We start from the raw sequence: 58,834 nt of genomic DNA on the forward strand, positions 1-58,834 counted from the left end.
CAAGAATGTACCACGGGGGAATCAGCATATTCCAACATAAAAGAAAATCGTGATAATATGATTTACGAGTAGTACTAAATTTCATTTTGCCTTAGGAAAGAGGCAAATTCTCCTAGCCGTTCCTCTTTTGATGACGGTGGCACAGACAGCTCGTGCCGTCCGTCCGTCCATGAGGCATCATCAGACGTGAGCTCATCGGAACTCGGAAGCTGCTAGCCGCCAAGCAGAGGTGGCGACGCCGCCCCGCACGTGTCGCGCCTCCTGTCTCCGCCGCTGCGCTTTTGCGCGTCAGCGGCACCCCGCCGGATCAAAAAGCCGCCATCTTTCTCCTTCCTCTCCCCTCGGCCGCCCGAAACCAAAACCCACCAAGAACCTTCCTTCCATCCATCCATGGCCCCGCCCCCGTCCGTGGCCGCGGCCCACGCTCGCGCCGGCGACGCGGTCGACCCTACCCTCCGCCTCCGCCGCGCCCCTGCCGCCGAGGCGGACGCCGGCGGTCGGCGGGAGGACGCCGTCCCGCCGCCGCAAACGCAGCCGCAGAAGCAGCACGAGATGTTCTGCTACCGCGCGTCGGCGCCGGCCCACCGCCGGGTCAAGGAGAGCCCGCTCAGCTCCGACGCCATCTTCCGACAGGTGAGCCGTCGCCGCCAGTCCATTGAATTTTTTTATTGCTATTATCCCGTCCAGCATCGGATCCCATCCCCACCGAGAGTTGCATTTTATTTTTCCTGCGTTTCTAGTTCGTGAGCTCCCCCGATTCCCTCAGCTAGCAGCACGCGTGCTGGCCTGCTCCGGTGTCTGGCCGTGCTAGATTCTAGGCATATTCTTCAGATACAGCATACAGGTGCAGTTCATTTTTATGGTGGCACATGCTGCTACGGATTGAGGCCGTTGCCTCGTTTCGGGGATCATGGGACCAGTCGGGGCTGGAGGGGCGCGGCGCGGGGTGCATGCTGCAGAGTTTTTCGGCGGTGGAAAAGGCAGAGCATGAGGATAAATGTCGCTGTTTGCAGAGTTTGGCGTGTTGAGCAGATGAGCTGGTGCATGTATGAGATGTAGACTTGTACTAGTCGTAGACTCGTAGTGTGCGCATAGAGTTGTTGGGAGTGTGTTGGAGGCATTGGCGATTGACTTTCGATTCAGGAGTGCAGATGCCGGACTTGCTGGGAACTGTCGTCATCCACATGCTCAGTATGCCATGCCAGGCTGACATCCTAAACTAGGATAAAAGGAAAATAGAAGTCTGTGTGTCGTCATATTAGGAACTGCTAATTTTGTTCTGCATCCCAATTTGTTCGGTACATGGATGGACTTTTTTTTTTGGCATTGTTCTCCACTTACAAGGGGATATGAGCCCACAGCAAGCCCTCACACTCAGATGCACGAATGATCATAGCATTTAATCTGTTCCGGTACAAAGTTCACTACATTTCTTCGTTAAAATCTGAACAATATCGTTGGATGAAACCAACTTCAAGGACGAGTGCATATGTTTCCGCGTCACACTATTCTGCAGATGTTCCTGGGCATAACACCAATGTACAGCATTATAGAATTGAATCCATATAAAAAACATTTCATTTAGGGTATAACCTTATAAGTACACCATATAATCACCTTCTTCTTATTACTCTTAATTTAACTGGAAGTGAACTCTTTATTTTCAAACCATATTATATTAATTACTCGGTTGTAGACAGAAAATTCCTGAAATACCTACTTCTTCAACTGGTTGCAGAGTCATGCGGGTCTTCTGAACCTATGCATTGTTGTGCTGATTGCAGTTAACAGCAGGCTCATTATTGAGAACTTAATGAAGGTGCGGTTGCTTCCTATTTGAATGCCCTTCATTTTCATTTATTTCTACTGTAATCTATCCCCTCCATAAAATAACACTTAGTTTTAGTGCTCCCGGTGTTTCTACGTGCTCACATGCTACCATGTTCTGAATTGCTCCAGTATGGCCTATTAATAAGAGCTGGATTTTGGTTTAGTGCAAGATCACTGCGAGATTGGCCACTTCTGATGTGCTGGTAGACATAATACTCACCAGTTCTCGTCTGGGTTTCATGAAACAGTGCTTGATTCTCTACAATTAATCAGTCTGTGAATTGCAGCCTCACTTTACCCATCTTCCCACTTGCTGCACTCATGACCGAGAAGATGGCTCAAAGAAATCTCATTCGTGAACATGTAAGTTTGTTTCTCAACACCTTTTGGTCTTAATCATCAGTTCTTCCCAGAATGGAGAAGTCTTTTCATCCAATATTCATTTCTTTTAATCTTATGTTCCTTATGCATAACTTATCTGGGCATAAGTGTGATATTGTCAAAACTTAGCATTAAATCAAAACTATTTAAAGTTCAGTATCTCGTAAGTGTCAATTGCTCATGACTTTGCTACACCTCTTGCAGGTGGCCATTCTTCTCCATATCATTATTACAACCACTGTCCTATTCTATCCAGTTGTTGTGATTCTTAAGTAAGCATATTTATTCTTTTTTATGCTTTGCAGTTTCTCTGGATGCATCTAGTTTTGACATTCACTTGGCTCTTGTGTATGGTGGTTTGACTTTGAAGTACAACCAGTTCGTTTCTCATTCATTTTACTTTTTGTATCTAATAATGTGGACATGTACTTGGTTCATGTGTTTCAAACGTAACTATTTCCTTTAGTTGGATGCTAAACAATTGCATAACTCTTCGATCTGATTTTATGTGGTGATCTCATTATGGCTCAATGAGAGCCTAATTTAAAATTGTTCCATTAGTAGTTCGCGATTGAAAAACAATGACAGTTATTCAGATCATTTAAAAATACGACCCATGGTGCCAATAAGTTCTACTGTGGGGGTACCGGCCTCTCTAATGTTTGTTACGTGGCATATGTCTGCGCACGCTAACATGTGTCATATATATGTCGAAGTAGGTATTGTGTGTTTGATAACTGTCAGGAGCTAGGATTACACGTCAATGGCAGTTTAGTGCTAAGTTTTCCACAAATATATTGGCCATGTGTTATTTATTGAAGTCCTGCCTTGTGCTTGCTATTATTTGGTTAAGCATTTGATTGCGTAAATATCCGTTCTAAGTTCAGTTACCTTCATTGTTTTTTCAGGTGTGAATCAGCAGTATTATCTGGATTTATGCTAATGTTTATTGCAAGCATTACTTGGTTGAAGCTTGTCTCTTTTGCTCATACTAATTATGATATAAGGGCATTGTCCAAAAGTATTGAAAAGGTATGAGTGCAGTACGATATTATATTTTACTGCAATTGTGGTTTCGAAAACATACAAGACAAATAAAAAGGCATTATCTGAAACCATATTAGCAAAAGGCTGACTGCTGCCGCATTTTTGGATCATCAATCAAGTGGACCAACGAACATTTTTCTTGTCTCTCTAAATGTGAATCTTTCGACAAGATTTAATACTGATCTTTTTATTCAAAATTGTTCTTTATTTTGGTCTCTTCAACATGGTTTCATTTAATACGCCAGGGAAGAATTATCTTGATATGAGTGGCTAGTGTTTTGTGCTTTTACACAGACTGGCCAGATCATTAAATTTCTGGCATGAATATGGTTACTTCCTTTTTAGTCACTGTTAACAGTAGAAATTCCCTTTAATATGTAATAGGGTGCTACATATGACAGTTCTATCGACGAGGAAAGCATTAAAGGTCCAACTATCAACAGAATAGTGTATTTCATGCTGGCCCCAACAGTTTGTTACCAGGTACTATTGTAGGACTAGGCCTGCAATTTCTCCTTTTAATTCCAAGTTATTAGTTGATTACATTATTTGAGAATATCTACATCAGTATTAACTATGTCTTTCCTCATGCTGCTCTGGTGTGTGTTATCCAGACAAGTTATCCCCGGACAGCATTTATTAGGAAAGGCTGGGTGACCCGGCAGCTTATAAAATGCCTAGTATTTACAGGCTTGATGGGTTTCATAATTGAGCAAGTGAGGCTGTTACATAATCCCTTGCGTTAGTTTTATATATATGTTTCTTCAATGAAATTAACGAAATCCTTTTTTGTTGCAGTACATAAATCCAATTGTCCAGAATTCCAAGCATCCGCTGAAAGGGAATTTCTTGGATGCTATTGAGAGAGTTCTGAAACTCTCAGTGCCAACGTTGTATGTTTGGCTTTGTATGTTCTATTGCTTTTTCCATTTGTGGTAAGTATCTTGATTACCTAGTATTGTCATGTTTATTATATTTCTCTTATTTGTTTCTTCCAGTCGCATAGAATACATCTGAAGACCTGAAACTAGTGAACTTGTTGGATATTGTGATTCTGTACAATACCTAACCAGCCTCTTATTGATTTCTCTTTTCACGAGTGAACGAGCTCCATACCCTCCCCCGTTGCTCGAGGTTTCCTATCCTTTCTTTCCTGGTCCTGAGTCCTCAAGCAGCTCACTTAAAGATACATGCCTCTCTTCCTCCTTTCGACCTCCCATAAGTCGCCAGGTTCTCCAATCGTAAAAGGGAATATTCCATGGCACAAGGTGTTGAGAAATGAGAAGTGGGCTATATCTCCCTTGTTTCTCCTTTTTTCTTTACGTGGTCACATCGTGCATGATGACATATCCATAGCTTTTGCATGAAAAAAATGAGTTTTGAGTACATAATTTCAGTAGGGCCAAATGGTTGACTACGTGAGGAACATACTATCATCGTACTAGTGAAATTAAGTTTTCAACAACCTTCAAACTCTTGTCTTCACAGCTTCGACTCATTTTTCTTCTGTATACAGGTTGAATATTCTTGCCGAACTTCTGCGTTTTGGTGATCGTGAATTCTACAAGGACTGGTGGAATGCCAAAACATTTGAAGAGGTGAAGGGCATGCTAAAAGTTTATGTTCTTTATTTTGGATTAGTATGAATAGAGCTAACATTGTTTGAATTTCGATGCATTGAAATGTGCTGGTATTTGGGGGACTTACTTCAGTATTGGAGAATGTGGAACATGGTAATTTCTCACCCATCCTTAAGAATAGTTGTTCTGGATTAAATGACAATTTCCTCCTAGCTGATAGATGACATATCTTAATAAGACCTAGATAGATTTCTGATTGATTGGCATTAATATGATATCCTTCCCTGACAATCGGCTACTTCTTGTCAGCCTGTTCATAAGTGGATTGTTCGACATATATATTTTCCTTGCATAAGGAATGGCTTTTCAAAGGTAATTTTTTCGACGTATCAAAATGGCTTTGTATTTTTTCATACCTGTGGAGATTAGATCTTGTGTGATAGCTGATGTTTGGTTGCTTCACCATTGCTGTATAGACAACAATCACTGCACTGTTCCCTGCAAAAAAAAAAAATCACTGTGCTCGAATATGCTAGTGCAGATAAACTAGAAACATGGTTAACCAAAGGACTATCGCCCTATTTTCTTCATCTTGTAACCTTTGATGCTAGTGAAATTAACTGAGATGAGAAAACAACTATTAATACTTGATAAGTTCACTCTTGGTTAACAACTTTGACATGGTAATTTAAATGGTTGTGAGACTACACTAACTAATATGCATGAATACTAAAAGAGCAACATGGGAAGAATTTCGAAGGTAGTGCAACATGGATGAGTAGAGAACATACTGTAATCTAGGAAATAGGAAATAGCATGGAAGGTCAAACAGAAGAATACCCAAATTTTACTTACAGAACGAGTGTAGAAAAAAATTCTTTATCTGTATTTATTGAGGCGTTAGTTTCACAGATCTCTGCTAGTACTTTCTGTTGATAACTGAGCTATTATGTTTTTTTTAATACATACTTCTGAAATTCATGTTGAATCTACACTGCAGGGTTTTGCCATTCTCATCTCATTTCTGGTTTCAGCTGTATTTCATGAGGTACTGCACTTCAACGAGAGTTCTACATTACCTGCCTCTGTCTATTTTTATTTTTATTTTTATTTTCCCTAGTCACCAGCTAGAATGGAAAATGGCTTGGCTCCATGTTCTTATCGTACTGATCTAGGTTGTAGGGAAAAAACAATGATAAACGTCATCTGAATCTTGGAATTTTCTTGTTCTGCATATATAACTTTACTTGCACTGAAAGGAAAGAACTGGTACGGTGTAACCGTCATTTCATCATATTTGTCAATGTCAACTTGCAGCTATGTATTGCTGTTCCTTGTCACATCTTCAAGTTATGGGCATTTTCTGGAATCATGTTTCAGGTATAGATGCAACTCCTGTATGAACTAATTTGAAGGACACTTCTTTTTCATGTTCTTACCTTTTCTAGGATCCATCACTACCTTCATGTCTTGTCTTTCTCAGATTCCCCTGCTATTGTTGACAAAGTATCTTCAAGATAAGTTCAAGAATACAATGGTAAGCCATGGTCACTGCAAAAAAAAAAAAATCCATTGTTTCTCCCGACACACTAAGCTCCATTTAACTTAACAGGTTGGCAACATGATATTTTGGTTCTTCTTCAGCATAGTTGGGCAACCGATGTGTGTGCTTTTATACTACCATGATGTGATGAACAGACAAGCTCTATCAAATAGATAGCTCTGTTTAAAGGTGTACTATAATACAGATCATCCTAAGCAAATCAACTCGGCATGAAGAAGTAGCTGCCGCTTTACAGTTGACCATCATAGCTTGCGATGCTCCAAGTCCATGCTATTAGATTTTTATGTGCCCAGCCTGTTGTAGTCAACTTGCTGCGCTCCAAATGTATGCTATGCTGGGGTTTTGGGTTGAGGCGTGTACACAAAAGATGTGTTGCTGATGCAACTGAAGATCATCTCTACACGTTCAGTTCACATGCCAGCAGAGCTATGTACATGTTTTTTAAATCTCAGTGGAGCTATGTACGTGATCCTGTGTAGATGTAAAAATGTATATGCAGTGTTATGCAATTCTCCGTGAGTTCAGGGTGAGCAAAAAGGCTCACTTTGAGAGAGAATAAGTACATAAACTGACCGCCAAGTCTGACATTTAGCACGTTCTGATTATCTTTGTGATGTGCTGACATATCAATGTGTATTGACCTTGCTTCAAGGAATAATGTAGCAACAACGTTGCAGTTTTTCTGCTCTCCACTTTTTTCATAGATGGCAATGTCAGATTTATGTGTGTGGATGATGTTATGGCGGCGTGGTCAGTGCTGCCAATTGCAGTCCTATTCTTTTTCATGCTTTTTCTAAAAGGACAGAACTAGGGAGCCGCTTGGCGTTTATCATGATGAATAGAAAAACTCTTTATCTCTCCGCTCGTGTTGCTGTTATCTTCAAGATCTTCCAAAGTTGTGAGATGTTGATATTTTTCAGAAAAAATCACACGTAACCATAAGATAATATTTTTTATTTGTTAAAGCAGTTGATTACTTGATTACATTATATTGGTCACTAGGTTTCTGCGTGGCTCTTCATCAGTGTAAGATTTGTACGACAGCAATGCTAGGCAGTTATATGGGTTTATCATCTTTCACTTGTTATTCTATTTCTAGGATACTTACTCTTCAGTCCTCCCTAATATTGCAACATGGAAACATATAAAAAAATGTTACCCCGTAACAATGTATTGTTATGGCAAGTACGGGAATATATTGCAACTTATGGTGAGGAATTTTTTTTTCCAAATGTAATATGCGATTGAAACTCTGAAGACGAACTTCGATGTGAGGACGGATCGCTGGACGAAATTATGGTTTGTGACAAAACTCATTTTGAAATTTTGACTTCAGCAATTAACTCGGTGATGCCTAAGTTTATAGATTCGTGTATGAAAAAAGATAGACCGGTATGACTAAGACTGCTCATAGTGGGAGTAACATAGCTAATAACATCACACATCTCAAGATATTTTGGTGACATGGCATGCTAATAAATGAAGAAAGAGGGTGAGGTGGTAACTAGCTATGTTACCATAACATCACACACCTCAAGGCAAGATGAGTCTACAACATAATAAATGATACAATGCATGACACCACATATAAATTACTACCCACTATGAAGGTAGTAACCTAAACTAGTAACATGGCATATGTTACTAGTCTAAATTACTCCCCACTATGACCAATCTAAGTAAGACACATGTTCTAGTTAGAATTTTCTTCTTATTAATAGTATGTTATTGCAGCCAGAGCGAGAGAACCCAAGTTGGTTGAAATTAGGCGATTTGCACAAAAATAACCAAAAGTGAAAGAAAAGCACAGACTGACCCTCCGGCGAAACTATTGCACCCATCTAACCCTTTTGTGTGGCGCCCCTCCCATCGGCGCCACACATTGGCATGTGTGGCGCCCCTCCTGCCGGCGCCACTCTCCCAGCCGACGTGGCGCCCTCGACGCTGAGCTGGTGCGCCAATCCGACGTGGCAGCATGTGTGGCGCCCCTCCCGTCGGCGCCACACTGATACGTCTCAAACGTATCTATAATTTCTTATGTTTCATGCTACTTTTATGATGATACTCATATGTTTTATACACATTATATGTCATTATTATGCATTTTCCGGCACTAACCTATTAACGAGATGCCGAAGAGTCAGTTGCTGTTTTCTGCTGTTTTTGGTTTCAGAAATCCTAGTAAGAAAATATTCTCGGAATTGGACGAAATCAACGCCCAGGGTCCTATTTTTCCACGAAGCTTCCAGAAGACCGAGGGAGAGACGAAGTGGGGCCACGGGGCGCCGCCACACTAGGGCGGCGCGGCCTGGACCCTGGCCGCGCGGCCCTGTGGTGTGGGGCCCCCGTGAGGCCCCCTGACCTACCCTTCCGCCTACTTAAACCTTCGTCGATAATAGCCCCAGTACCGAGAGCCACGATACGGAAAACCTTCCAGAGACGCCGCCGCCGCCAATCCCATCTCGGGGGATTCAGGAGATCGCCTCCGGCACCCTGCCGGAGAGGGGAATCATCTCCCGGAGGACTCTACACTGCCATGGTCGCCTCCGGATTGATGTGTGAGTAGTTCACCCCTGGGTCCATAGCAGTAGCTAGATGATTGTCTTCTCCTCATTGTGTTATCATTGTTAGATCTTGTGAGCTGCCTAACATGATCAAGATCATCTATCTGTAATGCTACATGTGCGTTTGTTGGGATCCGATGAATAATGAATACTATGCTATGTTGATTATCAATCTATCTATGTGTTGTTTATGATCTTGCATGCTCTCCGTTGCTAGTAGAGGTTCTGGCCAAGTCATTGCTTGTAACTCCAAGAGGGAGTAATTATGCTCGATAGTGGGTTCATGCCTCCATTAAATCTGGGGAGTGACAGCAACCTCTAAGGTTGTGGATGTGCGGTTGCCACTAGGGATAAAACATCAATTCTATATCTAAGGATGTATTTGTTGATTACATTACGCACCATACTTAATGCAATTGTCTGTTGTTTGCAACTTAATACTGGAGGGGGTTCGGATGATAACCTGAAGGTGAACTTTTTAGGCATAGATGCATGCTGGATAGCGGTCTATGTATGTTGTCGTAATGCCCAATTAAAGCTCACACTACTCATCATAACATGTATGTGCATTGTTATGCTCTCTTTATTTGTCAATTGTCCAACTGTAATTTGTTCACCCAATATGCTATTTATTATGGGAGAGACACCTCTAGTGAACTATGGACCCCGGTCCATTCTTTTACATCGAATACAATCTACTGCAATACTCGTTCTACTGTTCTCTGCAAACAATCATCTTCCACACTATACATCTAATCCTTTGTTACAGCAAGCCGGTGAGATTGACAACCTCACTGTCACGCTGGGGCAAAGTAATTTGGTTGTGTTGTGCAGGTTCCACGTTGGCGCCGGAATCCCTGGTGTTGCGCCGCACTACACTCCGTCACCAACAACCTTCAACATACTTCTTGACTCCTACTGGTTCGATAAACCTTGGTTTCTTACTGAGGGAAAACTTGCCGCTGTACGCATCACACCTTCCTCTTGGGGTTCCCAACAGACGAGTGCTTTACCGTCACAAGGAAGCTACTTTCTGGCGACGTTGCAATCCCACGTCAACTCCCACGTCAGCACACACATGCACTTATAATTGCCCAAAACATATTGTGAGACAAATCGTCTGGGACTTAGCCGTTTTGGCGAGGCTCTATGTGTGGCGCCGATTCCACGGGCGGCACACTAGCATGTGTGGCGCCGATGCCACGGGCGCCACACATCCACTTAAGTGTGGCGCCCGCGCCCGCCCCAGCCCGACCACACCTCTTCTTCTCTCTTCTTTCTTCTCTGCTCCCAGGAAACCGCCGCCGCCGCCCGCCTCCCCTTCGCCCCCCCACCAAATCGACCAAGGATTTGTCAGATCTATCCGGCCAACTCATTTCTCATCCATTCCTCAAGGTATTCCCCTTCGATTCCCTCCGATTCATCCACTAGTGTTGGTGGATTTGGTAGATTTGGATATGAACCCTAGACATGGAAATTTATGTTGGTGGATTTGGATATGAACCATTGATATGGAAATTAATGTTGGTGGAATCTACATTGTAGTATATGTGTTTGAACCAAAGATTTGTTGGAACCCTAGATATGAAATTTTACATGTATGTGTTGAAATCCTACGTATGTATGTGTTGAAGTGTCTAATATTTGCCTAGCAAATGCATTCAAATGTTTTACATATGCCTAGTATTTGTGATGGAATAACTCATATTTGTTAGGAATGCCTAGATATGAATGTATATGTATGTATATGATGTATGTGTGATGGCTTATTTGGATATATTCTCATGTATGTGTTGCTCATATTTGTTATGAATGGCTCATAATATGGTGTATTTGTGTAAACATGTAGGATGGTGTGGCTCCTAGATCAAGAATATGACAGGGATCACCGGGCTGTTCATATGACGGAGAGGACAACGGATCTTCACCCTTTGAAGATTCGTTACCATGGCACAGTGGATATACCGTATGACGAGAGGTACACGGAGCACATCGAGCCTACCGGTCTTCTCCCGTTCATATCCCTTGTAAGCCGTGGGAGGCCGAACATGAACGCCGCGGCACTCACCGCTCTTGTCGACCGGTGGAGGCCGGAGACGCACACCTTCCACTTGAGTGCCGGCGAGATGGCCCCTACTCTCCAGGATGTTTCCATGATCCTTGGACTACCTATTCAGGGCGAGCCACTTGTGTATGAACACAGCTTCTGATGGGTGGCGCCAGCAGATGGAGGCGCTTATTGGCATGGCTCCTCCGCTGCCAGCAGAACCAAAGGCGAGGGCTCCCGCCGGCGCGTCTTTCTCTTGGATTAGGCTTAACTTTGGACAATGCCCTGAAGGGGCCAACGAGGACACTATCAGGACGTACACCCGCGTGTACTTATGGTACATGATTTCGAGGACTCTCTTTCCTGACAGTGGGGGGAAGCTGGCCCATTGGTGTTGGCTGAAGGCGCTTACGGTGTTGGAGCACCGGTGGAGTTGGGGAACAGCGGCACTTGCCTACCTCTACCGGCAGGTGATGATTTGTTCTATGTACTATTTTCCTATAGTAGTGTGCTAGACAAAGTACTAACCAAATGTCTTATGTACGCAGTTGGACGAAGCTTGTCGCAGGACTGGGAGCAGGACTAGGAGCGGCGGTATTGGTGGATGCATGCTCCTACTTTCCGTATGGAGCTGGGACCGCCTATCAGTTGGGCGGCCTAGGACACTCACCGAGAGGCCATGGCCTCATCACCATGAGAACCTTGATCGGGAGCCGACTTGGGCATACCTTTGGGACAATGTCTCGGAGATAAAGAGCGATCCAAAGATCATGTACAGGCAGTACACTGCGGAGTTGGACACTCTTACCGCTGAGCAGGTAACCGATCACTCTTTTGCAATCCTAGTTTTCATTGATACTACTGGCATGTTCTAAATTCTGAAATATTTGTATGCTGCAGGTGGAATGGGAGCCATATGGTACCTACTACCGTATTGGCGCGGCGATGACTGACCTCAACCACAAGTGCACGGAGGAGGCGCGGTTCTGGCGTATGCGCTGCCCACTCATATGCATGTGGCTTGTTGAACACCACCAGCCGCACAGATTGATGAGACAGTTTGGGCTGTATCAGGAGTGCCCACCTCAGTGGCAAGACACGGACAAGGCGCTTCATAGGTAAACTTCTGGAATCATGCGATGGAAGATTCTTGATTGAAGAGGTAGAATATAACTTGTTGATTCTTGCAGACTTGATAGGCAGCGGCAGAGGAAGATCACAAATTGGCCTGTCCATCATAGCGGCCACATCACAGCGTTCCAACACTGTTTGGAAGCGACACGGAATGCTGGCCCTGTGGAGATTGTGCCTCATGACTTGGCCGCTTTCAACAACTATCTCCAATGGTTTCATCAAAGCACGCGTATCGAGTTAGTGAAGCACGCGTATGATGACGACATCTTGGACGACCCCATCGAGTTCGATGAGGTTGCGCAAAGCCAGCACGACACCGTTGCTCAAAACTGTTGGAGTATTGTAGGATTTTTCATGGTATTAACACAAGTCAATGTGTGGCGCCCTTCCCACAGGCGCCACACTGCACTGTGTGGCGCCCGTGGCATCGGCGCCACACATGCCAACTTATATCAACTTTTGGGTCGAAAACATCGAGGGGCTCCGGATGATTAGTCCTTAGCCGTTTTGGTGAGGCTCTATGTGTGGCACCCGTGGCATCGGCGCCACACATGCTAGTGTGGCGCCCGTGGCATCGGCGCTGACAAGGTATCAACTTGTCAATGCCTATGGATTGTAGGCTAGGGTTTAGTTGGAAGTAGAGGGCAAGTAGATCTCGAAGGTTTCAGCCGAAAAGTACTCGACGATTATGAAAACTAGGGTTTGAAACAATGATTCGATTCCCTCTTCATCCCTCGACTCCCCATTTATATAGGAGGCGGAGCCGAGGGATTCGTGTTGTACAAGTTACAGAGTCCGGGACGGTTTCTAATTCATCCCGCCAGATTACAAATAACACTTCCTATTACAACTCTAACTTTCCTTAATATATCTTGGGCTCCCGAATCTTCTTATTCTTCGGGTAGTGGGCCTTCGAGCAAACCCGGGTACTATCTTCGGCAGGCCCATTTGGGATGCCTATGTCGGTAGCCCACGAGATTTTCTTGAATCGTAGAGTCGGGGAAAATCTCCACTTGTTACTTTTATTCGACAACTTCAACTTTTCTATATTTCTTTACATAAAATTCTATATTGTACAGGGATAATGGTAGTTGGGGCTAGTTCATCGACGGATCGGGTACTAGTTAAGCTGCTCTAGTGGCAATCCGCAAAAACCTACTTCAAGATCACGTCCCTGGACATGACCTCGGGATGCTGGTGTAAACTTCGACGAGGTGCCGCTTAAGGTCTTACCATTACTGTCGAGTCCCGATCAAACTTTATCGGGTACCTAACGCGTCCATTAGGATTTTCTTCGTATCCGTTGATACGGATGAAAGTAGCGGAGCGCATTCTTCGGCGATGCCACGCCCGGCAGAACGGATCCGGGGTCTTACCTTCGCAAATTTGCGGCATTCAGAAATTGATCGCAACTTTGGCGTTCTGAGAATATATTGTCGAGTGCTTTTCCGGCTGTTGGAATGGCACATTTTATCGAGTCAAAGATGACTTATATTGTTCTCCCGATGGGAGTATATGTAGAGTTAGTTATAACTCGAAATATACTCTTTTGCTCTTTTATCTTTCTTTTTTCTCTGTCTTTCTTTCTTTTATAATTTCCTCGGGCACGCGAACAGCGTTCCCGATGGGAGTAGCCCCCGAGGCTACAGCCAAGGACTTGTACTTGGGTGTAGGCTCCACGCCTTATGCCGACATATTTCCCTTTCTCTCCCGGAGTTTTACAATTTCTCGGGTGCGCGAACAGCGCTCCCGATGGGAGTAGCCCCAGAGGCTACAGCCAAGGACTTGTGCTTGGTTGTAGGCTCCCACAATTTATATATTGCCATACTCGAAATTTTACTTTTGTCGAAGTAGCCCCCGAGCATTTGGGCAAAAACTTGTATTTGATCAAAGGCTCCCGAAGTATTCAATAACTTCTCCTGTCGTCAATCTTCTTTTATTTTTCTTGTCGGCATGCTTCCCTTAGTCAAATTTACTTCATCTCTGTTACTAGTCGTGATTTTTCTTCCTTGTGGGTCCATTGTTTCCACCATGTTGACACGTCGTGCAAGTGGGGGACACACGTCCTCCGCTTTCCTGGCGCACGTCTTTATGCTCTGTTCTGTTCCATCTCAGTAAAAATACCTTTTTACCCTTTATCTACAAGATATTTTTTCACCACACGATTTCTTCATCCAACGGTGCATTGCTTCGTCCAATTCCTATATAAACCTTTCTTCAACCTCTGTTCACATCTTCGTTTGCGCCGCACCTCTGTTCCTCTTTGCAAAAAACTTCCACTGCGCCCAACTCTCTTTGATCTTACGCACGCATGACTTTGCTTTTCCAGTGCCGTTGATGCCACCGCGCACGCGACTCACTCGCCACAGTACTCCAGAGTCCAAGATGGCCGCTGAAGATCTTGAGTGGGAGAGATCTAAAATCTCCAACCAAGACGTCAACATGCTGAAGAGGCTAGGCCTGATGAAGAAAGAAGACGCCATCCGCTTTCCCAGCGAAGAAAGCTACCCAACCCCTCCAATGGAGTACCGGGTTAGTTTCGTTGATCACCTCATCCGCGGCCTTTCTGCCCCAATTCACGATTTCCTCCGCGGCCTTCTTTTTGTTTATGGGATTCAGTCTGCACCGGTTGACCCCCAATTCCATCCTCCATGTCTCTATTTTTATCACTCTTTGCGAGTGCTTCCTTGGAGTCCCTCCTAAGCTGGGCTCTGTGGAAACGCATTTTACTGCCTCCGCCGCAATGGCTCCCACAACGCCACCTATAACATAGGCGGCGTTGTTATCTGTGTCCGATCTGACGTTGATTACTTCGACGTCAAATTTCCTGATTCTGTCCAAGGGTGGCACAAAAGGTGGCTCTACATACACGAAGAAAGTGCCAATTCTGTTGAGCACAACATAGTCCCTTTCGACGGAAGTGCCAAAATTCTGCGCCGCCGCTCCTGGGATGCTGAAGCTTCCGAAGAAGAGAAAACGTCGACAAAAGCACTTATGTCTCGTATTCATCAGCTTCAAAATACTCGAGGCAAAGAACTGTCTGGTGTTCAAATCACCGCCTACTTCCTTAGGATTAGAGTGCAGCCTCTTCAGGCCCGCAAAAATCCCCTTTGGACGTATTCTGGTGAAAATGGCGCCAATAGGCTCTCCAATGATCTTTCTGTAAAGGACTTGGAGAAGCTGATTCGAAGAATTTCCTCGCTTAACAAGAAGGATCCTATTCCCTCCTCTTGCCGCGTGGAACCATACAGCTCCGCTAATCCTCTCCCTGAGGTATTTTGTCTTCTCGAATTTCTGTTTTGTTCCGAACTTTTCCTGCATCTCATTGTATTGATACCTCTCTAATTTTCTTTTGTCGCTATTTTCCTGCAGAACCATCCTACTGTGGCGTCCCTTCCTCCTCTTCCTGAGGATGGAGAAGTCGAAGAAAGGGCCATTATCACGGATGACAATCAAGAAGCTCCATCCTTTGTGAACGAACCCGTGGATTCACGAAAATCTGCGGGTAATTCCGAAGGTACTTCGTCGGCACAATCTCCTCCTCCCGCTGTCTCCCCGAAAGGCAAAAGGAAAAGGAATGATGTCGAAGACTCCGGCACTTCCAAAGCCGAAGAAGTTGATCCTTCACACCAGAAGGCAACTTACGATCCTTATCTTGAATCCCTCGTCAGCTCGTAAGTCATTTTTATTTCTCCTTATTTCTGTACCCGAAATGTTTTGTCTTGTCTTGCTTTTTATGCTGTCTTCTTTTAATCACAGTGATGACGAGGAAGAAGTACGAACTGTCGACGTGGCTCCCCGTACGAGCACGTCACATACTTTGCTTGCTTCGGACACACTAGTTGAAGGAGAAGAATCTTCGCCTCCTCAACGAAACGTCGTCACCACTACTTCGCCATCAAGCCCCCTTGCGCCTTCACCAAAAAGGACAAGGATTGAAACGATTGTTGAGCCTGCCCCTCAGTTAGGCGGCTCTTCTACTTTGCTCTTGGATGATGTAAGTTTGTCGATATCTATATTTCCTCTATTTTGCTTTTTCACGCCTTCACTCGTTTTTCATACCGATATTTCTCTTTCTTTGTTCTTCTTTGACAGCCCATGATCAAAGAGCTTATTCGCATCGGATCCCAATTCATTGGGTATCGTGAGTATGCCAACAGAGCTGAAGGTAATAACTTTTTTGCTGTCTTTGTTTTTGACTTCTTGCCCCTGTCCTTTGTCGCAACCTTTTTGACCTTTCTTTTTTTCTTTTTTACTTCGACAGAGAAACTTGCAGAGGCCAACGAACGTGCCGACACACTTGCTCAACAACTGAAGCAAAGTGAAGCGGCACGCAAGAAAGCCGAACTTGTTGCTAGTGAAGCCAAAGCAGAGGCTGATGAAGCCAAAGCGAAGACTGCTCGTGTCGAGGATCTGCAGAAAAGACTTGAGGATGCTGAAACTGCTTTAAACGAGCACAAAGCTGCACAGGCTGATCGTGAGCAGGGGATCCTCAAGCGCCTAAAATCACAAAGTCGACGCACTCAAAGTAATATTAGTGATTCCTTCTATTTTTGTGCTACCCGCTGTTTCTTGTTTTTGACCAACGTTTTGTTTCGTGTGGCAGACCAAACAAACCAAGAATTTGACCTGGAGAATCCCGACAATGATCCTCTCCTTGACGCACTTTCTTATCTGGAGCTTCATGGAGCCGAAATTCGTGAAGGCGTGGCGAATGCTAGTGCGGGACTGTCGGCGCTGTTCCCCTACTTCTTCCCGAAGAAAGAGGAGCCCCCGACTTTCCTTACCCTTGCCAAGAGCTTCAATTCATCAGAGGACCTTGGACTGAAGATGCGCCAGGAAAACATGAAGATTGCTGTCGAGAGTACTGTTGCCTTGGTCGTCGACGATCAACAATCTGTTGATTGGATGAAGGTTGGCGACACCGATCAGATAGAGCTGTCAAGATGGAGGTCGTTGATTAAGGCAGCCAAGCCCAACACGAAGAAAATCCTGGCCTATCTTGGGATCAGACCAGCTGCAACTCCTAGCTCATCAAGGCCGGAGGTCTAGTTGCATGCCTCTTTGTTTTTTCGTTCTCTGCTTCTTTTGCCCTTGTCGCCAATTTTAGCTGTGGCGACAATTATCCTGGTAGTCCTTTAGGAGAAACTTCTTTTGTAATGCCTATGTAAATGTTTCTAAAAATTAATGAAATTTCCTCTGGCACTATCATTGATCCTGGCGCTTTCTTTTCCAGTTAATATTTGACAACTATTCGACCAATCCTTGCTCTGCCGATGCTTCTCCCGCTTCTTCCTTCTCGAAGAAAATGCCAATCGCTGATAACCCTCTCGAAGGTTCTTCAAACAAACATTCGTCAGAAGATTTGCAAGAACTTCGACATCAACTTCAATCCATGAAGAAACAAACTCTTGCGATGATGGAAAAATCTCGACAAGCGTCCGAGAGAGAGGAAATTGCTCTTCAACAGGCAAAGGAAGCCATCGCTGCGAAGGATGCTGCTGTTGCTGAAGCTGCTGAAGCTTCTTCTCGCGAGAATTATATGCTTCAGCTAATGACTGATGCCAGTTTGGACATGACAGGTATGTTTCCCGCTCGTAACCATATTGGATATTATTCTTCACCATTCGTTACTTGATTTTTTGTTTGATGTGTCAGGCTCATTTCTGGATGTTGTTGCCGAAGACCAACGTGTTGAAGCTCGAACCACTGTTTTGCTGAGACTGGCTGCGCAACATGGGTCTAATTTTTGGGTTACTCCTGAGCGCACCCGCCAAATCGTCAGATTTCAAGATCACGCGGCTCAAGTCCGCGATTTCCTTGACTTCTGTACGAAGACTTTATTCTTAGTTTATGGGACCATGTTTCCTCGGAACAAAATGCCAGAAACCCTTCCAGCTTTAATGGAGAAATTTCGAGATGCTCCTCGAATCCATGGCTTTGTGCGAGCTCAACTTTCTGCTGGCGCAAGATTTGCCATGATGATGATAAAAATTTGTCATCCAAAATTGCCCATAGATCAAATTGTTCCTACTTGTTTGGCGAAGATGGCAAAGAAAAAGAGAAATGTGGGCAAGATTGACGATTTGGTGACTCCTGTTGCTTGAAGATATGATGGATGAACTTCTTCGGATGGATTCTGAGTTCTTCGTGAAGGGAAGCTATGCTGAACATAGTACTCGTCCTTCTACTGAGCGGATAACCATAGATCATGTGCTAGGTTTCCCTTGAAAACTTTTTCCTCTTCTTTGCTGTATTTCTATCATTGATACATTTTTGTGTATTTGTAAACACAATCTATATTGTCAAGCTGTGTTTTTGATCACTGAGCCCCCGAGCTTTTGGCTGGAGTCTATACTGTTTTTCTATCTCGGATGTTTTCCCTCCTGTCATAATAAGATATCTCTATTTTTTCATTGATGGGTTGGAAGCCCCCGAGTGTCGTGGTATCACAGTTCTATATTTTTGTTGCGAGGTTCTTAGACCAAAGCAGTAAGTTTCTTTGGCGCATACACTATGTTTATGATTTTATTAACTTCCGATATTTGGCGAGGTATTTAGTGTACCAAGGCGAAATATTTTGGTAAGTCTAATATGTCTATATTGTACGTATTTTGAAACTTGAAGGCGTTGAGCCCCCGAGCGTGTCGAAGAATAAGAAATATATCTCCACTATCTTTATTATATTGCAGCACCGCGAGCCCGCCTCATTAAAAACCTTTCCGGCCCCACTCGGTGCCCCGAAAAGGAAAAGAGTGCGTCTGAAAACTCGCGGGCGTTTCAGTACATTGTATTTTTACAGAGAAGGACTATATTTCGACTCTAGGCGTAGAACCGCCTGAGCTGTGCTACGTTCCAGGGGTTTTTCTCGGGAACCCCTGTCTTCTTGTCCTTTATCCTGTACGCTCCTCCTTCAATTACTTCCGTTATGACGTAGGGGCCAAGCCATGGCGACTCGAGTTTTTCAGTGCGCTCTTGATTGAGTCGCAAAACTAAGTCTCCGACTTGAAAAGATCTTGGTCTCAAACGTCGACTGTGGTAATTTTTCAGGTCCTGCTGATATTTGGTTACCCTTGATAATACTTCGTCTCGAGCTTCGTCGAGTGCGTCGACGTCATCTTCCAATGCTTTCCTGGAAGCTTCTTCATTATACTCTGTGACTGCGGGGAGTCGTGCTCTATTTCTATTGGCAGTACTGCCTCTGCTCCATGGACAAGGAAAAACGGGGTCTCTCGTGTCGCTGTATTTGGTGTTGTTCGGATGCTCCATAACACACTTGGTAGTTCTTCGGCCAGGTATGTCGAGCTTTTTCCAGTGGTCCTAATAGGCGTTTCTTGATGCCGTTGCAGATGATGCCATTGGCTTTCTCGACTTGACCATTGGTTTGAGGATGTGCAACTGACGCGAAGTGCAATTTGATGCCTACCTCTGCACAATACGCCTTAAACTCCTTTGACGTAAAGTTGCTGCCATTGTCTGTGACAATGCTATGAGGTACTCCAAATCGAAAAACGATGTCCTTCACGAATTTTATTGCTGATGCTGCATCTGGTGAATTTATCGGCTTTGCTTCTATCCACTTGGTGAATTTGTCGACAGCAACCAGCAAGTACTCATATCCTCCTGGCGAAGCTTTGTGCAACTTGCCCACCATATCAAGTCCCCATTGGGCAAAGGGCCACGACAATGGTATTGGTGTTAATTCCGCCGCTGGAGAGTGAGGTTTGGCGGCGAATCTTTGGCACGCGTCGCAAGTTCTTACTATCTCCTTGGCATCCTCAATTGCTGTCAACCAATAGAATCCTGCTCGAAAAACTTTGGCTGCAATAGCTCGACTACTTGCGTGGTGACCACATATCCCTTCGTGCACGTCTTTCAGAATTACTCTTCCTTCTTCGGGTGTGACACACCTTTGGAGCCTGAAATACTTCGCTTGTATAATTCCCTTGATCCGTGAAGCTTTGGATCGTCGAATAACTCGCCTTGCTTCAACTGGATCGTCGGGTATTTCTTTCCTGAGGATGTATGATATATATGCTTGCATCCATGGAATTTGTATCATCATCACAAGTTCTTGGTCCTCTTCATCCTCCGTGGTTTCTTTGAGAAGCGTCGAAGTTTTCTCTTCTTTTGCTTTTTTCTGCACCTTTTTTGGCTTCGTGGATCTCTCCGCTATTTCTTCCCAAAATACTCCTGGCGGGATTGGGAGGCACTGCGATCCGATGTTTGCGAGGACGTCGGCTTCATCGTTGCTCAATCTACTGATGTGATTTACCTCGCATCCATCAAATAGCTTCTCGAGCTCATTGTACACCTCCTTGTATGCTACCATGCTATCATTGACTGCGTCACATTGGTTCATAACTTGCTGAGCCACCAATTGTGAGTCGCCAAAGATTTTTAGTCGAGTTGCACCGCAAGCTTTTGCCATCTTCATCCCGTGTATGAGGGCTTCATATTCTGCTTCATTGTTAGATGCGTTAGGGAACGTCATCCGAAGGATGTGTTTCAACTTGTCGCCTTCAGGTGATATAAGTACTACTCCTGCGCCAGCTCCTTCTACTCTCTTGGACCCGTCGAAATTCATGGTCCAGGTTCTCGATAAATCTGGGGGTCCCGTGTTTTGTAGCTCCATCCACTCTGCGATGAAGTCTGGCAGAACTTGCGACTTGATTGCTTTTCTTTTTTCATACGTGATGTCCCGAGGGGAAAGTTCTATTCCCCAAAGGGAGACACGCCCTGTAGCTTCTGGATTGTTTAGTATATTTGAAAGAGGTGCTTCGTTGACTACTATTATCGGGTGTGCCGAAAAATAGTGGCGCAACTTCCTTGCCGTTGCAATTACTCCATATGCTAGTTTTTGGTACTGCGGGTACCGCTGTTTGGAAGGCGACAGAACTTCGCTGATGAAATATACTGGCCTCTGCACTCCATGGAGTTTTCCTTCTTCTTCTCTTTCGACAACTAGCACCGTGCTAACCACTTGGGGCGTGGCTGCAATATACAGCAGGAGAGGTTCCTTTTCCTTCGGCGCCACCAAAATTGGTGGTGTCGAGATTGTGCGCTTCAAATCCTCGAAAGCTCTGTCGGCCTCTTCGTTCCACTGGAATTTATCTCCTTGCTTTATCAGAGCGTAAAATGGTAACGCTTTTTCTCCCAGCCTGGCGACGAATCTGCTCAAAGCTGCGACTCGCCCAGTTAGCTGCTGTATTTCTTTCAACTTTGTTGGCTTTCTCATTGTTACGATAGCTTGTATTTTGTCGGGATTTGCTTCAATTCCTCTTGCTGAAACTAGGAACCCCAGAAGTTCTCCTGCTGGAACGCCAAAAGAACACTTCGTTGGGTTCAACTTGAGGCAGAATTTGTCGAGGTTGTCAAAGGTTTCCTTGAGATCCTCGATCAACGTTGCCCCCTTTTTTGATGTTATGACGACATCGTCGATGTATACTTGCACGTTTTTCCCAATCTGTGTCGCCAAACACTTCTGCATCATCCTCTGGTATGTTGCTCCCGCATTTTTTAGACCAAAGGGCATTGTTTTGTAGCAAAACACGCCGTAAGGTGTAATAAACGCTGTTTTGGCCTCATCATCTTCTTTTACTCTGATCTGGTTATAACCGGAGTATGCATCCAAAAAGGAAAGACGTTCACATCCTGCCGTGGAGTCGATGATTTGATCGATCCTTGGGAGGGGAAAGTGATCCTTAGGACAATGTTTATTGAGACACGTAAAGTCGACGCACATGCGAAGGATTGTCGTGTGTTTCTTCGGCACCATCACTGGGTTAGCTACCCATGTGGCTTCTGTAGATATCTCTTTGATAAAACCAGCATCTTTGAGTCGATCTATTTCTGATAACATAGCTTTGCGGTTTGGTTCCGAAAAACGCCGCAAGGGTTGTTTGATTGGTCTCGCTAGAGGATCCAAGTTGAGGTGGTGCTCGGCAAGTTCCCTGGGTACTCCTGGCATGTCAGCTGGACACCATGCGAAGATTTTCCAGTGCTCACGGAGGAACTCGACGAGCGCGCTTTCCTATGCGATATCCATATTTGTTGCAATGGACGTCGTCTTTTTCGGGTCTGTCGGGTGAATCTGCACCTCCTTAGAATTTTTCTCGGTATTGAAAGTTGATTCTTTATTTGGCCTTCCAACGTCCGGCAGCACGTCGTAGTCATTCATACTTTTTGACGCTAAATACTCAGCTTGCATCCCGAAAGTTTCTGATAGCCGGTGAAAATCCTTATCGCACTTATCGGCTAAGGCGAAGCTTCCTTTGACTGTGATTGGTCCCTTTGGTCCAGGCAATCTCCACAACAGGTATGTATAGTGTGGCACCGCCATAAATCTAGCATATGCTGGTCGTCCCAACAAAGCGTGGTATTGCGACGGAAAATCCACGACTTCAAATTCCAGCCTCTCGATTCTATAATTCTCTCGGGTTCCAAACTGAACGTCGAGATTGATCTTCCCCAATGGATAACTTGGTTTCTCCGGTGTGATGCCGTGGAACCTTGTGTCTGTTGGCTTCAAATTTGCTAAGGATATGTTCATCTTCCTCAATGTATCTGCATACATAAGGTTTAAGCTGCTGCCGCCGTCTATGAATACTCGAGAGACATCAAATCCCGCAATAACTGCTGGCAAAATAAGTGCTGACTGCCCTGGTCGAGGAACTTGCTGCGGATGATCTGCTATGGTGAAGCCAATATCTTGTCCTGACCAATTAAGATACTCGACTGTTGGTGGAGGCATTTTTTCTGCCATAAACACCTGTCGTGAGATTACTTTCTGAGCTCTATTGGATGGCCTTCCCTTCTGAATCATCGACACCACTCCATTGGAGTTAGGATCAACGTAAGGTGGTGGTGGAGGTGCTGCCGCTATTCTGAGCTGATGTCGATTGTCGTCTGTAATCGCGGGAGGAGGTGGCAAGTGAATCTCGCTCCTGGGTTCTCGAGGATTTCTCTGTGCTGCCCGAGCGTTAGCGTGCTCTGCATACCTTAACATTGCCTGAAAATTTCGACAGTCTTTCTGCAGGTGCCCTGACTGTCTTTTTCCGTTGCTGTCGAGGAAAAAATGCATCTGGCACGGTCCGTTCATCATTTCTTCGGGGGACACGAAAGGCCTCGGGAACCTAGGCCCGCTATTTTGCCTGTTGCGAGAATCGTCCCTGTTATCGCCTCGCTGCTCACTGCTTCTCTGATAATCATCTCTGTTGTTTCCTCCTGTGTTTGCCCGAAAACCTGCCGAAATTTGCCCTGGAGCGTCATAGTTCGGGTACTGCCGAGGAAATCGTCGCCTCGGTTGATAATTTCGACCACGGTCCTCTTCTGGCGACCTGTGTCGTTTGTTGTGGACTGCATCTTCTCCATCTGCCCATCTATTTGCTATCTCCATTAACGCGGATACTGTCTTTGGATTGGTCCTTCCCAAGTCCTCGACATAATCTCCACGCCTGATTCCTGCGACAAACGCATCTATTGCTCTCTCGTCAGATATGTTTTCTGCCGAGTTTTTGATGATGTTCCACCTTTGGATATACTTTCTCATTGGCTCATCTGGCTTTTGTCGACATGCTCTCAACTCCTCTAACGACGCAGGTTTTTTGCACGTGGATCTGAAATTCTTGACGAACACGTCCTCGAAACTTTCCCAGCTGTCGATAGACCCTGGAGTAAGTTTCTTTATCCAAGATCGTGCGGCTCCACTCAAGTGCACCTGGATGCTTTGCATAGCTGTTGCCCTGGTTCCTCCTGTGAGCTTCACTGTCTCGAGATAATCAACTAGCCAATCCTCTGGATCTTGAAGGCCGTCGAACTTCTTGAAGTTGTCGGGTAACTTGAATCCTGAAGGGACTCGAGTTTTTCGGACTCTCCTCGTGAAGCACGGCAAACCACACATATCTTCGTCGTTAAGTTCTGGGGATTGCCGATGTTCCCTTCTGCCTTGCCGCGCTCTGTCGACCCTTGCTTGTGCTGCCGTGTCTCTTGCTCCACTTGGTCCTTCAGGGGCTGCCGTTGTTGCTGCTGCAGGTCGTGGACTATTTTGCCTTGCCACTCCTTCGGGAGGCGTTGATACAAACGCTGTCCCCATAGCTCCAACTCCTGCTATCGCCATATTGTACAGTGTTTCCCTTGGATCGCCTGGAGGTGGTTTAGATGCGAGGATAAAAGCTTATGTCGCCATATACCCGGCCTCTGGTGTCTTAGGGATAATGTTCCCTCTTGTGTCTATCGACATAAAGGACATGTCGAGGTTTTGGACCAAGTGCTCTCTTTCTGCTTCGGGTATGTGTTGTAACCTTGATCTCCCTCTGTTCCGAGCCTCCCTGTGGCTATCACCCGAAGTTCTAGATTGTCGACTTAGATCTGCCCTTCTCCTGCTGGATGCAGAAGCTGCCTCCTTTCTCCTGTTTAACTCAGCTGTCTGTTTTTCCAATTCTCTGGCAGCTCGTGCGAGCCTATATTGATATGCTTGTAATTCCTCTGGTGTGGCCGTGGTAGCCATTGGTTCTGTACCGTTCATAGCTCTCGCGGCTCTATCCCACGCTGCTTGCGAAAGTTGAACTCTGTCTCGCGGCTGTGGCCCGACGTATTTATTGCCCAGGCCTCGTCGCAGATCAGAGAGATCGACGTATGGATTTCCCAGATCGTCGAAAGCCTCAGATGTTTCCTCTTGATCTTCAATAGCATAAATCTGATGGTATTTTGTATTCAGATCTATATTGGGTTTGGTGACATCATCGTTGAGGTTGATGAAGACTTTGCCCACTGTGATAGATTTGTCGATGAAGTCATAACTGTCGACATTGCTTGAGCCATCGCTTATATATGAGTCCGCAGATGACTCAAACGACATGTCGCTGAAGATCTTGGCAAGTTTCTCTCTTGCCCTGGTGCTGACGTAGCGTGTCGACGAAGTTTCTTCTTCTCCTGACTCGGTTGACGATGTATAGCTTGAAAAATCGGAATCGACCGCCGACGATCCCGACGAAATCGGAATTTCGACACGATACGATCCTTCCTTCTCGACGCGAAAGTGAAACCTTCCGAACGTCATCTCCATGGGCTCCGCCAGATACGCATATGCATTCAAACGGGAGGGTGGGTGAGGAACAAAATCGACAGGACCAGCAGCGATCTGTTTACCTCGATCCATTGCGTTGCTTGCTGTTGACGATGTCGAAGATCTTGAACGTGCCATCGAGATCAGATCCTTACGCCTCTAGTTCCCACAGACGGCGCCAATTGACAAGGTATCAACTTGTCAATGCCTATGGATTGTAGGCTAGGGTTTAGTTGGAAGTAGAGGGCAAGTAGATCTCGAAGGTTTCAGCCGAAAAGTACTCGACGATTATGAAAACTAGGGTTTGAAACAATGATTCGATTCCCTCTTCGTCCCTCGACTCCCCCTTTATATAGGAGGCGGAGCCGAGGGATTCGTGTTGTACAAGTTACAGAGTCCGGGACGGTTTCTAATTCATCCCGCCAGATTACAAATAACACTTCCTATTACAACTCTAACTTTCCTTAATATATCTTGGGCTCCCGAATCTTCTTATTCTTCGGGTAGTGGGCCTTCAGCAAACCCCGGGTACTATCTTCAGCAGGCCCATTTGGGATGCCTATGTCAGCGCCACACATAGAGCCTCGCCAAAACGGCTAAGTCCCAGACGCTTTGTCTCACAGTATGTTTTGGCAATTATAAGTGCATGTGTGGCGCCGATGGGAGGGGCGCCACACATGCTGTCACGTCGGATCGGCGCACCAGCTCAGCGTCGAGGGCGCCACGTCGGCTGGGAGAGTGGCGCCAGGGGCGCCACACTGGCATGTGTGGCGCCGATGGGAGGGGCGCCACACAAAAGGGTTAGATGGGTGAAATAGTTTCGCCGGAGGGTCAGTCTGTGCTTTTCTTTCACTTTTAGGTTATTTTTGTGCAAATCGCCTTGAAATTAACCCGTAAGTTCCACAAATCATTGAAGACATAAGTACTGAAGTAAGTTATTTAAATCAAAATAATGAAGTCAAGTTCCTAAAGTATTGTTGCATCCCTAGATGCACACGATCATATTCTATTAAACTAACGAATAATCACTAATATACGAAAGGGAAAGAAAAACTCAAAGCTACATTCTTTATATTGGACTCATGATGGTCATACTCTCGATCATCTACCACTATATCGAGGAATTAGTTCCACCGCTAGAAACAACATGGGTCCAACAAGAAGCGTGAATTCCAAGACAACTCCTTCCAGTTGGGTCGTCGTCCTTAATTGCACACGGATAGGTTAAACCTGGTATTATCATCCACCAAGCGAGCTCAGATTAAATACTTCAACAATTAATTACCTGATCTAGCTGGGAGATGAGCTCAATTGGAAAATTAATATAGGTTTTCACCTGGAGAATACACACATGACACATGTTGTCGAATCCGGCGATGCTACATTCACGTGGAGAATTACTCTAAGAAAATTCCTATAATTACCCCTCTAATCTTTCTCTTGAAAAATCGAGGCATAGTTTGCGGTTAAGTTGTGTTCTTCTTATATTTTATAATGTATTATTGAAAAATTAACCATAAAAGTAAGTAAGGGTGTATCCAACAAACAATAATAGGGGTAAAAGTGTATCCAACAAACAATAACATAGGGGAAACCATTTTAGATAAACGGAATTACGATAACCCATCGTGATACCTATATAGGCTGCAGCGGTCGAAGTATAAGGAACACGATAGATTTCTATGCTCCATAAAGTTTCTTTGAATTGGTAATTAAGGGTGTAATAGGGGTAAAAGTGTATCCAACAAACAATAACATAGGGGAAACCATTTTAGATAAACGGAATTACGATAACCCATCGTGATACCTATATAGGCTGCAGCGGTCGAAGTATAAGGAACACGATAGATTTCTATGCTCCATAAAGTTTCTTTGAATTGGTATGTTTGATTGCATAAGTGCCACATACATGGAATTGACATAAATATTGACCCGTTTGTGTTAATACAATGTAAGGGTGCCTCGGTCTTCCTCGACATCCGCTGAACTGGCAAAATAATTGTTACATGGGATTGTATTTTCCTCATTCGAAAAATGGCGGACGGCTAGTTTAGGAACATTTTCCGCCACTACTCAAGTGAGGTTTCTGTCATTTGACCCACCCAATGTTGTAAATTCTTCGATAACAAAATAGTCCATGTAGAATCACAACCGTGAACTGTTTTTAATACTTTCTTCCATATAGTGCCTCTGTTCCAAAATGAGTGTTGCAACTTTATCTAAAGAAAAATGTATCTAGACATATTTAATGTATAGATACATCCATATCTAGAAAACATTATGATAATTATTTTAAAATAAATACAATAGAAAATAAGAATTTACCTAGTTTGATAGGGACCCGAATTTTTGGCACATGGTGTTATGCACCCCATAAGTCCAAAAATTCGTGATAATTTTAAAAAATGAAAAAAAAATCGGAATCCTCCTGTAAACAAAAGATGATCATGTATTGTACTCGTATAAAATTGTTTGAGCTCGAAATAATTCCCATGGTATTCTAGGCAAAACACAAAAGTGTGTGAGGAATATAACATGAATAGTACATGGACATGGGATTTGTTCGATTTTGTATTTTTTACCCAGGATACAATGATAGGAATTTCCTCGCGAGTTTTTTTATAAAAGTACAATACTTGATCATCTTTGGTTTCCAAATAAATCAGTTTTTTTTTCCTTTTTCTTTTGAATTACCACGATTTTTTTATATATACGGGGTGCTTGGTAACCATGAGAATGGATGTATTTTCCGTTTGATAGGCCTTACTTTCAGGAACGGTATCATGCTAGAAATGATCCTGCTTTATTCGCATAAGGTTGAGTGCTTGTCCCAAAAGTGTGTGATTGTTCAGATCATCCTCCATCAAAAAGTGGTTTGGATCTTTAAATGTTTAGAGCATCTTCAGTCGTTTCTTCCAAACAATATATGTCCAACAAAACCGCTGGATCAGTCGAGTGGGGGCGTCGTAGCTAGGTGCTGCCTTTTTTTAGAGGGGGAGGTTGTTTCCAGCCACGTCCTTCAAACACGGTCCCAAAACAGTTTTTCTTCATTTTGTTTTTATAGTTTCTAGTTTCTAAACACACAAGTAATTTAAGCACATAAATAAATCTATTTTAAAATATTGTTTGTAAATGTACATAAAATGTACCACAAAACAAGTAATTTGAAGTTCAGCTTTATCAAGCTGCCGGCATAGTTGACAATTCTCCTTTGAGCCTCCACAGATGCTCTATGAGATCATTTTATAGTTGGTGATGAGTGTATGTATCACGGATTTTCTGCATGCATGGTGAGAAAATCAGCAAAATCAGTGGGCACTTGGTGATCAACATCCAAAAGAGAACCCTCACACTCATAGGGACCAACATGGCCATTATCTCGAGTCTTGCGGTCACTCCGATGACAATGTTGTGCATAATATCACAAACATTTATCATTTGATCTTGAGACTTGATAAGAGCAAGGTACCGAACAATAGCAAATCGATATTAGAGCACACCAAATACCCGCTCTATATCCTTTCTACAACTATCCTAACGCTTAGCAAAGTGTGATTTCTTCTGACCTAGAGGCTTTGTGTGTATTTTGACAAATGACGCCCATCTTGGGTAGATTTCATCAGCTAGATAGTAGTCTTTGGTATATGTGTGGTCATTGATCTTATAATTGCATGCTAGAGCATGACCTTCAACTAGTTTAGCAAACACCGGAGAACGTTGTAGCACGTGGATTTCACTATCCCACCATATCAAAGTAAAAATGTCAAATCCACATGTCTTGATCTGCCACAGCTTAAAATTCTACACTGCAGTATCTGTGATGCCCTTTGTACAAACCTTGCCAAGAAAACGGACGATTCTTCCATGACCATAGTCGATACTTCCAAGCATCGCAAAAAATCCTCTCGTTGTATTTATTCCATGATCCTAGCAATCTCCGTTTTATTTGACACTTCCAAATAGTATTTCCCAAACTTTCCAACACCGATATGCATAATTTTAAAATGCATTCAATGGCAGTGGACTCAAATATGTTCGTCGTTTGATTGATAGGCGCTATTGATCATGCCGGACCGAAAAGGCTTTGGGTGCGAAGGTGGGCTGTTTATTTTTTTACTCCGGAGCCCTTAAATCTCTTTAGAGGATGGTTTGAAAATGGGACTGAAGATGGTCTTATTATCTCCGCCAGAAATATAAGTTTTTTAGAAAGCTAAACTTAGCTTCCTAAAAGGTTATATTTTGGAACGGGGTAGCAGTTCGAACGAGGCACTACATTCTCTCGTAATTTAAGTAGCTACTTACACACAAAAAGCTTAAGAATATCATCTTAAGATCTTGGATGCATTAGCCCCGCGATTTTAGGCATGTGGAGAAGATGATACCACGTACGTACATCAATATTTACCGGACAGAAAAGGAGCTAATCGATCTGCACCTTGGCTTCACCACAAGCCGTCCACCACCTGGGTGCACTTGCCCTTGAGCCACCTCACGCCGTTCTTCAGCGACACCTTCACCTTCCCCTCCGCGCCGTACACCCTGTACCCCGCCACCCTCCCCTTCCGCCGCAGCTCCGCCGGGGCACTAACGAATCCGCCGCTCCACGTCTTCGCCTTCGAACCGGTCGCCGCCGCCGACGACGAGGAAATGGAAGAAGATGCAGGAGACGGCCATGTGGTGCCGGCTGCCTTCTTGGGCGTGACGTAGGAAGAACTGTAGCACCTCAGCTCGCTGACGGCGCTGGCTGGGGTGTTGTTGCTGCCGCTCTTCTCTGTGCAGGACCTTGACCTCTCCATTGGTGTGTCGGAGGAACCAAGAGGGCAGGAATGGTGTGGTATATATGGTAGATGAATGCAGGCCTCGCTAGCTCTTAAATTTGTAGGAGCGCGGAAGAGGATAGGAGGAGTACCCGCCTTATCTGATCGTACGTTGTACCCCCCAAAAGTTGTGAGTGGGGAGTTCAACGGCTTTGGATTACTGACTACTTTTATGGACACTACAGATGGCATGGCTGCTGTTGACATATGATCCGAACAGTCGTGTTCTGTTCCAGCTTTCCGAGTTCTAGTGTGGTACTAGCACTTCCACATTTCCTGGCCTTGGCCAGCAACGCTACTATGGTAGTAGCACCGAAAGAGATCAAGATCGATGCTGCATTTTCAAGGAAGCATCCGTAAGCATCTGTTCATTTTGGACTCCAACTTTCTCCGTTGCATAAATGCTGCTTTTTGGGACGAAAGCAACTTCGAATTTTAGCTTTTTTGCTTCAGTAACGGCACTGACGCAAAACTATGGGTCTGTTGCGAGGACTGTCGGCACCGATCAGAGTCACACCAGAATTCATTAATGGCTGACGAAGTTCTTCGTTCCGTCCGTGAAATTAGGGCGTATAGTGGACCGCATTACCAGCGATTTTTTCATTATCTCATTTTTCTTAGAAGAGAAAAGTATTGCTACTGCACCCGCTTAAATTGATGATGATGTTCCAAAGAGCCAATCAAATACAATCTGGAGAAAAACAGCTTACAAATACAGCAGACATACTATGTTTCGCAAAAACAAAAATCGCAAGGCAGCGAAGTCTCCAACCACCGGAGTACTCGTTGACCAAGATTTAAGCCAAGCGATACCTATCTATATATCTTATAAGGTAAAACTCATTAACATTTATATATGATTGTCTATTTCAACATGCAAAAGCTATCCACACCATTAATTCTTTTCAACTATCCAATTGTCCATGTCATCCCTCACTCATAGGATATATAAATAAATACATGTTTTACATTGGTTGGCATTTTTAATAACCGTCCACCTCGATCTAATGGTGGTAAATAGATGGAATCAAAGTACCGGAACCAAAATTGTGGGGACGGAACCAAAATCTGTCGAACCGGAACCTTTAATATATTTTACGAATATTATAAAAACGAGCGTCCTTTTGACCGGCCAAATCACCCGATAAGAATGCACGAATCTTAAAGCGACGAGCAATTAACAAATCTACACACATCTTAAGGCAACCAGCAAATTTAGTCTCACTGAAATCTCTCTCGTCTCTCACGGTCACGTAAATCCTCTCAGCCGAGTGGGGTAGACGGGGACGCGATGGAGGGAACATGGTCAGCAAGGGGAGAACCAGTGGCGGAGCCGGGGGACCTGGGTGGCTATCGGCCGCAAGAGGTAGGCGAGGAAGTAACAGGCGCCAGGCGGCGGGGCGGCGAGGGGAGGGCGGCAGCAGCGGAGTTTGTATGTGGTCGGCGAGGGGAGGAGCAGCGGCGGCTGCGGGGGACCTGGGTGGCTGTCGGACGCCAGAGCTAGGCGAGGAAGGAGAGGGCCGCGGCTGCTCAATTTCTCTCGCGCACTCTCAAATTCTTCGAGGCGAAGCAGGCGCTCGACGTCATCCGGTTGATATCCATCGAGGTGCCTTCACAATAAGTTATGCAGAATATGGTCTGGATAATGGCAGCTATTTTCAGTTAGTTCAGAGAATTTGTTCCAGTGTGCACTTGTCAATTTAGTTAGGCATTTGTTTGCATCGAGAGATAGAACCAGAAAGCTTCAAAGCATGCTGGTCTGTATGCTGGCAAGTTATTGTTATTGAAATTGGAATAAGCCCTGAACACCAAGTGCATCTGTAATTATCCAATGGGAGCATTCTCTCGCTCACATTCACACATGAGACCCTAAAGTATTTTTCCATTTAGACACTCTGTCTATATCGTTTTATGAATTATGATGCACATTGAAGTTTATTGTATCAGTTGTATCAAGAGTTGATGGTGCTTCACAACAAGGTAGGTGCATAATATGGTCTCGATATTGGCAGCTACGATAAAGACCATCGTCACGATGACATGAGTAACGCGGTAGCTTATATTGCCAAGTTTGAACGTATTGTATTATGTTTTTTGCCTCATTTTTATGTTGATCTTAATATCTTTTTATGCATTTCACCAGGATTGGTCCAAGCCATACGAAGATTCGTGGAATACTGTTGCCCCTTTGGGCTACCTTGATGTTGGCCAGATGGGCTACGATGAAGATAGATCATCGCCACGAACGAATCCACGAGTCCTAGAGTGACATTTATTTCAGATGATTATGTTTTTTTCAATTTAGTTTATTTCTGGCAGACAAAGTTTGTCAGCTGAGGAGACAACGCCCAGCCTGGCTTAAGTTTGTTATTTGTTTCCGAACAAATCCATGATGGTTCGTGTTTTAATCTGCAACTATCTAAAGATTGAAGCTATCTTCTTACGAAGTCAATAATTCGAGATTTTCTCCGATGGCTATTTTGTTCTCATGTAAGTTGTATCACTCCTTGTGTCGTCTCGATTACAAAGAAGATGATGCATAATTTTTTTTTTTTGAAACGAGGCAAAAGCTTTGCCTTTCATTGATATAGGAGAAAAGAGTTGGCCCGTTTATGAGAAAAACTAGCCGAAAAACCGTACAACACGACACCACACACCAGCTCCGAGGCTGCGCTCCACACGGGTCGACGACCAACCAGATCGACACCACACATCAACGCAACAGGCGGAGGCGAAAGACCGGAGCAACCGCTCCAACTACCACGCCGACCCCAAGGCCGCCCCCCGCCTGGCCGAAGACGAACCCGCCTCCGCCGAACCACCAAAACACTGCACAAGCCCCTCTGTCCCAAAGCGAGGCCCCAAGAGGCAAAGCGACACAAGAGCGCCGCCCACGCCCGATCCCGCGAGGGATCTAGGGTTTCCCCCGGAGAGCCCGGGCGGAGATCATGAGACACCCACTTCGACGACGCCTTCAAGAAGGGTGCGGCGCCCACGGGCGTCACCGTCGTCGGTCTTGGCCGGCCGCCAAGACAGAGCTTTCGCCCAGCAAGAGTCCCAAAAAACTCGCGCCCGCCCAACAAGGACCGGCACAGACCACCACCTGCATCCGCCGTATCGCGACCCCCGGAGCAACACGCATGTAGCCAACGGAGCACCGTCGAAGAGCACCGTGGGCACCGCCGGAACGCCACATAGAGGGGACGCCGACCAACACCAACGTGGAGCTCGAAGACGAACGCCGAAGCCCGCAGACAAGAGCTCCAAGATCCGGCCGCCGCGCCGCCCACGCGGCCACCGCAGCCGCCGCACCGCCGAGGATTCCGGAGCCGCCGTCCCATCGCGCTCCTCACCCAGCTCCTCCTCTAGGCACACCACCACCATCGAGCGCCACCGCCCCTAGCCTGCATCCACGGCGCACCGCGACAACACCAAGCAGAACCGCCGCGGACGTCCCGCAACAACCTCGTCGCCAAAGCAGTTCTCTTGCAGCAACTTCATGGCCAACCCAAGGCCGCCGCCGCGTAGCCCTCCCGGCCCAGGGCCAGGCCAGCACCACGCCGCCACCGCGCCCCACACGGCCCTAGCAGGCCCAGATCGGGGCCCGCCCATGGCGCCGACCGCCTGCGCCACCGTCTCGGCCACCCGACGCCACACCGCAGGGGCCCCGCGCCGGCCAGTCACTGCGCCGCCACGGCTATCCGCGCCCCGAGCCGGCCCGCCCGGCCCAGATCTGGCTCGGCCGCCCTCGACCGCCGGAGACCCACGCGCCGCCGGCGGCTGGAAGAGCCGCCGCGCCCGCCTCAAGCAGCCACGCCCGCAGCACTCCGCCGAGCCCACCGTACGCCGCCGCGTCCGCTGCCCTGAGCCGCGCCCGAGCGAGCTCCTCCTCGCCAGGGACGCGGTAGGGGAAGAAACGCCCCGCCGCCACCTTCCTCGGGGAGCGCGCGGCTTCGCCGGCCCCCCTCCGGCGGCGGCGAGACAGGGGAGGGAGGAGCTGGGGGCCTAACGCGGCGGCGGCAAGGTTTTCCCCCCGGCCGCCAGAGGAGGGCGACGCCGTGTCCGTGTGACTTCGTCAATTTCAAGTGATGATGATGCATAATTTTGATCTCCATTACAAAAGAGAAACTTTGAAAACCACAAATGTCCATGACTACAGTTGGATATTTCATTGTCCTCACTCTTCTGCTTCTCAAGATGCTGAGCACCTCTTTTTGCCTTCATCACTACACCCTTCAGATATTTTGTAGGATTGCCTTTAAACATTAAACAGAATACAGAGATCACATGAGTCTGTTGTCCTTTACCATTTGCTACAATGGAAGGTAAAGAACAACTACATTTCAGTTAAGACTTTCAGAAGTCTTGGTTCTCGACTCGTATATTCCCCAAACCGTTCCCCTCACGTCGCCCCCTCCAGGCGACCGAGGGGGCGAAACCCTAAGAGCACCGCCGCTCGGACCCCCTCCTCCTCCGCCCCTCCTTGTCGCCCCCAGAGGTGACGCCGGCCGAAGGCCGCGTCGCCGGTGAAGGGGCGGCGGGGATTTCTTCCTCGTCCCGTGGTCCTCGCTCCGCGGCGCAGCAGCTTGGAGGCTGGTTGCTGCGTGGTGGCCGCCATGGCTGGGGCACTGCTCGGCGGACCCCTCCTCCTCCACGACCTCGGCCATGGAACTTATTATGTTTTAGTGTTAGAAAAAAAATATTTACTACATTTGATCTTATTATGAATGTTAAAAAATATATGTTGTCATTAATCACCATTAAACTCTTTGAAACTACAACGTCTGCATCTATATGAACACCATGGAGAGTGATATATCCACATGGTAATCTTCAAGAGGAACATAATTTCCCTGTTCTTTTGTCGACTCCCCAGGTCATGGCTATTGTTCTCTCACTATGCAATGGGCACCATGAGGTTACGTTATATCAAATTCTTGTTCTGATGAATGCATTTTACGTGTTTTTTGTAATGTTGAGCTCTCCATAAAAAAACTCATTATATGCATGCCCCCAATCCAACTTGGACATGATAGGTACTGTTTTCAAGTGGGAGTGAAGTTCTGATCTAACTTCCTTCCAATCAAACTTTACCAGTTGGGTCCATCCAATTAAAAACGATCTTCACTCTTTCCACAACCCTGGGTAGCTAGGACTAGTAACAAACACCGTGACTTTCTCCTCCGTGTCAACAATCTTGGCATTGCTACTTAAGGAAACAGTCTTCTCTGGTCAGTTGGTCAGCGGATGCGAGTGACACGTTGGCATGACACCTCGACACCTTGCCCGAGGCATTGAGCTGTGCGAGCTGCATGCCTCTGACCTAGGCCATTGAGCAAATGAATCAGATTCAAAATTGTTTCCAATTGCTGGTTTTTTTTTTGAATATCATATACTCCCTGGCATGTCCCGCTTAAAAGTCACGGAAAGATTCGAGAAAAAAATGACGATCTAGATAAACATGTATCAATGATATCACAGAAATTCAAATCCAAATTGCAAAAGTAACACAGGAAACTAAAGAAGACGGTATACTATACGAGTAGTAGTTGACTTAAGTTTGCTTTTGTTTCATGTGTTTTTGTCAACCGTGTGTGTAATATATAGAACGGCTCATGTTCTCGATCATTCCGCGGATGATGCTGTTGAAGGTGCCTGGTTTGATGTAGTCCCGGAGATCAACCAGGCTACTAGTATTTGTGATGAACTACATGTGGATTAATCAATAAAGTGTCCTCCTTTACCAGTAACAATATTTTCAAATCTCGATCCCAGTAGTAAAGTGGACCCTGTATTAAATTATTATTATTATTATTATCCTACGGAAAAGATAGCAAGCTTTTATTGGCATACCATCTCTTTCGGTCAACAAGGCAAACTCTGCTTAGCACCAAGAGAAAGAAGAGACCTTGGGCTGACACTTATTACAAAGGAAAAAATAGCACATTTGCTGGAACTGTTACATGCAAATGAGAGCTGCCCAATTCATCAAAAGCTCATGTTGTCACATTCCTCCCTAACAAGTGCAAAGAGATCAGAGTTCATGTATCTCTCGCCAGCGCTGGGGAATATGGTAACAATCATCTTCCTCTCGTTCCCTTCTCTCTCTGCAATCTGAAATCAGAACGGCACAGCCATTGAGATGACAATCTATGTAACCTGGTAAGTTCAGATCAGCAGTCAGTTACCTTGATACAGGCAGCTACGTTTGCTCCGGAGGATATGCCAACCAGCAGTCCCTCCTCCTTGGCCAGCCTCCTAGCCATTGCCATAGCTTCCTCAGTGTTTACCGTCACGACCTCATCGATGACCGATGTGTCCAGGACCTCGGGTATGAAACCTGCCCCTGTACCCTGAATCTTGTGTGACCCTGGTGAACCACCTGAATGGAACAGCAAACGCTTCTGATTAATATTATGTACATTCTGAAGGTTTTACACTAAATCACTCACAACTCAGATTTTTTATGTGTGGAACAGTCCCTGACTTGGAACTGGTACATGCATACTTTTTGTAGACTAAGTACTAGTACAAAATGTTGTCACGGGTTTACCTGAAATTACAGCGCTTTCTGAAGGTTCCACGCACACTATCTTTATGGATGGATTCTTCATCTTGAGGTACCTACCTACACCTGTCAATGTGCCTCCTGTACCAACAGCGGCAACAAACGTATCCACTTTGCCTGCTGTGTCCTTCCATATCTCAGGTCCTGAAGTTTGTTTCAGAAAATGCAATGGAGTAAAATGATCATTCCCTTAAAATGATCATTCCCAAGAGTATCATGCCAAAACAAACGAATCACAATAGGTGTAAAACATGAAAAGATGCCTTTTTTCTGATATTAGTACCGGTCCATTTGAAGTGCGCATCTGGATTTGCTGGATTGGTTACTTGATTAAGACAGTGAGAATTTGGTATAGTCTTCATCAGCTCCTCCACCTTGCCAATCATTCCCTTAAACCCAGTTGCAGGATCTGCCGTACACGAGAGACATACATTACTTAACACTTATCAGAGTGTAGATGTTCTGCAAGTGAATCAGTAACCGTCAATATGCTAAAACTACATAAACAGCTAGCACAAATACAATATAGAAGCAAAAATAATCTGCAATCCAGCTGAAGAAATATTTAAGTAGTAACTGAGTTTCAAACCATTTGTAGGTGCTGAAAATCCTTGTTCGCACCTGTTAATATCAATTCAGCACCCAAAAATCTCAAGAGCATCTGCTTGTCAAGTGAATATTTTGCGGGCATGACAGCGATAAACCTGTAGCCTTTCTGAACAGCGATGAACACCAATCCAATCCCCATATTGCCGCTCGTTGGCTCGATCAGTGTCGTAACTCCAGGAGAGATCAAGCCCTTCTCCTCTGCATCTTCAATCATTCTGCGGAGATTTTTTGCAGGCAATACCAGAGTTACAGCTGGTTACATTTTCTTTTATTTTATATTCAGAAATAGGAACGGTGTTAGATTGTTCATTTAGGTAACTGAAGCTGAAATACACACTGGTGCCACCAGTAGCATGTGTTGTATTGATAGAAATGACACCGATTACAGTTCTTTTTTTTTTTTGAGAAAAAGAAGTGATACATAAATTCAGAAAGTGAACTAACTACAACAGCGAATCATAAATGAATGAAGGATTGTATTCGCGCACCGGAGAGCACTCCTGTCCTTAACCGAGCAAAGGGGTTGGTATGCTTCCATCTTCCCAACCAGCCTAGCTTTGACGCCGTCTTTCTTAGCAATGTTCTTCATTTCTACAAGTGGCGTCCAACCTATGAGCTGAAGAAAGGTACTAAATAAGTACGCATCAAGAAATAAATGATAAAATTACATGCATATTGATCCACTATCAAAGATTATCTTGTTAACTAGTTCTTCCCAATCAAGAACTCATATTCTTCTACTAATTCAAGAACAATAATTCTATAGTTCATATTAGTACCTAAATAAATGCTGAACAAGGAAGCAAAACTTGACTGAAAACAAGAAGGGGAGCCACAAACATCAGCATCACCTAACCATTCCCTAAAAGAGAGGACTGAGGACAGGTCTGGAGCGAAGAGGGGGAGAGGATTGCGGCACCTCGGTGACGTTGGAGGCGATGTTCTCCTCCCGGGAGGAGAGAAGAGACGGGATGCCTTTCCTCCCATCTTCCTCCGCTGCCATTGCCATACCTCCCCTCACCTTTCTCTGCCTGTTGACTATTGATGTCCTCCCGCTCCAGCTCTTCCCAGGCGCTGGGTGTGTGGGATTTATCCAAAACGAATTGAATAGCTTTCCCCGTCAGCATACAGGATGATGGTGGTGCTGCAGGCTGTGCAGACCACTGATGCCTGGGGTCGATGCGGTCCGTATCACGCCTGTCCGAGACAAGAAATCGACAACTAGTTATCTGTTCCTTCGCGACTAGCAGCAACAAATCAGCAAAAACAAGAGCGTTCTCAGTTAACCAGTAGTTTACACAGCTAGTAGTTATTAACTGAAAACAATGTTAGCCAAAATTTACTTTCAGACTTGGTTGGGGTGCGCTAGGCCCAGGCAGCAGTGCAACGCCTGGGCGACACGCAAGAGCCCCGGCAGCAAGCTACCGTGGCGGGCTCTCCCCCACAAAAAATAAATTTAATATCTTTGTGGGCACATGGCCCACATATCAGATATTAAACTGATAAGAACAGATACTACACTTGATCTTAGCCAAAAGGCCGAGAAAGGTATGAGTTGCATTGACGAGCCGGGTCTCCTTATATAGCATTCCTTGCCCTGCGCTGCTCCTTCCGTCCGCGAGGTGGGACTAAACTTACTCTCTTCGCTTCTGCCGTTCCGTGAAGTCATACCACTTGCCACCTGCACGCTTTGGGCCCGAATCTGAGAGCCCGTAGCAGGCCTATCGAGCTACAGCGTGGGCTTCTACCCCCTTTCGTTTCCCCTGCGCCTTTCCCTTTTTTCAGTTATATAGGAGATCAAAATGGCAAGTGCCCAACGGAGTTACTTCACACTAGTCACTAAAATGCAGCTATAGACTGAAACGCATGGGCTGAAAGAGATGTGACAGTATAGGCTGTATAGTGGAAAAGTGTATTTGACACATGAACACCAGTGCTCCTGATTTTTAAAAATCAAATTTTTTGGATTTGAAAAAATATGAAATTAAATACCCACATATATATAAACATTCTGAAGATACGGTAGAAATTTTGAAGAAAAATATGTTAGCTATACAAAAAAGATAAATTTCTGACAAACATATACCTCTATACGTAGCCACAAATTTGTTATTTTCCTGTAGCTCAAAATACAATGCAATTTCTACCGAAACTTTGCATGATTATTCAGAATATGTGTATCTATTCATGGAATAAATGTGATGATTTTTTGAAATGCATAAATTCAGTTTTTAAATATTTTAAAAACTGAGAGCACTGGTGCTCATGTGCACCAAATTTGTTTCCCTGTCTAGTGAACTTTATGCATGTGACCGGCACTGTAAATTTGATTTTCCATGTGTATTCAACATATGTAACAGGAAACTGGTCTCGCGGCATTCGTGCTTAATAAAACTTATTACTTATGATTAGATTTTGGATCACTCATGACAATATATAAATAGAGTATTGTTGATCAATGGTTTATCTTACCGAATTAATAGATTATTTTGTATTGCCCTTTTATGCCTCGCGACTATAGTCTTCATTGGCCAGTGTCTTAAAGATGGCTTGAGTTGATCCTATTTGCATTTTATTTTTCTATTTTGTATTTGTGGGAGATGTGATTAGGTTTATTGATAGTTTTTTGTGTTCTAGTCTTTAGAGAGCTTTACTGGGATGTAAAGCTTTGTTTCAAAGGATGACATATAATTAACGATGTGCGTCCATATGCAATACTAATAGTTTGTCTAGTTATGTTCTTCTTGTCTAGATTAAAAAAATCGAAATGAGGCGTCCCCATCCTTTGCATCAGATGATGCACACAGCCGGGTCTAGATGACTTATTCAATATGTGTTTTCGCTCATTGGATTTTTGGGACCAGTACATAAGTCCAGACAACCAGGCTTATATGAAAAATCAACTTACCAAATTAATCGCCTCAGGTATTCCTCTCGATAGAAATAATGTCATTTAGTAGGTCCTAGGCATCAATAGAGACCATCAACGATAGTTGTTGGTGTCGGTTGTCAAGGCACCATGATTTGGAGCTAGTGGAAGGAAGAAAAGGAGGTAAATCAAGTTATTGTCTCATACAATTTGGTAGCACGTTTTCCATTTCAGTGTTCAATATTTTGTTACTTTTGTCCTTGAATTAAGTTACTAGAAAGTTTGCGGCGCGTGCCGCGTCCGTATTGTCTATGGTGCAACATTCTATTTTAAAAACAATGTTTTTTAGGTTTAAGAGTGAGCGATCGCTTTTCAAAAATAGCTGAAGAAACATCTAAAACTCGACCACGCCTTTGGTATCAAGATCGTTGGTTACAATTTTGAGAAATAATACAATATTTGGGTTGCTGAAGTACCGCGGAAGTGCTACTGAAATAGATGACGGATGGTGGAGTGCTTTTGTTTCTAGATCATTGGTTAAAATATTATAGAAATAAACCAACATCTGGGTTGCTGAGGTACTGCAGAAGTGCCGGTGAAATAGCCGGTGGATGGTGGAGTGCTTTTGTTTTCGGTGTTGTTAGAAAAGGAAATGATATTATTTCTCCGGCCGAAAGAGGCAACGGGTGATGGAGTAGAAGAAGGTCATCCTAGGTGAAAATGTGACGAATGGTGGAGTAAGTATATTTTTTCGATGTTACCGTAGAAGAACACAACATTATTTTCCTTGAATAAAAGAGGGGTGGATGTTGGAATTTTTTTTGAATAACCGTTACTAAAGAAACATCGGCTGGTAATTATTATCCAGTACCACGGTTGACGTTGAAGGTTAGTGTAAAAATTACTACCCTTACGCATCGTTCTAAAATGACCGACGGAGAAATATGCGACCTTGAATAATTAATAGTACGTAGTTCACAAGGTGTTTCATAGTTGACATCGGCAATGTTCAAGATGTCTGTTGAGAAATTACTTTCTAGAATAATATAGGTAGTTTCCGTCTCGCGAAAAATTACTGCGGAAACTAAACTTGACGTTGAAATTACCACGTTGTTGCACCATTGAGACATTAGTGTCGCTAGAATAATAATTATTGTTAGCTAGCTAACGATATGTTTCATAGATGACCCACGCTTGTGCACTGTTGAGAAATTACCGTCACAGGAATGTCCGCCCTCAAATAATTATTGTTAGCTAGTTAACGACATGTTTCATAGGTGACATCGGCCCACGCTTGTGCACTTTTGAGAAATTGCCGTAAGAATATGCGCCCTTGAATAATTACTGTTAGATAGTTAATGATATGTTTCATAGGTGACATCGGCTCATGCTTGTGCACTGTTAAGAAATTACCGTCGCAAGAATATGTGCCCTCGAATAATTATTGTTAGCTAGCTGAGGACATGTTTCATAGTTGACATCGGCAAATTACTTTTGACGTCCAAGATTTTTACCGAGAAAATATATTTTAGAAAAAAACTGCTAAATAGTTAACGTGGCAAAATAGTGTAATATTTGTACCGATGAATTGTTGTGAATTAGTTAACGATATGTTTCATAGGTGACATCGACTCACGCTTGTGCACTATTGAGAAATTACCGTCGCAAGAATATGTGCTCTCGAATAATTATTATTAGCTAGTTGATGACATGTTTCATAGTTGACATCGAAAAATTACTTTTGACGTCCAAGATTTTTACCAAGAACATATATTTTCGAAAAAAAACTGTTAAATAGTTAATGCGGCAAAATAGTGTTAAAATATTTGTACCAATGAATTGCAGTGATATTTTCTAGCTTTTATATATAGTAAATTCACGGCAAAAAATAAAGGTTTTAATTAACAAAGTAGTGTTAAAAAATATACCAAAGCTAAGGATTTACCATCAAAAATTGTCAATAAAATCACAAAAAAATAATAAGAAAAGTAGGAAAAATAAAAAGAAAAGATGTGGACCCAAGTCACTGTGCACTGTTCATCCGTGCATGAATAGTGATTTGGATAGCCATGGTGCAAGCAAATGGGCATAGTTGACATCAGAAAATTATTTTTGACGTCCAAGATTTTAACGGAGCAAAGGGGTTGGTATACTTCCATCTTCCCAACCAGCCTAGCTTTGATGCCCTCTTTCTTAGCGATGTTCTTCATTTCTACAAGTGGCGTGCAATCTATGAGCTGAAGAAAGGCACATAAGTCTCCATATCAAAGATCATATAAAAGTTCTTCCTAGTTACGAAATCATAATTGTCTGCTCATTCAAGAATTAGAAGTCTAGTCCATATTATTAGAATCTAAAAAGTGCTGAAGGAACGAAGCAGAACTTGACTGAAAACAAGAAGGGGAGCCACAAACATCAACATCACCTAGCAACCCCCTTCTTCCCGAGAAAAGAAAAGATGGACACGTCTGCAGCGAAGAGGAAGAGAGGATTGTAGCACCTCGATGACGTTCGAGGTGATGTTCTCCTCCCGGGATGAGAGAATAGACGGGATGCATTTTCTCCCCTCTTCCTCCGCTGCCATTGCCATGCCTCCCTCACCTTTCTCTGCGTACTGACTATTAATGTCTCCTGCTATTTACCCTTCCCAGACGCAGGATTTATCCAAAACCGATTTATCCAAAACGAACTGAATAGGTTCCCCATCAGCGTAGGGGGTGATGGTGATGCGACAAGCCGTGCAGACCACCGTGTCACGTCGCCGCAGACAGAGAAGGAAAAAGAAGTAAAACGGGATGCATTTATCTGTTCGTTTGTAACTAGCAGCAAATTAGCGCGTTCCTTCTTCAAAGGAGAACAGACTTCAACAATTTACCAAGCTGGTTAACTGAAACCAAGCTGAACCAAAATTTATTTTGAGATTTGGTTGGGGTGCGCCACACCCGGGCAGTAGTGCAACGCCCGGGGAACACCTGAGGACCCCAGTGGCAAGCCACTGTGGTGGACCCTCCCCCACAAAAAATAAATTTAATATCGTTGTGGGCACATGGCCCACATATCAGATATTAAACTGATAAGAACAGATACTACACTTGATCTTAGCCAAAAGGCCGAGAAAGGTATGAGTTGCAGCGCTGTGCCGGGTCTCCTTATATAGCCTCCGTTGCCCTGCGCTGCTGCTTCCGTCCGCGAGGTGGGACTAAACCTGCTCCACCCTTCGCTTCTGCCGATGCCACCCGCACGCGCTGCTAGCTTGGGCCCGAATCTGAGAGCCCGTAGCAGGCCTGACCAAGTTGCACCATGGGCTTCTCCCTTGTTACCCATTTTCTTTTTCCGTTGTGCCTTTGCTTTTCTCGGATTTTTGTTTTGTGCTTTGAGAATTGAGAGCATTCCTTTTCTTCCGATAGGAGATCATAAAAAGCCTAACGAACGAAGTACTAAAATGCAAAGTAACAGACTGAAATTTATTGGCTGAACGAAATGGAAGGGACAAGGGTGCAACCAACTTTATGCACGTGATAGCACTTCAGATTTTCTATTACTATGCGAGATTCATATGCCCAGATTTTTTTTAACCGGGTACTAAATAAACGGCAGGTACAAATTTACAATAAGGCTCCTAAGAGATAGGGGAACGGATATAAGGCTTCAAATTTTACAGAAAATACCCTAGGAAAAAGCATAAAAAGCGATCTGGTCCCTAGTCTTCTCCACCGCAATTGGGCAATCTCCTAGCACGGGTGCCCGCGCCACCGCCGGGAAACATGCCACTTCGGGCATCGCTGGTCGTGGATTCCGCGCCAAGGTTCAAGAAGATCCCCCGAAGGGGGGAAACACCGAGGAAGATCAAAGATTCCCAGCCAAGAGTGGCTCCATTCCCATGGATAACTCCGGCGCCAAGCTGTCGGTGTTAATGAACTACAAAAGTCTTTGTAGCTTCCATAGTGCATGTTGGTTGTACTCGACCATCATGCCATGCTCCAACTGCGGGAACTCTAGATCTCATCGCTCTTTGACGTCTATCACTATGACCAGATAGAGGGAGCAGAGAGCACTTAGATCCCAGTGAATCCAAGCATGGCCCCAAAGCTTTATTGTTGAGGTAGAAGAGGAGTTGTTGCATCTCGCCATCTCCAGCCATCGGAGCTTCACAAGCCGCTGCCTCACCTCCATCGCACGCCTGAAGGAGCTCAAGAGCTTCAACCGCGGTGACCTCGACGACATGACGCCAAACTGGCACAAAGGGCCTGACTCTAAGACCACAACTAGTATATACAAGGGGGGTTTGGCCTCCCCAACGAGTCTATCGGAGGAGGGGAAGAGGGGAGCCACCGGGGTGGAGGCGACTCTCAACGTTCTACTATTCAGAGAGAGAGCGAGGAAGGGTTGTGCTTTTGTATGCCCAAATATTGTCAAATTCCAGCTTGTCTCTTCCATAAATGTAGTAACGGTGAATGTAGTAGTTGTTCATGTACATAATATGGCACGGTCATCTGCATGCGAACTTCCACGCGGTCGATTCCAATAGGACTAAAAATATGCTTGAATAGGCTCCTCCTCCTTTTCCGACAATAATTCCAGTGATGGATGACCTTTATTACTAAAATAAAAATAATCCACATCGCACAATTCACCTCCGTCACCTCGGAACAACCACCCCCAACACTGGACCACCTCATCGATAACCCACAGGTCGGTAACCGAAATGGCTATCTCCCGTCACTCACTGTCATAGGCGCCGGCGCGTCCATCTCTCAACCTAGCCAGTCTAAATTTGCCACCATCGTTGGGTTGCCGCCATCTCAACCATCCCTCTAGGCTTGGAGGATGTTGTATCTTATTCGGCACTGATGTGCCACCCCTACCCTCTAAGTTTTTTTTCCATCGCCTCCAAAAGAGCAGCCACCTTTGCGTTGGCTATGTCTCCAGATTAGTATGTTCTTGCCACCGTGGCCAGCTGCGTCGTCGACGACCCATACTCTGCTGCTGATAGCTAAGGCTGATGGGCATCATGATCTAGGTGAGGCGGGATGAGTGACGAGAAGTATCTCTTTGTGGGTGGCATTCCAACAATGGTTGTTGACGCGTAAAGCACACGCCCGTTGGGAACCCCAAGTGGAAGGTGTGATGCGTACAGCAGCAAGTTTCCCTCAGTAAGAAACCAAGGTTTATCGAACCAGTAGGAGTCAAGGGCCACGTGAAGGTTGTTGGCGGAGGAGTGTAGTGCGGCGCAACACCAGGGATTCCGGCGCCAACGTGGAACCTGCACAACACAATCAAAATACTTTGCCACAACTTAACAGTGAGGTTGTCAATCTCACCGGCTTGCTGTAAACAAAGGATTAAATGTATGGTGTCGAAAATGATGTTTGTTTGCGAAGAACTGTAGAGAACAATGATTGCATTAGATTGTATTCAGATGTAAAAGAATGGACCGGGGTCCACAGTTCACTAGTGGTGTCTCTCCAATAAGAAATAGCATGTTGGGTGAACAAATTACAGTTTGGCAATTGACAAATAGAGAGGGCATAACAATGCACATATATATCATGATGAGTAATATGAGATTTACTTAGGGCATTACGACAAAGTACATAGACCGCTATCCAGCATGCATGTATGCCTAAAAAGTCCACCTTCGGGTTAGCATCCGTACCCCTTCCAGTATTAAGTTGCAAACAACAGACAATTGCATTAAGTATGGTGCGTAATGTAATTAACACAAATATCCTTAGACAAAGCATCGATGTTTTATCCCTAGTGGCAACAGCACATCCACAACCTTAGAACTTTCTTCACTCGTCCTGCATTCAATGGAGGCATGAACCCACTATCGAGCATAAATGCTCCCTCTTGGAGTCACAAGTATCAACTTGGCGAGAGCCTCTACTAGCAACAGAGAGCATGCAAGATCATAAACAACACATATATGATAGATTGATAATCAACTTGACATAGTATTCCATATTCATCGGATCCCAACAAACACAACATGTAGCATTACAAATAGATGATCTTGATCATGATAGGCAGCCTACAAGATCTAACATGATAGCACAATGAGGAGAAGGCAACCATCTAGCTACTGCTATGGACCCATAGTCCAAGGATGAACTACTAACATATAAGTCCGGAGGCGATCATGGTGATGTAGAGTCCTCTAGGAGATGATTCCCCTCTCCGGCAGGGTGCCGGAGGTGATCTCCTGAATCCCCCGAGATGGGATTGGCGGCGGTGGCGTCTCTGGAACTTTTTCCGTATCGTGGCTCTCGGTAATAGGGTTTTCGCGACGGAGAGTTTAAGTAGGCGGAAGGGCAGAGTTGGAGGGCTGACGAGGGGCCCACACCACAGGCTGGCGCGGGCCCCTCCTTGGCCGCGCCGCCCTGTGGTCTGGCCACCTCGTGGCCCCACTTCGTATGCTCTTCGGTCTTCTGGAAGCTCCGTGGAAAAATAAGACCGTAGGCGTTGATTTCGTCCAATTCCGAGAATATTTCCTTTGTAGGATTTCTGAAACCAAAAACAGCGACAAAACGAGAACCGGCGCTTCGGCATCTCGTTAATAGGTTAGTGCCGGAAAATGCATATAAATGATGTAAAGTGTATATAAAACATGTGAGTATTATCATAAAACTAGCATGGAACATAAGAAATTATAGATACGTTTGAGACGTATCAAGCATCCCCAAGCTTAGTTCCTACTTGCCCTCGAGTAGGTAAACGATAACAAGGATAATTTCTGAAGTGACATGCTGATACGCGTACAGCACGCGTCCGTTGGGAACCCCAAGAGGAAGGTGTGATGCGTACAACAACAAGTTTTCCCTCAGTAAGAAACCAAGGTTATCGAACCAGTAGGAGCCAAAAAGCTCGTTGAAGGTTGATGGCGGCGGAGTGTAGTGCGGCGCAACACCAGGGATTCCGGCGCCAACGTGGAACCTGCACAACACAACCAAATTACTTTGCCCCAACGTGACAGTGAGGTTGTCAATCTCACCGGCTTGCTGTAACAAAGGATTAGATGTATAGTGTGGAAGATGATTGTTTGTAGAGAACAGTAAAACGAGTATTGCAGTAGATTGTTGTCAACACCCGGATTTTTAAGTCCAGATGCCTATTATATCATACATCGCAATCCCAGGAAGATTGTTTTTGCGAGACATAATAGTAAGTAGTTCAGAGTCATCATTTATTACAACACATACTTGTCTTACACTACGGATCACATGATCCAATATTACACAAATAGATTGTTCAACATCACAAATAAGTAGCGGAAGCGTAGTAGTAGTGGACTATCTTTTCCACAGGCAACGCTTGACGTTAGAAGACGATCCTAGTTATCGTAGACGTCCTGTTGTCCGTCATCCTGATATTGTTGCTCCTCTTCATAGTCTGGCATTTGAATAGCCAGGGCAAAGCCATGAGTACTTTTAAAGTACTCGCAAACTAACACGAAAGTAATTACCTATTTAGTGTAGTAAGGGGGTACTAAGCTTCTAGGTTTATTTGCATAAAGCCAAGTTTTACTTCAACCAACATTTAGTAAAGACTCATCATTTGCTAGACTAACTCAAATGGGAACATTAGTGTCATTCCCACCAATCATTTAAGACTCAAGTTCAGAATCACCTTTCATTTCATCATTCCTTTTTAAGATCAAAATTTCTGATAATGGAACAGTATGGCTTTCCAATTGTCCGTAACCATGGACACGGCTATTCGAATAGGTTTAACACTCTGCAGAGGTTGTACTCTTGTACCACAACTTTTGATTACATCCGTCGAGGATAACCCCGAATCGTCGTAACTCAGTACGCGGATCATCAACCTTAACCTTTCACTTACATATACTAGTATAGGCACCTCTCCCCATGAGCTTGGCCTCCCGGTGAAAACCAACTGTTAACCCGGGAACTGCACAGGGCTTGGGTCGTACATTCACCTCATATTCACATCATTTCTCATATACGGAGGCAGCCTCAGCGTAACCCCTATGATGCTTGTTTAGAGGGAACACATACTAAAATACACAAGCTTCTAGTTAAGCCCTACCCATAATCAGGTATTGTGGGGGTACTTGTATAATTGGAAGGGTATCGCATTCAAACCCAATCATCAGTTTTCATTTAAAATTCACCAAGTCAACCATGTCACCTTCAAATTCATATTCTTTCAAAGTCATTTCACTTCACCATGTTCCCATCTAGAGTAGTCAAATTTTATTTGATTAGCACTAGCCACTATTTCATGAGGGGTGCTATCTAGCTTGGATTTGCTCTAAGCTAACCTTAAATATTGTTCTACTCTAGACCTAGTGGATCATAATTCAAAAAGTACTTTGAAAGTAAATAAGCAAAATAATTGCAAGGTAAAACATGGGATAGGTAAAACATAAAATTTAAAGTGGGATGGTGCCTTGCTCATGTAGAGCTTTGCACTTGGTGTTTAGCAAGGGTTAGCTTGCCTTGAGCAGGGTAGTTATCGAAGTTCTCCTCTTCTTCCTGGGAGTAGGCTTCCTCCTCTTGATATTCCTCGTTACTAGCGTCTATATACGAATACGAGGTATATAAACACCAAACCAACCTTACATGCTTAACTAAAACACATCAAAGGGGTTCACACAAATTATTCTAGCAACACAACAATCATGGCATGGTGTATTACTTGGTTGGTTCTTATTTAAGAGAAAAATAATTTCCTCTCATTATACTTATTAATTTGGTTTACTAATTAAATCTTTTAGAGAAAATAATTTCCTCTCATTAATACTAATTTAGATTTAATCTCCTTATATAATAATCAGGTATGAAATATATGTTGACCCAGGTCAACATTCCATATCTATTACATGTGAGTATAATTTAAATGAAGTGCTACACTTCACACAATTTAAGACTACTATTTAAATGTATTAAAATCTCTAAGTAATACTAATCAGAGGTTCATTAGCCTAGGGTCATTCCCTCTGGTTATATTACTTAGGATCAAGATTTAAAATGAGAGAGTAGCTCTCATACTATTGGTAGAATTTTAATTTTCAAGATTTAAATGCACTAGTAATGACTACATAGCCATTAATTTAATCTAGTTCATGATCATACAAACAACCTATCTATATTATTGCATAATCAATTAGAGGACATCAATTGTGATTTATTAGAGTTGGAAACAATTCAAAATCAATTATGGTTGAATTTTAAATTAAGTTTAAAGTTGCAAAAGTCCCTGTCTTGTTATTTTTAGCATTTTAATTCTACTACGAAATTGGAGGTGGGACCAGTGGCATTAGTTAGATAATTTCTTGGGCTTTCCAGAGATATAAAGTTCACAGAATTTGGTTTAGCCAATTTGAATTTATTCAAAAATTACTAAAGCATCTGTAAGCATTTGAACTAAATCGAAATAAACAGAATTTTGAATTGTTGGGCCACGCGGGAAAAGCCTACGGGCCCAAATGATTCAAACAGCGCAGCACGGCCCAGTAACGCGCCAGTGCGAACGGGCCGTCTGACGAGGTGGGGGCCACCCGTCAGTGACGTTTAAATGCCGAAACGGTACAGACTAACGAGGGGCGTAGGATTAGAAAGTGGATCGACGGCTCACAACCGTCGTCTTCTCCGACGAGACGACGAGCGTCTGGCGGCGAGCCTAGGGGGTGGGAGGACCTACCGGCGTTCCCGCGGGGTTCTGGTGAGGGCGAGGCGGCGTTGTCGACGGCGAGGGAGCGTCTGGTAGCAGTGGCGAGGCTTGGGAAGGCGTGGATCAACGGCGACGATGTCCTGGCTCCGGCGGCTCCGATCTTGCAATTGGGGCGCCTCCGGCAGTAATTGGACGAGCTACGGTGGTGAGGAGAACCAGTGAAGAGAGGGGAGTAGAATGGTGTGAAGAGAGCGTGCTGGGAGTGGCTCTATTTATAGCGTCGAGGGGTGCCGCGGGGTTCTGTGAAGGGGCAAGCATGGCGCAGCGTCTTCGGCGATCGAATGGGCAAATGAAGGACGGCACTCGATGGGCGGAGGCATGGCGACGCTGCAGCATCTTTCGGCGCTGCCAAAGCTGGACGGGATCGTTCAGCGTTACGATTTGAGTGCGGCAGTACTGCGGCACGATTCCGGCAAGGACGACGGCGACAAGGCTCCTGCGCACGCTTGAGCATGTCTAGTGGCTAGAGTGCGTGGAGGCGATGCTCGATGCAGTGATAGGCTTTGCAGGGGGAGGACGAGGGCGATCGGGCACGAGATGCTCTGGCGCGTCCAGAGCGTGGTGATCACGCCGGCTGGCATGTACTGGGCGTGCTGGGCACGCTCTGACTTGGCCAATGCCAGCCTCTCGCGAGCTCCAGCTGGGCACCGTGATGATCAGCATTGCAAGGGGATTCTCCAGGACAAGGTGGTGCAAAGAGGAGAGGACCAGAGAGAGAGGAGGCATGGTGGCCGGCATGGTGCACGTCATTGCTTTGTGCTGCTCTCCTCTCACTTTAATCAGCCAAAGCAAGTACTGGTGTTGATGCAGGGGTCATAGAGGAGCACTTATCACCTCAGTGGCAAAGTGGTTTAGGCTAAGAACCAATGGATATTGAGGTGCAACCCAAATCTGAAACTATGCCTGCCAGGTGTTCGAGGGAATGGCCGCATGAACATTTTGGTCGAATTTGGATTTCTTTTTGGTGAATCTCAAACATATTAATTAAGTGTTAGAATGGTGGTGGTGTGGTTCAAATTGGAGAAGATTTGCAAAATTTCAAATTTGGGGTGATCTAGATTTTACTCTCGGGTCCTATTTTGGCACATTGTTTCTGGTCAACCTGGTCAACTCTAGCCTTGATGGTCAACACCAAAGTTGTTCATCTTCACTTGCTCTTGGATGAGGTGGTCATAGTTGACCAAGTCTGGTTTAGGAATCAAAAGATAAATGGGTGCAAAGTGAGGAAGAAAATAAAATGGTGACATATGACCATTATCATATGTGTGTTAAATCTGAAATTTCCTTTGTTTTGAATTTTGGTTCTTTGCTGCATTTTGATTTTTTTAGGTATATATGAGTTTTAGAAACCAAAGATCAAGCAATGGTGGCCTTTAAAGAAGATTTGCATAATTGCTCATATGTGTATGAGAGGGAATTTGGAATTCTTTTCCAATTCTTTTAATTTCCTCCTTTTAGGGTTTTGTGATCTTGTTTTAGGGTTTACTAGCAAGTGATCAACATATCAACACTCCTCATGGCAATTGCACAAAAGAAAAACACATTATGCATAGAAACTATATGTGACACTATATGCATAGAGAAAGTTTTTGTTTGTTGCAAATTTTGAGTAATTGACTTTTCTCTCTTTATTTATTTTGTTGAAAACTTGGGATGTTACAAACCCTTCCCCCTTACAAAAGATCTCGTCCCGAGATCTTAAAAAAAACTAGGTACTAAAGAGATCTGGGTACTCAGTCTTCATGAAGTTCTCTCTCTCCCACGTGGCTTCTTCTTCGGTGTGGTTACTCCATTGGATCTTCAGAAACTTGATACTCCGGGTGCGAGTGGTTCTGAAAGCTTCTTCCAATATGCGAATAGGCACTTCGCGATAGGTCAAGTCTAAGTTGATATCCACCGCTCGATGATCGATGTTCTTGAAGACTTCTGTTGATTCCGGTACTTCTAAGCATTTCCGGAGTAACGAGATGTGAAACACATTGTGCACCGCTGCCATTTCTTCCGGTAACTCCAGTTGATAGGACACTTCTCCTCGGCGACTCAGGACTTTGAAGGGTCCGACATATCGGGGTGCAAGCTTTCCTCTAAGCTGGAATCTCTGCATTCCTTTAAGGGGGGGCACTTTAAGATAGACGAAATCTCCGATCTCGAAGGTCATCTCTCGGCGTCTTTTGTCGGCGTAACTCTTCTGTCTTGATTGGGCTGTCTTGAGGTACTCACGGATCTTGTGAACCTTCTCTTCAGCTTCGCGGAGGATATCGGGTCCAAAGACTTGACTCTCTCCGACTTCCGACCAGTTCAGAGGGGTACGGCACTTCCTTCCGTACAGTGCTTCAAACGGGGCCATTTGCAAACTGGCTTGATAACTGTTGTTGTACGAGAATTCTGTGTATAGCAAGCAGTCTTCCCACTTGGATCCATAATCTAACACACATGCTCTCAACATATCTTCCAGTATTTGATTGACTCGTTCAGTCTGTCCATCCGTCTGTGGGTGATAGGCTGTGCTGAAATTCAGACGAGTTCCTAGTCCTTCATGCACTTTCTGCCAGAATCGGGAGGTGAATTGGGATCCTTGATGGCGTGTATTTCACACGTTCGTTGGGCAACCCCAAGAGGAAGGTATGATGCGCACAGCAGCAAGTTTTCCCTCAGAAAGAAACCAAGGTTTATCGAACCAGGAGGAGCCAAGAAGCACGTTGAAGGTTGATGGCGGCGAGATGTAGTGCGGCGCAACACCGGGATTCCGGCGCCAACGTGGAACCCGCACAACACAACCAAAGTACTTTGCCCCAACGAAACAGATGAGGTTGTCAATCTCACCGGCTTGCTCGTAACAAAGAGTTAACCGTATTGTGTGGAAGATGATTGTTTGCGTAAAAACAAGAGAACAAGTATTGCAGTAGATTGTATTTCGAGAAAGAGAATTGGACCGGGGTCCACAGTTCACTAGAGGTGTCTCTCCCATAAGACGAACAGCATGTTGGGTGAACAAATTACAGCTTGGGCAATTGACAAATAAAGAGAGCATGACAATGCACATACATATCATGATGAGTATAGTGAGATTTAATTGGGCATTACGACAAAGTACATAGACCGCCATCCAACCGCATCTATGCCTAAAAAGTCCACCTTCGAGGTTATCATCCGAACCCCTCCAGTATTAAGTTGCAAGCAACGGACAATTGCATTAAGTATGGTGCGTAATGTAATCAACAACTACATCCTTAGACATAGCATCAATGTTTTATCCCTAGTGGCAACAAGACAACACAACCTTAGAACTTTCTCGTCACTCGTCCCGTGTGTCAATGCGGCATGAACCCACTATCGAGCATAAGTACTCCCTCTTGGAGTTACAAGCATCTACTTGGCCAGAGCATCTACTAGTAACGGAGAGCATGCAAGATCATAAACAACACATAAGCATAACTTTGATAATCAACATAACAAGTATTCTCTATTCATCGGATCCCAACAAACGCAACATATAGGATTACAAATAGATGATCTTGATCATGTTAGGCAGCTCACAAGATCCGACAATGATAGCACAATGGGGAGAAGACAACCATCTAGCTACTGCTATGGACCCATAGTCCAGGGGTAGACTACTCACACATCACACCGGAGGCGACCATGGCGGCGTAGAGTCCTCCGGGAGATGATTCCCCTCTCCGGCAGGGTGCCGGAGGCGATCTCCCGGATCCCCCGAGATGGGATCGGCGGCGGCGGCGTCTCTGGAAGGTTTTCCGTATCGTGGTTCTCGGTACTGGGGTTTTCGTCACGGAGGCTATTTGTAGGCGGAAGGGCAGAGTCGGGGGCCAGACGAGGGGGCCACACCATAGGGCGGCGCGGGCCCCCCCTGGGCCGCGCCGCCACGTGGTGTCGCCACCTCGTGGCCCCACTTCGTGTGTTCTTCGGTCTTCTGGAAGCTCCGTGGAAAAATAGGCCCCCGGGCTTTGATTTCGTCCAATTCCGAGAATATTTCCTTACTAGGATTTCTGAAACCAAAAACAGCAGAAAACGAAGAATCGGCACTTCGGCATCTTGTTAATAGGTTAGTTCCGTAAAATGCACGAATATGACATAAAGTGTGCATAAAACATGTAGATAACATCAATAATGTGGCATGGAACATAAGAAATTATCGATACGTCGGAGACGTATCAGCATCCCCAAGCTTAGTTTCGCTCGTCCCGAGCGGTAAAACGATAACACGGATAATTTCCGGAGTGACATGCCATCATAATCTTGATCATACTATTTGTAAAGCATATGTAGTGAATGCAGCGATCAAAACAATGTGTATGACATGAGTAAACAAGTGAATCATATAGCAAAGACTTTTCATGAATAGCACTTCAAGACAAGCATCAATAAGTCTTGCATAAGAGTTAACTCATAAAGCAATAATTCAAAGTAAAGGCATTGAAGCAACACAAAAGAAGATTAAGTTTCAGCGGTTGCTTTCAACTTGTAACATGTATATCTCATGGATATTGTCAACATAGAGTAATATAATAAGTGCAATAAGCAAGTATGTAGGAATCAATGCACAGCTTCACACAAGTGTTTGCTTCTTGAGGTGGAGAGAAATAGGTGAACTCGACTCAACATTGAAAGTAAAAGAATGGTCCTCATAGAGGAAAAGCATCGATTGCTATATTTGTGCTAGAGCTTTGATTTTGAAAACATGAAACAATTTTGTCAACGGTAGTAATAAAGCATATGCATCATGTAAATTATATCTTATAAGTTGCAAGCCTCATGCATAGTGTACTAATAGTGCCCGCACCTTGTCCTAATTAGCTTGGACTACCCGGATTATCACCGCAATACATATGCTTTAACCAAGTATCACAAAGGGGTACCTCTATGCCGCCCGTACAAAGGTCTAAGGAGAAAGCTCGCATTTGGATTTCTCGCTTTTGATTATTCTCAACTTAGACATCCATACCGGGACAACATAGACAACGGATAATGGACTCCTCTTTTAATGCTTAAAGCATTCAACAACAATTAATTCTTTTCTCATTAGAGATTTGAGGATGTTTGTCCAAAACTCGAAACTTCCACCATGGAACATGGCTTCGGTTAGCGGCCCAATGTTCTTCTCTCACAATATGCATGCTCAAACCATTCAACTCGGAGTAGATCGCCCTTACTTCAGTACAAGACGAACATGCATAGCAACTCACATGAAATTCAACAATGAGTTGATGGCGTTCCCCAGTAAACATGGTTATCGCACAACAAGCAACTTAATAAGAGATAAAGTGCATAATTACATATTCAATACCACAATAGTTTTTAAGCTATTTGTCCCATGAGCTATATATTGCATAGGTGAATGATGGAATTTTAAAGGTAGCACTCAAGCAATTTACTTTGGAATGGCGGAAAATACCATGTAGCATAGGTAGGTATGGTGGACACAAATGGCATAGTGGTTGGCTCAAGTATTTTGGATGCATGAGAAGTATTCCCTCTCGATACAAGGTTTAGGCTAGCAAGGCTTATTTGAAACAAACACAAGGATGAACCGGTGCAGCAAAACTCACATAAAAGACATATTGAAAACATTATAAGACTCTACACCGTCTTCCTTGTTGTTCAAACTCAATACTAGAAATTATCTAGACCTTAGAGAAACCAAATATGCAAACCAAATTTTAGCATGCTCTATGTATTTCTTCATTAATGGGTGCAAAGCATATGATGCAAGAGCTTAAACATGAGCACAACAATTGCCAAGTATCACATTACCCAAGACATTTATAGCAATTACTACATGTATCATTTTCCAATTCCAACCATATAACAATTTAACGAAGGAGAAACTTCGCCATGAATACTATGAGTAGAAACCAAGGACATACTTGTCCATATGCTACAGCGGAGCGTGTCTCTCTCCCATAAAGTGAATGCTAGGATCCATTTTATTCAAACAAAACAAAAACAAAAACAAACCGACGCTCCAAGAAAAAGCACATAAGATGTGATGGAATAAAAATATAGTTTCGAGGGAGGAACCCGATAATGTTGTCGATGAAGAAGGGGATGCCTTGGGCATCCCCAAGCTTAGACGCTTGAGTCTTCTTGATATATGCAGGGGTGAACCACCGGGTGCATCCCCAAGCTTAGAGCTTTCACTCTCCTTGATCATGTTGCATCATACTCCTCTCTTGATCCTTGAAAACTTCCTCCACACCAAACTCGAAACAACTCATTAGAGGGTTAGTGCACATTATAAATTGACATATTCAGAGGTGACACAATCATTCTTAACACTTCTGGACATTGCATAATGCTACTGGACATTAGTGGATCAAAGAAATTCATCCAACATAGCGAAAGAGGCAATGCGAAATAAAAGGCAGAATCTGTCAAAACAGAACAGTTCGTATTGACGAATTTTAAAATGGCACCAGACTTGCTCAAATGAAAATGCTCAAATTGAATGAAAGTTGCATACATATCTGAGGATCATGCACGTAAATTGGCTTAATTTTCTGAGTTACCTACAGGGAGGTGGACCCAGATTCGTGACAGCAAAGAAATCTGGAACTGTGCAGTAATCCAAATCTAGTACTTACTTTTCTATCAACGGCTTAACTTGGCACAACAAAACACAAAACTAAGATAAGGAGAGGTTGCTACAGTAGTAAACAACTTCCAAGACACAAAATAAAAACAAAGTACTGTAGGTAAAAACAAAACATGGGTTGTCTCCCATAAGCGCTTTTCTTTAACGCCTTTCAGCTAGGCGCAGAAAGTGTGCATCAAGTATTATCAAAGGGTGGTGCATCGTTAGCGGGGTGTGGGCTTTTCTCAACCAGGCATATTATATTGGATACATAAGTTTCAGCATCTCCCTTTTCATTAGTCTTAGGCGTGCTACTCTCATCAAACAAATTTTCAGGAACAAGCCAAGCATAGTTATTTTCTAGCGCATCATTCATAGCTAGGAGCTTACATGGTATTGGTGCTTTGATCTCCCCTCCATTATCAACATTGTTAGTGAATCTTATTCTATCCATATCCATCTTTTCAAGGAGACTAACAAAATTAGTTGGAGAACCAAGCATATTAAATTTAGCAAACACCTTTCTAGCTTCTCTTGCTAGACCTCCAAATTCTCTAAGAAGGGTTTCTAACACAAAATCTTTCTTTTCCCCTTCTTCCATATCACCAAGTGTGAAGAACATGTGTTGGATTATAGGATTAAGATTAACAAATTTAGTTTCCAACAAGCGGACTAAATGCGCAGCAGCAATTTCATAAGTAGGCGCAAGGTCTACCAAGTGTCTATCTTCAAAATTTTCAATAGTACTAACATGATTGAAAAATTCTTCTATATTATTTCTCCCAACTATAGACCCATGTCCTACCGGTATGTTTTTCGTGGTAAAATTAAAAGGAAACATGATGAATAAAGTAAATGCAAGTAAACTAATTTTTTTTGTGTTTTCGATATAGCAAACAAGATAGCAAATAAAGTAAAACTAGCAACTAATTTTTTTGTATTTTGATTTAGTGCAGCAAACAAAGTAGTAAATAAAACTAAAGCAAGACAAAAACAAAGTAAAGAGATTGAGAAGTGGAGACTCCCCTTGCAGCGTGTCTTGATCTCCCCGGCAACGGCGCCGTAAAAAGAGCTTGATGGCGTGTATTTCACACGTTCGTTGGGCAACCCCAAGAGGAAGGTATGATGCGCACAAGCAGCAAGTTTTCCCTCAGAAAGAAACCAAGGTTTATCGAACCAGGAGGAGCCAAGAAGCACGTTGAAGGTTGATGGCGGCGAGATGTAGTGCGGCGCAACACCAGGGATTCCGGCGCCAACGTGGAACCTACACAACACAACCAAAGTACTTTGCCCCAACGAAACAAGTGAGGTTGTCAATCTCACCGGCTTGCTGTAACAAAGAGTTAACCGTATTGTGTGGAAGATGATTGTTTGCGTAAAACAAGTAGAACAAGTATTGCAGTAGATTGTATTTCAAGTAAAGAGAATTGGACCGGGGTCCACAGCTCACTAGAGGTGTCTCTCCCATAAGACGAACAAGCATGTTGGGTGAACAAATTACAGTTGGGCAATTGACAAATAAAGAGAGCATGACAATGCACATACATATCATGATGAGTATAGTGAGATTTAATTGGGCATTACGACAAAGTACATAGACCGCCATCCAACCGCATCTATGCCTAAAAAGTCCACCTTCAAGGTTATCATCCGAACCCCTCCAGCATTAAGTTGCAAGCAACAGTACAATTGCATTAAGTATGGTGCGTAATGTAATCAACAACTACATCCTTAGACATAGCATCAATGTTTTATCCCTAGTGGCAACAAGACAACACAACCTTAGAACTTTCTCGTCACTCGTCCCGTGTGTCAATGCAGGCATGAACCCACTATCGAGCATAAGTACTCCCTCTTGGAGTTACAAGCATCTACTTGGCCGTAGCATCTACTAGTAACGGAGAGCATGCAAGATCATAAACAACACATAAGCATAACTTTGATAATCAACATAACAAGTATTCTCTATTCATCGGATCCCAACAAACGCAACATATAGGATTACAGATAGATGATCTTGATCATGTTAGGCAGCTCACAAGATCCGACAATGATAGCACAATGGGGAGAAGACAACCATCTAGCTACCGCTATGGACCCATAGTCCAGGGGTAGACTACTCACACATCACACCGGAGGCGACCATGGCGGCGTAGAGTCCTCCGGGAGATGATTCCCCTCTCCGGCAGGGTGCCGGAGGCGATCTCCCGGATCCCCCGAGATGGGATCGGCGGCGGCGGCGTCTCCGGGAAGGTTTTCCGTATCGTGGTTCTCGGACCGGGGTTTTCGTCACGGAGGCTATTTGTAGGCGGAAGGGCAGAGTCGGGGGCCGACGAGGGGGCCACACCATAGGGCGGCGCGGGCCCCCCGGGCCGCGCCGCCACGTGGTGTCGCCACCTCGTGGCCCCACTTCGTGTGTTCTTCGGTCTTCCGGAAGCTCCGTGGAAAAATAGGCCCCCGGGCTTTG

At 44.5% G+C, this 58,834-nt stretch overlaps 3 protein-coding genes and 2 non-coding genes across 7 annotated transcripts; 1 reads left to right on the forward strand and 4 right to left on the reverse strand.

Moving 5' to 3' along the window:
- The first annotated feature begins 390 nt into the window (after positions 1 to 390).
- Positions 391 to 6,562, forward strand: LOC124683676 (diacylglycerol O-acyltransferase 1-2-like). The gene is made up of 16 exons (XM_047218147.1): positions 391 to 633; positions 1,739 to 1,819; positions 1,960 to 2,033; positions 2,118 to 2,193; positions 2,416 to 2,483; positions 3,120 to 3,243; positions 3,643 to 3,741; positions 3,873 to 3,974; positions 4,057 to 4,193; positions 4,775 to 4,856; positions 4,971 to 4,991; positions 5,148 to 5,210; positions 5,839 to 5,886; positions 6,156 to 6,218; positions 6,322 to 6,375; positions 6,451 to 6,562. Exons 1-16 carry the CDS (start codon positions 391 to 393, stop codon positions 6,556 to 6,558), a joined length of 1,443 nt encoding a protein of 480 aa, XP_047074103.1. The 3' UTR covers positions 6,559 to 6,562.
- A 23,093-nt stretch (positions 6,563 to 29,655) lies between these two features.
- On the reverse strand, positions 29,656 to 30,009 carry LOC124683677. The gene has a single exon (XM_047218148.1). It carries the CDS (start codon positions 30,007 to 30,009, stop codon positions 29,656 to 29,658), a length of 354 nt encoding a protein of 117 aa, XP_047074104.1.
- Positions 30,010 to 35,854: 5,845 nt separating this feature from the next.
- Positions 35,855 to 38,738, reverse strand: LOC124693770 (cysteine synthase, chloroplastic/chromoplastic-like). Of its 3 annotated transcripts, XM_047227140.1 has the most exons (8): positions 38,551 to 38,737; positions 38,127 to 38,450; positions 37,696 to 37,823; positions 37,220 to 37,422; positions 36,882 to 37,007; positions 36,584 to 36,742; positions 36,219 to 36,412; positions 35,855 to 36,144 (listed from the first exon to the last, which is right to left on the reverse strand). In XM_047227140.1, exons 2-8 carry the CDS (start codon positions 38,214 to 38,216, stop codon positions 36,019 to 36,021), a joined length of 1,026 nt encoding a protein of 341 aa, XP_047083096.1. In that variant the 5' UTR covers positions 38,217 to 38,450; positions 38,551 to 38,737; the 3' UTR covers positions 35,855 to 36,018. The 3 variants fall into 3 exon arrangements, with proteins under 3 accessions (XP_047083096.1, XP_047083097.1, XP_047083098.1); XM_047227141.1 differs by having other exon boundaries at positions 38,059 to 38,738; XM_047227142.1 differs by lacking the exons at positions 38,127 to 38,450; positions 38,551 to 38,737 and adding an exon at positions 37,987 to 38,068.
- On the reverse strand, positions 38,563 to 38,759 carry LOC124685605. Its single transcript, XR_006997582.1, has one exon. It is a non-coding gene; the product is annotated as a U2 spliceosomal RNA (small nuclear RNA).
- A 4,243-nt stretch (positions 38,760 to 43,002) lies between these two features.
- LOC124685604 lies at positions 43,003 to 43,199 on the reverse strand. Its single transcript, XR_006997581.1, has one exon. It is a non-coding gene; the product is annotated as a U2 spliceosomal RNA (small nuclear RNA).
- Positions 43,200 to 58,834: the final 15,635 nt, after the last annotated feature.

Source organism: Lolium rigidum, chromosome 1, assembly GCF_022539505.1.
Source record: "Lolium rigidum isolate FL_2022 chromosome 1, APGP_CSIRO_Lrig_0.1, whole genome shotgun sequence".
Classification (NCBI taxonomy): domain Eukaryota; kingdom Viridiplantae; phylum Streptophyta; class Magnoliopsida; order Poales; family Poaceae; genus Lolium; species Lolium rigidum.

Coding starts and splice junctions, on each gene's coding strand:
- LOC124683677 (XM_047218148.1), bottom strand. CDS start 30,009: ATGGAGAGGTCAAGGTCCTGCACAGAGAAGAGCGGCAGCAACAACACC.
- LOC124693770 (XM_047227140.1), bottom strand. CDS start 38,216: ATGGCAATGGCAGCGGAGGAAGATGGGAGGAAAGGCATCCCGTCTCTT. Junction 37,824..38,126: donor TCGCCTCCAACGTCACCGAG/GTGCCGCAATCC, acceptor ACCTTTCTTCAG/CTCATAGGTTGGACGCCACT. Junction 37,423..37,695: donor AAGGACAGGAGTGCTCTCCG/GTGCGCGAATAC, acceptor AAATCTCCGCAG/AATGATTGAAGATGCAGAGG.
- LOC124683676 (XM_047218147.1), top strand. CDS start 391: ATGGCCCCGCCCCCGTCCGTGGCCGCGGCCCACGCTCGCGCCGGCGAC. Junction 634..1,738: donor CCGACGCCATCTTCCGACAG/GTGAGCCGTCGC, acceptor AACTGGTTGCAG/AGTCATGCGGGTCTTCTGAA. Junction 3,244..3,642: donor TGTCCAAAAGTATTGAAAAG/GTATGAGTGCAG, acceptor AATATGTAATAG/GGTGCTACATATGACAGTTC.